Raw genomic sequence first — 72089 nt, forward strand, 5'->3', positions numbered from 1 at the left:
TATCACAAAGACATAATGTAAACATTTTGGAGACATACCGGTAATAATGAGCAAAGTATGATTCATAGACATATGTGTATTGTTCATTTAAAAGGACATAAACACTAAAAATCAACGAATATTTTGCAAAAATTTCGAAAATAACGTGAACACATAAAGAATAGTGTTCCTTATAGCAATAGACAAAACTTTAACGCTAGATGTGGTCTGGTAGCATAAATGTTACACGATAAAAATGCTCGTTAGTAATTTTTTTATGTTACAAAATATTCCGTGTGAATTTCTCGCGCCGATATCCGAACATTTACGAGCGAACGCAAGATTGGCTTAGGGCAGCGTCGTAAGCACGACTTAGTTCTCTTGAAAACGTCCTTCTTCCGACGCAGCCCGAAGCCAGTCTCGCGTTTGCCTATAAATGTCGTTGCGGCAAATTCACATGGAATATATTTTAGAACAAAAAATAAAAACGAGAATATTGTATCGCTTTAAATGTATGTTACCATACTACATCGTGCGTTGAAAGTTTGGCTATTGCTTTAAGGAAAACTGATGTTTTATGGGTTAACTATATTTTACGAAAGTTGGTGCAAAAAAAAATCGTTTATTTTGAGTATTCATAAAACTTTAACATACACGTGAACATATACTCAAAATTAGCTTAACCAAATTTTCTTGGTAATCTTCTTATTTTGAGCATGCCATCTGGAAATGCATCAATTTCAATTTGTAAGGCATTTCATACAAACATTATTTGATCATTAATTTTGCTTGACATTTTTCGAATGTCAATACTTGTTTTTGGCAAAACTCTTTAAATTTTAACTAAATATAAACCAAACATAAACTAGAATATTAACTTTTATATGAACTAAACAAAAACTTATATTTTAACATAAATATAATCTAAACAGCACATGTGTCTGGATTTTAGGTTATTATAATATTATAAGATGCAACAGGCATTTCAAAATCTTCAACAGAATACGAGTACTATACTTTTATTTGATTTTATTCCATTAATGGGGTGTTTTAAAAGAAGAGAATTACTGTTAAAGAAGAAAGCAATTCAAAGGAGTTTAATTCTGACAGGGCAATTGAACATAGAGGTCTACACGAAAGTTATTAAAAATCATTTATGTTGTTGATCATTAATTTATAATGTCAAAAAAACTATTATAACCATATCTAAAGTATTATGAAATAGCTTAATGATACAAGCACCGCTTGTGAACATTTTATAGGGATCATTTGCGGTACATGAATTCACTGGAGAAGGCCATTTCATTTTTATCTATTGAAAGAGAATTGATGTGTTGAATATACTTAACAAACATGATTATTGGAGAATATAATATTCTTATAATTTGAGATGTGTTACTTCCACAAACGTGGTTGAATAATTAAATACACTGAAAGGATCGAAGGAAGAGAAATTCTTCTTTAACCGAGTTATCATGAGACCAACTGTTCTGCGTTTCATTAATATTAGACAAAAATGTGACTTGTAGTTTGTTCACATAAAGTAACGGTAGCCACGTAAATAAAACTGCCCCGCCCCCTGTGGTTGCCATATTTTTCAAATTTGTTACAATTATCATCAAAACAAATCAAATTTAATGAAGATTGGAGCACCTGTGACCATCATACAAGCTGTTAATTTAATTTCACAAAGTGACCTACTTTCTGATCTCACGTGATCCAGTTTCAACTCGGAAACAAAATCATTAGGCCTAATGTTTTGATGACCAGGTTTCGAGACGATTAAGCAATAAATTTCTCGGTTTTAATATTCCATAATGTGAAAGTTCAACACAGTATATTTGTTATAATTAACTCAGCGATTCCCACCTTTTGTTTCTAACATGTTACCTGGTAGAGAACAATGAGCCCCCCATACCAGCAGGCTCTGGACAGGTAGTGGGCGTACTTCTTCTCTTGCTGGCTCAGCTTGTTGAAGGCTGCAGAACATTCAAGCAGGCAGAACTCAGTATCTGGCCTCACATGGTGCAAGTCTTCCGAAACAGCGGGGTCACACATTTCGTCACCAGTTGAGGAATATCTTAAATAATATATACAGTAGATGCAATATGTCATCTTATAACTTAATCTATTAAATATAACTATAATTAAGTGTTAGAGGAGGAAAAAAATTATATAAAATATTACAATAGACGAGGAGCGGAGAGACAACCAAAACTAATTTTTAAAGAGATAGCAGGTCAATAACTTCTCCCGTTTAAAAAAAAAATACCGTCGAACTAATTTGTACACCCGTGAACATCACAAAAAGCCAATAACTCAGGGAAATTTTGCAGACAAAATTAAAGATGTTTTTCTAGACTTTAACATACACATACCTTTTATGCATATAAGACGTCTGGAAACTACCTAGTGGACAGCACTTTTATAACCATTTTAATATTGAAGCCGTAAAAACAGTAGAATGACAGAGACTAATCGGACAAACTGGAATATACGGAACACCTGCAACGAATACGCAAATTAAGACCGAGGAGGCACTGGAACATCTTTAACAAAGTATTTCCACTCTGACCAAGAATAGGTACAGAAAAGGAATGAACGATACAAAAGGGATGACATATCTCTATGTGTTGGTGTGTATAAGATGCTTCACAGGAAAGCTTGTACTATTAGAAATTAAAAACAACCCACATTTTAGTTCTGGACTTGATATTCTGGCCAATCAGCGATATTTCAGACGGACCCAGACCAATCTGGTCCAAGTTCAGTCGTTTCTCCAGTATCATAAGAAGCATGAAGTAACCAAAAACTAATGGAGCATTGAAGACTATAGAAAATTTATGAGCAACATTCTTTCAGAAAATTCGGATGATAGCATAGGCAATATATCATTAAATGGCATGAAAAGGTGAATGTATCAGCTTACTTATAAAAGGTCAAAGGAAAAGACCTTTCACAAATTAAGTGAAAACATAAAGAACATCTGGTGAGACACGCGCGAAAGCAAAGTCGTCAAAAGGGAAGATACGAATGGACCGAACCTGAATTGGAAGAACATGTGAGGGAATATGATGTTGATTTTTGTGAAGAATGCAGCATGAAGGATGGAGGATGAAGACATGGGTTAAGGCCGGATTTTGATGGAAAGTTACTCGTGTCAAAAATAAATGCATGCAGGATGTCTGAACATTAATGTCGATGAAAATGAACCGTTTTTAAGAAACGTTAATTAACAGTACCGCGTTGTTTTTTTCGATCGATACCAAAGCCTTTCACAAAACTGGCACATATTGTAAAGTTATATAACCATAATATAAATTTCATTTCACTTTCATCATAAAAAAAAACAAGATATCAAACAAACATATTAATTTAACGAAAAAGTACATAAATAAATAATAATAATAGTAGTAGTAGTAGTAGTAGTAGTAGTAGTAGTAGTAGTAGTAGTAGTAGTAGTAGTAGTAGTAGTAGTAGTAGTACTAGTATTATTATTATTATCACTATTTAATTGATAAACATAGTAATTGCATGTTACATGTTTAAAAAATATAGCTATTGTTTATTGTTGTTTTAATTATGCTTTCAGCCATTCAAGGGGTTTACCTTCTAAGATGATGCTACGATTAGCAGCGTATCGTCTGAGAATAAAAACCTGTATCCAAACTTCTGCAGAGAAACTCTGTTTTCCAAAGCTGTCATGTTTTTATAAGCTACCCACACGTACTACCCAATACAACGTCCTTCCTAAGAAGAGAATGATTGACCAGGAGTTCAGAATGGCGCACTACGGCGCTCACCTAAGGCCATAAGGAACTAAACTATTCTAACAAAGAGGAGCTCAAAATAATGAAAATGCTTTATGAAACATACATATTTACATTGTTTACAGTTTGTTTGTATTTTAACCGGCTGATATATCATAAGAACAAATGTTATGACAAAGGGTTAAAAAAGATTCGACACATAAAGTGACTTCTAGGGTTTAAAAATGTTTTATATTGGACCTAGTGACCGATTTGTTGCGCTCGCATTACCATAATAGGAAAAACTGTTCCGCCCTATGGCAGTCATGTATTTTAAGGAAATGCAGCCAATAAATCATTAGATCAAATGATCAAAATTTCGTGAAGATTTGACTGTTATTGTAACAAGATTGTATTTATACATGTATACAGTCATATAGTGAAAACTTCCTCGCACTCTAGCGGCCATGTTTTGAAACGGACCATAACCATTTCCGAACTCGGCCCATGTCATTCTAACAAATGTTCTGAATTAATTTTATGATTATTGGGGAGTCCATTTGATTTCAAGAATGTTACTGTTAGCAGGGGTTCACTAAAGCCATATGAGCAACCATGTTTTTTACACGCACCGGCACCATTTCCGAACTTGGCCAACATATTTTTTGAAAATATTTTCCAAACAAGTTTCATGAATTTTGACAAAAGAATATGACTGTTACATGTTTAAGTGTTATTATGGACATTTTTCACTTGAATTGAGCTGAAAAGAATTAACATGTCAAAAAAATTAGTTAAAATGTGGTAACTGACCAATTATCTACAACTCATCTTGCTATAAGTTGTTCATAACAAAATAAATATATTATTTTCGATATCTTACATGAATCACCCAGTCCTCTAAGCCGAAATGATCCGTAAAACAAAATTGTGTCTTTGTGTCGTAAGGACGAATCTGCATGAAAACTACATTTAGACTCACATCGTACATCAAATCATTTCTGTCGTCAGTTGTCAAAAAAAAGTACGGTTGATATTCAAATGGATTATCTTTCTCTTTCCGGCATATTGTTTTAGTATGTTGATGCTGCATTAACAAATATAAGTGTATATGAAGTGAAAACACCAAAAATAAACAACAATTACGATAGACACCTATATACTGTTAGATGCCCATAATATCACTTTAACAAAGTTTTACTCAAGCTTCTATAGCCAATTAAGAAAAACAGACCCATCCCCTTGCGGCCATGTTTTTCAAATGGACCGCAACCAATTTCATATTTCGGAAAAGGTATTCCTAAAATAAATGTTCCTACCATGTTTCATGACGATTGGAATACAGTTGTGACTTCTACAGCGTTATTGAGGTTTTACAATAGCTCCTAAAACCAAATAAGGAAAACTTCCCCGTGCCTTGGCGGCCATATTTTTCAATCGACTGTTACTATTTTCAAACTCGGCTAAATTATCCTAGAACAAATATTCCTAGCAAGTTTCATGAATATTGAACTAATACTGTGACTTCTACAGTGTTAACAAAGTTTTATTACAGTCATATAAGGAAAAATGCCCGCCTTCTGTAGGCCATGTATTTCAACGGACCGAAATCATTTCTGACCTCAGTCGAGATGTCTTTTGAACTAATGCTGTGCCCAAGTTTCAGGAAGATCGTACAGACAATAAGACTTCTTGGATGTTAAAAATGATTTACTATAGCCATATAAGGAAAAACTTCCCCGCCCCTAACTAACGGTCATGCTTTTCAACGGACCGGAACTGTTTGCGAACTCATGCAAATTTGAAAATAAATGTTGCCTCTATAGTGTTTACAGGGTAAATGTTGACGACGCGAGAACGGCGACCCACGACGCACAATGGACCAAAAGTGATCACAAAAGCTCACCATGAGCACGCTGTGCTGAGGTGAGCTAAAACACACATGACAAAACTTGTTTCAATCAGATATTAAAACTGATCAAAAAGAAAACTTATGGAAATAGAAGTTGCAGCTTTACCTTTTGGCTATATCCAAAAATGTATCAGTAATTGTTTTTGGTTCTATAATGGACAATGGTTTTAAGATATTTGCGCAAGGTACAACAGATAAATTGTCTAGTTTTTTACCAGGACCACCTTGAAATTCTTCAACTTTATTACGTTTTCACAACGTTATTTATGAGTTCGTTTGTTCAGCTATAGAAACATGATTATTTAAAATATCTCAAATAATAAATAAAAGCTGCATATAGAACAGCTTAAAGACTCACCTACAGTTGTTAACCGTTTAAACACACTTACTGACTTACTTGAACTGAAATACAGTTATATCTTGCAACGAAGGTAGTTATATTTTAAGTCGCAATATTAACGTCGCCAGATTAAGTGCTTAATGGCATTAACATCAAATATCTACTAGCTACCTAAACATTAACGACAGTTTATCTGATGAATTAGTTACATCATGTCGTTCCATACAAAGACCTATAGAATACACAGATTAGAAACTTCTTCTCCGCTATAGATATATTCAATCAAATATCGCGGCAGGCGTGACTCCGCGAGAGTCACGTGACATTCATTTTGGACATGCCGCTAACAGCTGTTGTCGGCCATTTTGTCGCGAATTACGAATTATTTCTTCGTAATTAATCGCAAATATGTGTTGTCGTAGGGTTTTCTGTGCATTATCTGGTAAGTTTTTATTATTTTGATATTGTTGTTCACAATCTGAATGTGTAAATGAATGTTTTTAGCGCTCGATTGGTGGTTTGCAAGGCAATATATGTCTGATTTAAGCCCCTTTACCCTATTGTACACGCCTGTCGTCATTTCTCTTCCCAGATTGATGAAATAAGAATTTTATGCTAGGTGATATGTTAATCTAGGTATGAGTTAAAAAAACTCGACGAAAAAAAGGCATTTTAAAGGATTTTGCCTTTTTACAATTGGTACAATTTTATGTCATTCAATCATTTCTCACAACTGTCGCCAAACTGTTTTGTTTATTTTGAAAATCAGTTATATTTCTTATCCCAAATTGTTGAAGTAAGATTTTTATGCTAGGTGAGATGTTTAACTAGGTATAAATTTAAAAAAAAAACTAGATGAAAATTTTCAATTTAATTGAGTTTGCCTTGTACAATGTTGGTACAATTTTAAGCCCTTTTACCCTGTTGTGCACGATTGCCGTCAAACGTGTTTTGGTTCTTTTTGAAAAACTGTGTCATTTTGCATTACAAAATGATGAAGAAAGATTTTTATGCTAGGTGATATGTAAATCTATGTATGAATTAAAAAAAACTGGATAAAATGTTTATTTTAAAGGATTTTTTTACCCTATTGTACACATCTGCCGTCAAACGTGTTTTACTTTCATACAGCATTTCACCGTGTTTATAACATACTATTACAAACAAGTATATTAGAATCTACCACATTTACAACAAAGACTTAATTTAATTGGAGATCACAATGACAATTAAAGAATGAATTCGCCGCGGCCAGTGATCACACAATTAAAATAAATCAACAACGTAAACCGATAATTGACGTTAGGATCCCTTTTTTAATTAATTCCAAAGATTGAAGAAAAAACAAACAAAACATCTTTTACAGTTTGCTAATTGATCCGACAATAAACACGCGCGTGAAATGTTTTTGTTTCTTTCGCGAAAGCCTAGTCCAGGAAACTTAGAGCTTTTATTAATTATGAACAGAACAGAACAATACTTTATTTCTCCCAGGTATACATAGATACAACATGGGGGACATATAATATACATGTTACAAAATACATATAATGTTTTCGGTTCAAGTGTGGGGCATTTTGTTGTATGGGTGAAGTCATATAAACAATGTGTAATAATAATAATAATAATAATAATAATAATAATAATAATAATAATAATAATAATAATAATAATAATAAAAATAATTATAATTATAATAATAGTAATAATAATAATAATAATAATAATAATTTTCATGAAGAAGAAGAATCAACATCAATGTCATAATCATAATAATCATAATTATAATAATGGCACAATTACAAGGGACAAAAGCATCAGGATAAGAAATGATTTTCGCGATCATTAATCAAGCACATATGAGCCCGGTATTAATTATGAAAAGAAAAGAAAACTTGGTATTACAAACAAAGCTTTAATAACCTATAACGCATCAATCTAAATAAAAAATAGAGAATTAAAAAATTGAAAAATCTAAAGAATCAATAATGAATTATGTTGGACTGAAACCGTTTTTTGATCGAACGATCGTGCATTTATTATAACTGGGATCACTGCCTTGGAACGGTCAAAAGTAAAGTATAAAATACATCTCTCATTGTATAAGCACGGATGGCTGAGTGGTCTAAACGATAGACTTTTATTTCAGGGGTCTGTGGTTTCGAGCCCAGTTGAGGGTAACTTTTTTGTTTCTTTAAATTTATTTTTTTTATTTAATGGAGCTTTTAAGATCCAATGTTTACATTTATTAATAATAAGCATTTAATGACAAACTGCGAAAAGTTCCCTTTCAGATGTTTACTTAAAATGACACAAGGTAAACATTTACAACTTATTGGTTGTTTATTTGATTTAAAAGTGATTTTTGTTTATTTGCCTTGTCAGCGAGGTTACTTTGACGTTATTATCACTCTTATCTTTTTTTTCAAATCATTAATAGAAAAGATAATTTAAGCTTCATTTATGGAAAACAGGGCTTAATGCATATGCATTAATTATCGTCCCAGTACCAGAGACTCTCTTTAAACGAAAAACACCATAAAATCAGAAAGTGTCGTCCTTGATTAGCTTGTGCGCACTGCACAGGCTAACCAGGGTGCATAGAACACCACTTATTTGATATGCATTCAGCGCCATTTTCCCTGAACGCAGCCAATATGTATAGATTTCAATGACAAACTGGCCAATGTCGTCGCACAAGCTGTTAAACACTAATGATTACATACACACACTCACTCACTGCCTGCATTGTACCAGTGGTGAAATATAAACAGGCTAATCAATGTGCACAGGAAGATGCAGTGGTTATCGTTCTTAACGTAACTTAAAGCAGACCCACTTGCAAAACTTCCTCTTCACCTTAGTTGTCTGCAAGCGAACAACTAAAAACGGCTATGCAAGACGAAAAACAGATATTCAGAAAGACTTCTATTAAAATTGATATTATCAACATGCTCGTTTTGCAAATAAACAATTGAATTATTTATTTTTAAAAAGCGACGAAAATATTGACCCGCCCTACAAACCAACAAAGAGGCACAAGTGTTAAAGTATTTCTTGTGTCGATTGGGAACTCGGAAAAAAATGTCATACCATAACTACTACATATGCGTAATGTCATACCATAACTACTACATGTGCAATGTTATACCATAACTACTACATGTGCAATGTCATACCATAACTACCGCATGTGCAATGTCATACCATAACTACTATATGTGCAATGTCATACCATAACTACTACATGTGCAATGTCATACCATAACTACTCCATCTGCAATGTCATACCATAACTACTACATGTGCAATGTCATACCATAACTACTTCATGCGCTGTCATACCATAACTACTACATGTGCTATCATACCATAACTACTACATGTGCGTAATGTCATACCATAACTACTACATGTGTCATACCATAACTTCTTCATGTCATACCATAACTACCACATGTCATACCATTACTACTACATGTCATACCATAACAACTACATGTGCGTTGATGTCATACCATAACTACTACATGTGCGTTAATGTCATACCATAACTACTACATGTGCGTTTAGTCATACCATAACTACTACATGTCATACCATAACTACTACATGTGCGTTAATGTCATACCATAACTACTCCATGTGCGTTGATGTCATACCATAACTACTACATGTGCGTTAATGTCATACCATAACTACTACATGTGCGGTCATACCATAACTACTACATGTGCGTTAATGTCATACCATAACTACTACATGTGCGTTAATACCATAACTACTACATGTGCGTTAATGTCATACCATAACTACTACATGTGCGTTCATACCATAACTACTACATGTGCTTTCATACTATAACTACTACATGTGCGTCATACCATAACTACTAAATGTGCGTTCATACCATAACTACTTCATGTGCGTTCATACCATAACTACTACATGTGCGTTCATACCATAACTACTACATGTCATACCATAACTACTTCATGTGCGTTTAGTTATTGGCGTAAAATTAACAACAGCATCTTATTAGATACACAATATCAAACACAAATAAAACAGGAAATATTAAATACAGTTCAAAATAACAAAGATGCAAACCCAAACACCTTATGGGAAGTAATTAAAGGAAATATACGTAACACAACAATTAGATACACATCATTTAAACAAAAAGAAACACACAAACTGGAAACTGAAACCATCAAAACCATTGAAACACTTGAAAAACAATTGCATCAAACAAACACAATTGATACCACCGACATTGAAAATGAAATAACATTAAAAAAACAAATATTAGATGGAATCTATCATACACAACTCAATGGAATAATACTAAGAGCGCGTGCACAGCATGTTGAACACAATGAAAAAAATACAAAATACTTCGCAAACATCGAAAAACGTAGAAGTGAACAAAAAACTGTACACAAATTAATAGTCAATGGCGAAGATATAACAAACAAAACTCAAATACTAGAAGAACAACGTTTATTTTTCGAAACCCTCTATAAACGAAAACATGTTGAAAATAACACCCTTTTTAAAAATACACATCACACTTTAAATCAAGAAGAACAACTATTGTATGACGGATTACTAAATGAATATGAATGTGGATTAGCACTAAAAGAAATGCAAAATAACAAAAGTCCAGGATCTGATGGCATCACCATTGAGTTTTATAAAATATTTTGGAATGATATCAAAACGCATTTAATTAATTCACTAAACCATTCATATAATAATAAAAACCTAACTACGCTTCAAAAACAAGGTATAATATCACTCATTCCAAAACCTGGAAAAAACTTAGAATCCTTATCAAACTGGCGCCAAATTAGCTTACTAAATAATGACTATAAAATTGCAACTAAAAGTATAGCAAACAGAATAAAAAAATATTACCATCAATCATTTCAAAATCTCAATCTGGTTTCATAAAAGGACGTTACATTGGTGAAAACGTTCGTCTTATCCAAGTATGCATAAACTATTTCAACAATTCAAACAATCCTGGTCTAATATTCTTTGCAGACTTTGAAAAGGCATTCGATTCACTTTATCATTCATTTATGTTCTCTTGCTTAGAAAATATGAAATTTGGTGAAAGTCTCATTCAATGGGTCAAACTATTCTATACCGATATTAACAGTATAATCATTAACAATGGTTTCTTTTCAAACAGTTTTAACATCGAACGAGGGGTTCGACAAGGATGTCCACTCTCATCATCGCTATTTATTATTTGCATCGAGTATCTATCACATCACATCCAATCAAATAAACACATAAAAGGCATATCACTAGAACCTGATGAAGATATCAAACAGTCCCTATTTGCTGACGATGCAACTTACTTCTTAAACGGCAATTACGATTCTTTCCATAACCTAATAGAGACACTTACCATTTACGGAATGACATCGGGTCTTAAACTAAACAAAAGTAAATGTACTGTGCTACGAGTAGGTAAATTAAAACAAAGTAATGTCCTATATAAAAAAGAAATGAAATTTAATTGGACATCCGGTGAAGCCACAACGTTAGGAATTACTTTCACAAATAATGAAAAGGATACAGTTCTTAAAAACATACTACCTAAATTACAGAACTTTAAAAACTGCTTAAAATCATGGCATCACCGTAAACTTACACTGATCGGAAAAAACACAGTATTGAAAACGTTTGCACTTCCTAAATTAATTTATGTATTCACAGTTCTCCCAAATCCACCAATTGATATTATTAACGATATAAAATCAGCAATATTTAATTTCATATGGGACGGTAAGCCTGATAAAATAAAACGAACTCAATTAATTCAATCTGTAGAAAATGGAGGTATCCAATTAACGAACATTTACTCATTCTTGAATGCAATCAAATGCAGCTGGGTTAAAAGATACCTAGATAATACCAAGACGAGTAAATGGAAATTATTCTACCAGAAAATCCTAAAAAAATATGGTGACTCCTTAGTCTTTGAATGTAACATCAGCAATACTATCTTACATGACATTGCAAAGGAAAACATATTTATAGCTGATGTTCTATCAGCATGGAGTGATGTCACTCATAACATAGAAACCAAAACCAACAGTAAAACAATTTTATGGAACAATAAAGACATAACTTCAAACAATAAGACGTTTTTCTATAAAGATTGGTTTGAACGAAGCATTAAATATGTCGACCAATTATATGACTACAGAATTAAAGATTTCTACTTGTTTGATGATATATGCTACATATACGGAATACCTTCAAATAATTTTATGAAGTACTACACACTAACCAAAAGTATACCCATACATATTAAATCTGAAATCAATACAAATAATACACCATGCACTCAAACAACATTCGTAGAAAACATACTTGGAAGAAAAAACAAAACAAATAAAATATTTTACACACTACAAATTAAAAACCCTACAGAACACTCCAAAATCCAAAATAAATGGCAAGTCCTTTTCGGAGAACATGAACTTAATTGGAAACACATATTTACCATGCCATATAAAGCAACTATTGAAAGCACACTAAGAAATTTTCAATATAAATACATCTATAGAATTATAGCTACAAATACATATCTCTTTAAATGCAAATTATCTAACACAAATCTGTGTGACTTCTGCGGTGAAAACATTGAAACTATAGAACATCTTTTTTGGGAGTGCAAACACATCCAGCCTATTTGGAATCAATTAATATCTTTTCTTGAACAACAGCAACTAAACGTCAAACTATCTTTCTTAAATGTAAGTTCGGAATTAACTCATTGAAATCAATAGACTAATAATATAGTGAATTTTATTCTTATATTGATGAAATATTTTATCTTTAACATGAAGTACAAAAAACAAGTACCAAACTTTAATTGTTTTGTCCATAGTCTTAAACTAAAAATCCAGATTGAGAAAGAAATAGCCCTCAGTAACGACAAATTACAAATCTTTGAACAAAAATGGAATCGGATTAAATTCTCATAATGTTTTGTCCAGTTATATACATTTCACTCTTATGTTAGTTTATCTTTCTAAAATAGTTTTGTTTATTTTTTTATTTCAATTTTTCAATCATACAAGATCATTATGAATATACAACAGAACACACAAGTCCAATATGCTTTCTTCCGACTTTATACAACTCATCATTTTCATAACTATTCCTCTGTTGTTTTTTTTCTTTTCTCTCTAATTTTTTTTTATATATATATTAGCATATCTTGTATAACATGTCTGAACTTTATTGCTTTGTACAATCACTATGTTGTATGATCATATCCATGTATACATTGTATGTATTATATTGAATAAAAAAAATAATAACCATTTCCGAACTCGGCCCATGTCATTCTAACAAATGTTCTGAATTAATTTTATGATTATTGGGGAGTCCATTTGATTTCAAGAATGTTACTGTTAGCAGGGGTTCACTAAAGCCATATGAGCAACCATGTTTTTACACGCACCGGCACCATTTCCGAACTTGGCCAACATATTTTTTGAAAATATTTTCCAAATAAGTTTCATGAATTTTGACAACAAAATATGACTGTTACATGTTTAAGTGTTATTATGGACATTTTTCACTTGAATTGAGCTGAAAAGAATTAACATTTCAAAAGAATTAGTTAAAATGTGGTAACTGACCAATTATCTACAACTCATCTTGCTATAAGTTGTTAATAACAAAATAAATATATTATTTTCGATATCTTACATGAATCACCCAGTCCTCTAAGCCGAAATGATCCGTAAAACAAAATTGTGTCTTTGTGTCGTAAGAACGAATCTGCATGAAAACTACATTTAGACTCACATCGTACATCAAATCATTTCTGTCGTCAGTTGTCAAAAAAAAAGTACGGTTGATATTCAAATGGATTATCTTTCTCTTTCCGGCATATTGTTTTAGTATGTTGATGCTGCATTAACAAATATAAGTGTATATGAAGTGAAAACACCAAAAATAAACAACAATTACGATAGACACCTATATACTGTTAGATGCCCATAATATCACTTTAACAAAGTTTTACTCAAGCTTCTATAGCCAATTAAGAAAAACAGACCCGTCCCCTTGCGGCCATGTTTTTCAAATGGACCGCAACCACTTTCATATTTCGGAAAAGGTATTCCTAAAATAAATGTTCCTACCATGTTTCATGACGATTGGAATACAGTTGTGACTTCTACAGCGTTATTGAGGTTTTACAATAGCTCCTAAAACCATATAAGGAAAACTTCCCATGCCTTGGCGGCCATATTTTTCAATCGACTGTTACTATTTTCAAACTCGGCTAAATTATCCTAGAACAAATATTCCTAGCAAGTTTCATGAATATTGAACTAATACTGTGACTTCTACAGTGTTAACAAAGTTTTATTACAGTCATATAAGGAAAAATGCCCGCCTTCTGTAGGCCATGTATTTCAACGGACCGAAATCATTTCTGACCTCAGTCGAGATGTCTTTTGAACTAATGCTGTGCCCAAGTTTCAGGAAGATCGGACAGACAATAAGACTTCTTGGATGTTAAAAATGATTTATTATAGCCATATAAGGAAAAACTTCCCCGCCCCTAACTAACGGTCATGCTTTTCAACGGACCGGAACTGTTTGCGAACTCATGCAAATTTGAAAATAAATGTTGCCTCTATAGTGTTTACAGGGTAAATGTTGACGACGCGAGAACGGCGACCCACGACGCACAATGGACCAAAAGTGATCACAAAAGCTCACCATGAGCACGCTGTGCTGAGGTGAGCTAAAACACACATGACAAAACTTGTTTCAATCAGATATTAAAACTGATCAAAAAGAAAACTTATGGAAATAGAAGTTGCAGCTTTACCTTTTGGCTATATCCAAAAATGTATCAGTAATTGTTTTTGGTTCTATAATGGACAATGGTTTTAAGATATTTGCGCAAGTTACAACAGATAAATTGTCCAGTTTTTTACCAGGACCACCTTGAAATTCTTCGACTTTATTACGTTTTCACAACGTTATTTATGAGTTCGTTTGTTCAGCTATAGAAACATGATTATTTAAAATATCTCAAATAATAAATAAAAGCTGCATATAGAACAGCTTAAAGACTCACCTACAGTTGTTAACCGTTTAAACACACTTACTGACTTACTTGAACTGAAATACAGTTATATCTTGCAACGAAGGTAGTTATATTTTAAGTCGCAATATTAACGTCGCCAGATTAAGTGCTTAATGGCATTAACATCAAATATCTACTAGCTACCTAAACATTAACGACAGTTTATCTGATGAATTAGTTACATCATGTCGTTCCATACAAAGACCTATAGAATACACAGATTAGAAACTTCTTCTCCGCTATAGATATATTCAATCAAATATCGCGGCAGGCGTGACTCCGCGAGAGTCACGTGACATTCATTTTGGACAAGCCGCTAACAGCTGTTGTCGGCCATTTTGTCGCGAATTACGAATTATTTCTTCGTAATTAATCGCAAATATGTGTTGTCGTAGGGTTTTCTGTGCATGATCTGGTAAGTTTTTATTATTTTGATATTGTTGTTCACAATCTGAATGTGTAAATGAATGTTTTTAGCGCTCGATTGGTGGTTTGCAAAGCAATTATGTCTGATTTAAGCCCCTTTACCCTATTGTACACGCCTGTCGTCATTTCTCTTCCCAGATTGATGAAATAAGAATTTTATGCTAGGTGATATGTTAATCTAGGTATGAGTTAAAAAAACTCGACGAAAAAAAGGCATTTTAAAGGATTTTGCCTTTTTACAATTGGTACAATTTTATGTCATTCAATCATTTCTCACAACTGTCGCCAAACTGTTTTGTTTATTTTGAAAATCAGTTATATTTCTTATCCCAAATTGTTGAAGTAAGATTTTTATGCTAGGTGAGATGTTAAACTAGGTATAAATTTAAAAAAAAAAACTAGATGAAAATTTTTAATTTAATTGAGTTTGCCTTGTACAATGTTGGTACAATTTTAAGCCCTTTTACCCTGTTGTACACGATTGCCGTCAAACGTGTTTTGGTTCTTTTTGAAAAACTGTGTCATTTTGCATCCCAAAATGATGAAGAAAGATTTTTATGCTAGGTGATATGTAAATCTATGTATGAATTAAAAAAAACTGGATAAAATGTTTATTTTAAAGGATTTTTTTACCCTATTGTACACATCTGCCGTCAAACGTGTTTTACTTTTATACAGCATTTCACCGTGTTTATAACATATTATTACAAACAAGTATATTAGAATCTACCACATTTACAACAAAGACTTAATTTAATTGGAGATCACAATGACAATTAAAGAATGAATTCGCCGCGGCCAGTGATCACACAATTAAAATAAATCAACAACGTAAACCGATAATTGACGTTAGGATCCCTTTTTTAATTAATTCCAAAGATTGAAGAAAAAACAAACAAAACATCTTTTACAGTTTGCTAATTGATCCGACAATAAACACGCGCGTGAAATGTTTTTGTTTCTTTCGCGAAAGCCTAGTCCAGGAAACTTAGAGCTTTTATTAATTATGAACAGAACAGAACAATACTTTATTTCTCCCAGGTATACATAGATACAACATGGGGGACATATAATATACATGTTACAAAATACATATAATGTTTTCGGTTCAAGTGTGGGGCATTTTGTTGTATGGGTGAAGTCATATAAACAATGTGTAATAATAATAATAATAATAATAATAATAATAATAATAATAATAATAATAATAATAAAAAAAATTATAATAATTATAATTATAATAATAATAATAATAATAATAATAATAATAATAATAATAATAATAATAATAATAATAATAATTCGATGAAGAAGAAGAATCAACATCAATGTCATAATCATAATAATCATAATTATAATAATGGCACAATTACGAGGGACAAAAGCATCAGGAGAAGAAATGATTTTCGCGATCATTAATCAAGCACATATGAGCCCGGTATTAATTATGAAAAGAAAAGAAAACTTGGTATTACAAACAAAGCTTTAATAACCTATAACGCATCAATCTAAATAAAAAATAGAGAATTAAAAAATTGAAAAATCTAAAGAATCAATAATGAATTATGTTGGACTGAAACCGTTTTTTGATCGAACGATCGTGCATTTATTATAACTGGGATCACCGCCTTGAAACGGTCAAAAGTAAAGTATAAAATACATCTCTCATTGTATAAGCACGGATGGCTGAGTGGTCTAAACGATAGACTTTTATTTTCAGGGGTCTGTGGTTTCGAGCCCAGTTGAGGGTAACTTTTTTGTTTCTTTAAGTTTATTTTTTTTATTTAATGGAGCTTTTAAGATCCAATGTTTACATTTATTAATAATAAGCATTTAATGACAAACTGCGAAAAGTTCCCTTTCAGATGTTTACTTAAAATGACACAAGGTAAACATTTACAACTTATTGGTTGTTTATTTGATTTAAAAGTGATTTTGTGTATTTGCCTTGTCAGCGAGGTTACTTTGACGTTATTATCACTCTTATCTTTTTTTTCAAATCATTAATAGAAAAAATAATTTAAGCTTCATTTATGGAAAACAGGGCTTAATGCATATGCATTAATTATCATCCCAGTACCAGAGACTCTCTTTAAACGAAAAACACCATAAAATCAGAAAGTGTCGTCCTTGATTAGCTTGTGCGCACTGCACAGGCTAACCAGGGTGCATAGAACACCACTTATTTGATATGCATTCAGCGCCATTTTCCCTGAACGCAGCCAATATGTATAGATTTCAATGACAAACTGGCCAATGTCGTCGCACAAGCTGTTAAACACTAATGATTACATACACACACTCACTCACTGTCTGCATTGTACCAGTGGTGAAATATAAACAGGCTAATCAATGTGCACAGGAAGATGCAGTGGTTATCGTTCTTAGCGTAACTTAAAGCAGACCCACTTGCAAAACTTCCTCTTCACCTTAGTTGTCTGCAAGCGAACAACTAAAAACGGCTATTCAAGACGAAAAACAGATATTCAGAAAGACTTCTATTAAAATTGATATTATCAACATGCTCGTTTTGCAAATAAACAATTGAATTATTTATTTTTAAAAAGCGACGAAAATATTGACCCGCCCTACAAACCAACAAAGAGGCACTAGTGTTAAAGTATTTCTTGTGTCGATTGGGAACTCGGAAAAAAATGTCATACCATAACTACTACATATGCGTAATGTCATACCATAACTACTACATGTGCAATGTTATACCATAACTACTACATGTGCAATGTCATACCATAACTACCGCATGTGCAATGTCATACCATAACTACTACATGTGCAATGTCATACCATAACTACTACATGTGCAATGTCATACCATAACTACTACATGTGCAATGTCATACCATAACTACTACATGTGCAATGTCATACCATAACTACTTCATGCGCTGTCATACCATAACTACTACATGTGCTATCATACCATAACTACTACATGTGCGTAATGTCATACCATAACTACTACATGTGTCATACCATAACTTCTTTATGTCATACCATAACTACCACATGTCATACCATTACTACTACATGTCATACCATAACAACTACATGTGCGTTGATGTCATACCATAACTACTACATGTGCGTTAATGTCATACCATAACTACTACATGTGCGTTTAGTCATACCATAACTACTACATGTCATACCATAACTACTACATGTGCGTTAATGTCATACCATAACTACTCCATGTGCGTTGATGTCATACCATAACTACTACATGTGCGTTAATGTCATACCATAACTACTACATGTGCGGTCATACAATTTGCTGACCAGTGCAAACTGACATTCGCAGTTAGATTGTCAGCAATTGAACCTGGACGGTTGTAATACAGGATTAAATAGTGTTGTGGTTTTCTCTTTTAAATAATGTAACAATCCTTTGTATGACGTCGAGGGCAGTAAATAAGAGATTACATTTCATATTGAATGTCATGGGATTTTCGCAAAAGAGTGGTAGTTAAATACTATTTACAACACCAGTCATTTATTTGCATTAAGTGCGATACAATACGAGGGTTAAACGTAATGTGGTAAAATATCCTTAAGCTGTCATTACGATCTGAGGTCAAATACAGGGGCGACATTATATTGTAATTTCCTTTCATATTGATTCTTTAACTTAAGAATTAAATGCAATAACGAGCCATAGCACAAATATTATTATTAGTTGAACAACGGAATTTCATATCAAATCAATGATAAGTCATAAAGTGTGCGTTGACATTGCATGTTCACGCAGAAAAACGCATGCACCCTCGTTCGTATTACATGCAGGGACGATACAGTGTGTCTTGTTCTGATAAAACTGGGCATAATACATGTGCGTAAAGGAGGGACTTCCTTGAAACTAAAAATACCATTAAAGCGGAAAGTGTCGTCCCTGATTAGCCTGTGCGGACTGCACAGGCTAATCTGGGACGACACTTTACGCACATGAATTAAGCCCAGTTTTCTCAGAACAAGATACGTTCTTGCGTTGAGCGGACCCTCCGTCTAGTAATAGTTGTTATTCGGAACTCTCCATTCTGGGTTTTCCGATATTTGAGCACGCGCGGTAGGTACAAACAAAAGCTGACTAGCATATTTTAAAAGAGAGTGAATCAATATTTTCTCTTATCGCTGAAGAGTAAAGACCACTTTTTCTGCTCAAACGTTCGTTATAGTTGATAAAAATACCAGAAATTAATCATTTTTCTTTAGATGAACTAATCTCGATAGTGTTTAATTTGTAAGAATACTATGTAACACGATATAATGCTGCATGTACATGTATACCGCTTCGGTCACGTAACTATGTCATTGCATATACTGTGCGTAGGCCTGGGCATACAGTTTTAATGGAAGTTTGTCAACTAAACTACCAAGACATTGACGCCATCGTATATATTATATATTCAAATATACTTAAAATCATACAGACAAGTACCAAACAACAAAAACCTTACTATCCTCAGTCTATTCGTAGTACTATAACTAATATATCGTTCCATATCAGTTGGATATTTATGTCTAATGGTTTAGCTCTATTGTGATGCTTTTCTTTAATCTAATCTGAAAAGTAAAGAAAATTATTCGCTAAAGATTCAGACCTTAAGATTAGAAGACACATCACTAAAGAGCTTCACCATACATTACTTTTGTTTGCTATATCTATAAAGCATGCCGAAAAAACAAGAACATCAATAATGTTTTTCAGAAGAAATATTGTAATGTCAAGCCGTCTGTATAGGTTCCTTCAATACAATACAGCTGACAAAGTCTGTTTTTCGTGTCTTTTAAGAATGTTAGCTACTGGACCCATGCGTATAGGCGGCGGTACATCTGAACGGTGTATTTAGACTTTAAGCCTGTATTAAACGTCTGACATACGTGTATATCAGTGTTATATTTGTTATGTGTGATTATTAATAATAATAGTTATAACAAAAAAAGACTTGAATTTTGACATTTCCTAGAAGAAACACTACTGTCGTTTAAATACTTATCATCCACTACTGAATGTGAAGCAAATCGGATAGCGACGTTACTGGTCATAACTGTATTAATGGCATTGTTTGTACCTCCCGCGCGCGCTGAGAAATCGGAAAAACCCACAGGGCGCGAGTTCCGAATTAAATCTATTGAACACTAGTGCCAAATCCTAAACTACTAACTCGTCTTTCCAGTCCTAACCAAATACCCATCTAGTATCTTACTTATCGGCTATCTAGCTATCTCACTTAACACTCCATGGCACGTAACAATGTTAGCCCCCATTGTGCTTACCGCGGACCATACAAGCATTTATAGCATCCTGTTCAACAGACTGTATCATACAGTGGATTCGTCTATATAAATGATGACAATAAATGCAGCATCGTATAAGTATGGTTTACACACCGTTTATTACACGTTTTCCTCTGGTTTATATGGACATTTAAATGATTTAAACAGGAGGAAAAATATAAATCATTGTATCATACAACATTAACAATCATCGTTGAAAATTATCGTTAGATGGCTTCCAAATATTTTTAAGTGTACACAGGTAGGGAAAATGACAAAATTTGTTGCAATCAAATATCCCAATCTATTTAGCGGAACACTTGACATACCAAGCAAAGTATTAACATTTAAGCCATAAATCCTGCTTCAAACTAAATTGTTTCAAGATACAGAAGGAATTAAAATAACTTGATGATATGATTGTCTCTATTGTCTTGTGATCTTTGAAGGAGATGCGGAGCAGTCTTCTGAGACACTTTTGTCTTGTTCTGAGAAAACTGGGCTTAATTCATGTGCGTAAAGTGTCGTCCCAGATTAGCATGTGCAGTCCGCACAGGCTAATCAGGGACGACACTTTCCGCTTTTATGATATTTTTAGTTTTAAGGAAGTCTCTTCTTACCGAAAATCAAGTTTAGGCGGAAAGTGTCGTCCCTGATTAGCCCTTGCGGACTGCACAGGCCAATCTGGGACGACACTTTACGCACATGAATTAAGCCCAGTTTTATCAGAACAAGACACACTTTTATTCGAAGGCCTGCATCTTGAGTTTTGTGTCCGCGTGGAGCGTCCTGGCGGCGCAGCCGTACAGTAGGATGGAAACTACCAGATACTTATAGAACCTGTACTAGATTGTGAAGCTGGTGGAACTGGTTGATCAAAACATGCTCAGTCTTGCCGTAACCGCCATGGCGATTCTTATCCCGACCTCAGAAGTTTTGGGTGCCATAATTTGACAGGTTACTCCAAATTACTTGAATCTGTTCACATCTCTCAGCACCTCGCCGTTCATGGTAACGTTTGCGTTGGTTGGTGTTGTTCGTGCTGTTCCATCCCATAAGCTCCTGTTCTTTCAGAATGTCTGTTGGTAAGGTATTGGAGTTCACTGCTAGTACCATAATTGAGCTAAATAACCCTCAGTAAATCGCAAGTGAACGATGGTCCTGCCACCATTTGATATGGAGGTGTTGCGTTCTTTGATTGCCTCGTGTCTAACCTTCTCAGGGACAAGGTTAAACAGGGATGGAGAGTTGAGACGTCCATAACCGACGCCCACTAAAGGCAATAAGTAACCTATATGCCAAATGAGGAGAACTGCGCTGCTGGCGTTCTCGTATTCTCTGTCGACTTGCACCAGTCCTTCCAAATTGATCAATTCTTTCAGAACCCTCAATGTGTCATCATGTCACACGCGGACGGAAGCTTTCTTTTAGTCTTTTACAAATACATAACATATTCATTATTAGTTTACATATTTAAAGGTGTGTGTTTGTGTCTGTTTTTGAATATTTTTTGTTCGAAAGGTATTCAGAGAAAGAGAATTTTTATTGAATATAGATATATGACGAAACTCCAGAAACATCAGGCAACAAATTATTGAGGGCTATGCTTTTATTAATCAAAATCGATATATACGATATGGAATTTAAATCCTATTTAAAGCAGAATGGGATGCCATCAAACGAAAATACAGTGACCCTGCGTTCATCCGGATCTCGATAGTCCGGAAATCTCGCGATCCGGACGAAAGTCAAGGGGAACGCCTTTATTATGCAGTATTTTGCCCCGTTAAGTCCGGAATCTCGCGTTTCGGATCCGAACGTATATTTCGCGACACCTATCTGTGTATTTAGCTGTAATTATGTCTCGTATATCCGGATGCTTCCTACATGGGGGTTTAATCACCCACCCGCTGTATAATTAAAGCGCAATCACTGAGGCGTGAAGTAGTGTTTTTTTAGGCTTAATCGCCAATCGCCGTCGTTTTAACAAAAGCGCGATTACCGAGGCGTGAAATATTATTAGCAGACGGGTACCGGTTTTACAAACAACGACCATCAAAACAGCCAGCGATCACTGGACCAGCTTTGGTGAATGAAGACTGTTCTTCAAGACTGAACCTTCAAGGAGTGTCGCCAAACAAAAATGACGGACTTTTTTTACGAAATGACCTTGTTATGCGTGAAATGTGTGCTAGAATTATTTCAGCAATCAATTTAAAACGCATCGAACGTTACGTGTCGATATTTTAATCATTTCAACATTCTGTTGTATAAGACTGGTTATAAATAAAGATATTAAAACAGTATCGCAGTTTTATGTTTAATTTTCATTTGCCTTCAACACCCTTAATTTGTAACTCTCTGACGTCACCAGCTTACAGCTCGCGTGCCGCCCACGGCAACGTCTTTTCACTGCGGCAGTATCACACGAGATACACGCAGTCCTCATGGAAAGTGTATACAGCAACGGAATATAGATTCAATACTAAGCTATCAACGCTTAACTGTGTGATTGTAACATTCACAAAGCTTAACGTCATGCGTGTACATGTACTAAAATTCAATTACGCGTTTTTGTATTTAAATTGTTTAACAACATTTGATTTTTTAATCTAAAGAAATGTCTGCTAAACAAGAAAATATCATTCTCGATTCGAAATAAGTATGTTAATGTACATAAACATAAGGTAAATATTTAACTCTTGAAACGGCACTGGTTCGATAATCCGGAAGATTCGTTAATCCGGAAATTTCTGCCGGAACGGACGTGTCCGGATAAACGCTGGGTCCGTCCCGGACGGTTTACTAAACTGTCCCGGACAGTTTCTTACTTTTGAACCGCTCGTGCGTCTGTAAACCGTACCGGGCGATTTATTTTGTGGATTACAAACCGTCCGGGAAACTGTCCGGGACGGTTTCCAGGCATACATTTTAGTACGGCATAGGTTCTTAAGAGTAGTCAATCAACCAATTGGGTGCTCTGGCCAGAAATGTGAACAGAATGACCACATCATATCCCGAGTTTACACCGTTACTCGACAGTTTCAGGGCAGCGATGGATGTGATTGAAGAAATGAAAAGGTATTTTCCACCATCCCAAACATTTCAATTAATGTGCAAAATTATTTAATTCTGAATTTTGCATGAATTTCAAACCTGTATTGTTTCCAAATAATGCATCGGTCACTTGAAATCATGGCCCCCCAACCCCAGGGAAGGATGGGGCAACAGTCTCATGTTTCAACTTGTCCGATGTCCCTTCACTGCCAGGTCAGTGCGGGGCTTTTAGGCAAATGTAGCCGTGACCATATCAATGAAAAAGGTGGGGGCAATTTGCGGGGTATTTATCAGGGACTTTACCCAGGATTTGAAAAACCATAAGAAAAAAATCGTCCTTCCCTGGGGTATGAAAGGCAGGTGAAATTGTCCGATCAGGCTATACAGCTCAATCAAGCTTAAATGGCTCGATCGGGCTTACAAGCTTAAAAAAAGTGCATAGTTTTCACTCTTTTACATGTTACACTTATTTGCTAATTCACATAGTCTTCAAGTTCAGATAATTATGTTTTGGTAGACTTGGCGAAAGCTCTGAAAAAATAACTGACAGGTGGTCTGACAAGATCCAAAAATCTGTAAGACCGAGCATTTTTATATTATATATTAGAGGATGGGTAATGGGGTCATGGATAGTTGGGAGCGATCCTGTCATAAGAAATGTTCAGTTTCAATTTGAAGTTAACCGGTTAATAAATGAAGAAATTATGTTAAAACATAATTTTGGGTGTGTGTGGCCTATGTGAGCGGGGCAATTATTTCTAATTTGGTCCTTTAGTAACAGTACAATGTACCCCAGCTTTGAATTTCATGCCCAACCGATTTTATGCATGGGCAAGGGCTACATTTCCCTCTCCGCTATGACGTCAACATTCATTTTCCTTGTAATTGATTAAATGCATACAATGAATCAAAAATATGTGATAAGGTATACCTTTTTCGCTTCAAATATGTAATGATGTAAACTTTTTGATGATTTCAAATATCGGTATAAGATACGGGTTGGGTAACAGATATACCAGCCGCTCCACCCTATAGAAAAATCGGTTGAGTGACCCTCTGCAGATTATTTTCCCACTTTTTGGGAAGATAGCCCATGGCTTTGGCATTGGGCATTTTATCTGCATTTTCATGAAATTGGGAAAATAAATTCATTAGCCTTTTTTTCACACGAAAAGTCCACTGATTAGGGAAATACTAAATTTGACATAACTCTTTATAATCATTCAAATTAAAAGAACAAAATCATATAATACTTTGTTAGATGTAATTGAAATAAAATTGAGATAAAATACGCATTAGACACTTCTTTAAAAAAAAATTTTTTTTTTGGGGGGGGAATTGGGAATTTTTTGCCACATTTTGGGAAAAAGGTATACTTTTTGGGATTGGGAACATAGCCGAATTTCGGCTAGAAATTGGGCCAAAAAAACCCTGCTCTGAGCCTGGAAACCATCATTTTGCACAATATTTTTACCTTTAAATAATTATAATGTATGTTTTCGATTGTAGGAATGCAGAAGAACAAAGTGTTGCTAGGCCAGATGTCCAGAGTGGTGGAGTTGGCAGACCTAAGTACCTTGTTTCACGTGACCAGCTAGAGACACTGCTCGAGATGAATTTCTCAAACAAAGACATTGCTTCAATGATTGGCATCAGTGTGTCTAGTGTTAAAAGGAGATTGCAGTAAGTGAAAATTGATTATGTTGAAGTATTGATTGTTACTATTGTATTATACAGTGGTTTTGCCGCTTTGCAATATTAAATATAAATATATCTTTTGAATGTGAGGTGATACATGTAGTGAATTTTGTTAATGCTGGTATGGTCACGCAGATGTCACTTGGGAATTGGAGATAACAATAGAAAGTATGTTTTTACTGTTATGCATTGAAATACAAAAAGACACCAAAATCTAGGTCAACTAAATTGTACATCTTAATATTTTTTTTGATTGAATGCTTTTATTATTCCATATGATAAATTCATTTGTTTGTCTGATTACTGTAATGTTTTCAAAATAATTTATATATTTGCACATTGTGTAACATGACATTAAATTCTAATACTGAAATCTGGTTCTACCAGAAATTAAAACTAACCAAGTCTATTATGTCATTATTTCCATACAATGGTAATTTATTAACATTCATAGTGTCTATGAAAATTTCAGGGAGTTCAACTTGAATAGAAGACACACATTCTCCGACATATCAGATGATGATCTAGACAGTCGAATTAGGCAATTCACACAGGGTATGTTCATTAATTTTGTCAGTTCTTTACGTTATTTATGCTAGGCTAGCAAACACAATTCGGCTACTTCCCAACTGAAAATAAGGTAGTTTTTTTATTGTAAGAAAAACTGTTTGTTTGTTTGTATTACTTAGACATGTTAGACATCTTCCAAATTGAAAGCAATAAACTCTAATATGATTAAGAATGGACTGCAATGTGTCTTTTGCACACAAAAAAAACCCTGTAAGTGTTTCAATTTAAAAAAAAACAACAACACAAAAACATGGTCTTTCCTAAATGAGCAGTTATCGTGCATGAATTTCCCAATTTGGAAGGCTGGGGCCTCTTCCCAATTACCTAATGAAAAGCCCTGTCAGCTGATATCCCGCTATTAACCATTGATTAAATGTATATTTATATAAACTATATAAAAATAAAGCAATTTTAAGTGTTAAATGGTTGTTAAAAAGATCTTAAATTCCCCTTTTCTTCCAAAACGGCACAAAATTACCCCCTCTAGGGTCCCCGACCACATTCCCCAAAAGTGTAGAAATGGCCCTGCACGTAAAAAAATAGAAAAGGTTTGCGGTTAATATATTGTTTCTTCAGAAAGAGTTCATGTACTGAAACTAAAATTTCAGAAGGTTAAGTTTATGTGGATACCTGACTTAAGATTGTTTTGGCCCTCTAGTTTCAAGGTCAATGTTACTAAAGTTGAAACATGTGTATGTTGATAAGTACTGATATTAGTTTTTCCTTTAGAAATTGTTTCAGATTTTTAATTGGAATTTGAGTTTAGACCAACTTAAGTATCACCTTTTACATCGAGGCTTATGGTGAGAGTATGAATCACTAAATGACTTATAGTGATAGGTCTAGTTGAGAATGGGCTTGAATAGTTAAGCTCTGTTTGACAAACAGCTCTTCTGACACTTAAGGTCATGTATTTCAAGGTTTAAGGGAAGACTGGAATGCTGTTAAGCCTCAATTAAAATATTGTTTGTTTCCCTCCCGCTACCTACCCGTCAAAATACCCTCCTGCCTGAAAAATTATATTGCCAAATCAATTTTTTTTTTCTGAGGCCAAAAAGTATGATGTACTGGTACGTTCAATAACAAGTGTATATGCATTGGGAATCAAGCAAAAACTGCAACATTATTAGCAGTGTTATGTCTTAGACTCAAAAAGGACAGGGTTAATTTATGTATATGTATTAACAAGGTTGCACATAGTGGAATAAAAATAATAGTAATATCAAGCTGCTGTATGCAACTTGTACAAAAAATGAAGAAAAGAAATATATCTTACCTACCTACCCTACCTTAAAGGCCATGGGTAGGGTGAGGGTAAACACATACTTAATCTAGACATGAAAGGGCTCATTGCCTGTAAGATGCATCTTGTCAGTACCTCTTGAAGCAACAATAATTTAGTCAATTACATTCTTATTTCAGGAAATCCAACGCTTGGACAGAGAAATGTTTTAGGCCAGTTAGTTGCCGAAGGGATCAGAGTTCAGCATGACAGAGTGGCAGAGGCGTTGCTAAGGGTTGATTCAGCAGCAGTAGCTATGCGATGGACACAGACCATACTCAGAAGGACATACTCAGTTCCTGGACCAAATGCACTGTGGCATATAGATGGCAACCATAAGCTTGTGAGGTAAATGTATTTTTGATTGGGCAGTCCAGACAGATAACCAATATATCTTGGTTTCCACAACTACTGTTTGGTAATTACTATTCAAGAAATGGCTATACTGTGAACTGCTTTAGTGATGTGTGAAACATATTGATTCACCCTTTTGTGTGTGTTTCTGTCTGTCACTCTTGACGTCCGCACTTTAGCAGGCACAATTTTGGTCCGATCTTCATCAAACTTCAGTCTTGATGATCTTTTAGTCAAAATGTTTATCTTGATGATTTGTAGGTCAAGTTTAAATCTGGGTCATATGGAATTAAAAACTAGGTCAAATAAAAGAAAACCATTGTAAGATTTAGTGCCTGTGGCCACATTTTTACTTCAGTCGTCATGATCTTTGGTCAAAATGTTCTTGATGATCTTAAAATCAAGCCTAAACCTTGGTCATGTGGGCTTAAAAAGTAGGTCACAAGGTCAAATTATAGAAAAACATTGTTAAAACACTAGTGATCACAGTTTTTATTCAATCTTCATGATATATGGTCAAAATATAAACTTGATGATTTTTAGGCGAAGTTTGAGCCTGGGTAATGTGGGATCCAAAACTAGGTCACTGGGTCAAATATGAGAAAAAAACTTATTTTATTTTGTCAAGCTACTGACATGTAATTTTGACCATATACACTAGGGCTGTCACAATACGCTGTGAGCGTACCGCGGTATATCGTGGTACAGCAACACTGTATCGCGGTACGTACCGCGATATTTTACAGAATATGTATCTGTGAAGAAAACAGCAGAATAACAAGTTTTACAAACTTTATTAAACTCAATAATCAGAAAACACTTGTATCATAGTATGACTAGAAACTGTAAAAGAAACTGTAATAAACTTGATAGAAGTAGTCATTGTTATTGTTATTCGCGTCTTTTTCTAAAATGTCCGCCATGTTGTTTACAATAGCTGTGACTACAATCTGTGTAAATCGAACGCTTCAAGAGCATGTTTAAAATGCGGAGTCAGCAGGCCCAGTATTGAAAATCCGTAGCGTTCTGACTCTTCCTCGACTTATTCATAATCTTAAGATAACATTATTCGGAAGTGCCATGCTTTGAACGATCGATATACTAAAGAAAGAAAATAAGAAATAGAGTAAACATCTTTTGGATAATTATGAACTTATTTGCAAAGGAAATCTGTCCCAAACTCCAAAAAAGGTACGGACCCATACATCGCCGTATTTTAAACGTGAAAGTTAAACATCTACCAGTGGAAGCGCTTGCTTGACCTGGATATTAACGGATTATTTATTTAGCCCTTTTGAATCGCTTCTACAGTTTTCGAAACGATATCTTTATCAAAATAAATATGTAATGTATTTATATCTGTGCTTATAGGCAACGCCGTACCGCGGTGCGATTTTTTTTCACAACATGCACCGCGATATACCGATATACCGGTGAATCGTGACAGCCCTAATATACACACTCTTGCTTACAGAAACTTGGCATAGATCTTGACCTAGTGACCTTTTTTTAGGCCCCCTCCATGGGGCATATAGTGTTACCCCTGTTCGTGTGTGTGTGTATCCCTTGTCCAGTCCATAATAGGGCTGCAACGATTCAGAAATCTCACAATTCGATTCGATTTGTTACCCTCTGATTCTTGATTTTGCGATTTGATTTTTTATTACATGACAAGGTATAATGGTTCTCAAATATTGACAAATAATACTTGTGTTTTCAGTAGACTAGACATTTCTGTCCTTTTGACTAAATTTAAGATCAATGCATGAATATTTGACAAGAAATTGACTCAAATTATACTTGAAAAATGCTGCCAAACAGCCGCTTCATTATTAGCAGGCAGGTCAAACAATTCAACATTATCAAGATGATCGGCCATTATAAATAACTGTTTACATTGGCCACAACTATGTGCAATATTATGTTCAAAAAGATGATTTGTCAAAAATAGAATAGAATTAGGATAAATATAAGTCGGTACATGCATTGTCACATCGAATCGAAATATCGGCAGACTGTATCGGACTGTATCGGAAATTAAATCGAGGCAAAAGTATGGCACAATGTAAAGTGACAGCGTGTTGTTCAGACGCGCCCGTCCCGAAAGTAGATATGTCCGTATAGCCACTGGGTTCAGGTCTGTCAATGCTTCTAGCACACCCCCTCTTCGGGCACGGTGGACCTCGTACTCTTGGCCCGTTAACGCCGGAAAAGCCCGCTCTATGTAAGCACGCACCTCGGTGTCTGTTCACGACAGTGGAATGGATGTCATGTTGTTGCTGTCCACATTCAATTGGTTCACTCCTGTGAAAAAGTAAGATAAAACATAGAGAATGTGCTATTTTGCCTGGATATTTCCCGCGAAAATATGTCTAAGTTCGGAAAAAAGTTGGGACTGCTGATAAATTATTATCCTTTCAAAGTGAGATATCTCCCATTCCTATCAAAATTTTCAAGCTCTAACAGGTAATCTAGACACTTCGTAACTCATTTTCATGATGCAGAAAAAATGGTCGACAATTTCAAATAATATTACTTTCGTATTACAGATTTTAAATTTAATTTAGATGTCTACCTAGACCATATTCGTTCAGCTCCTCGTAATTTATATTGTTCACCGAACGTTGTTCTGGACGTCTCAGACAAACCAGACGGACGTAGTTGAGGCGCACGGCGTCCGCGTCCACCTTGCGACAAGACACGACGAACTCTTGGCGATCTTGCTGATGGCGAAGAGGCTGGTGAGAAGTCTCTCCTCACTCGGGCGGCGAGAGTGTTTTGTCGATCTGGGTTGTTTCTCATGTAAACCACCTGGCGGTTGAACTCTGCAGCTATGTTATTGAGATGATGCATAACCCCATCTGATGTCAGATAAAAATCGTTACACTCCATACAGCACAAGTCAACATATTTCTCAGATATTGCTTTTCAATATAATTTGTTTTTTAATTGGCCAATTATCGATGTTGTAAAACCCCGACTTACATTTGTGTTTAAGACAGCGCACGTGCGCTAAGTGACATGACTTACTCAGTCACAAAGTTATAATTATTAATGTTCGTATGAAGCCATCAATTATGACGACAGATTTAATCAATCGTCATAAGAAATATCAATATATCGTCACTAGTCGACAGGTGCAAAAATCCCCTCACCACTGTCCGTTTGCTTTTGTTTGACTAAAAATCAACATTTGCTTGGATTTTATACGTAATCTTAAAAAAATACATCGGATATCTTCCAAAATTTGCTGCCAAAGAAAGATTTGTATCACAAAACAGCGAGTTACGAGTAACTGAGGCAAAGGTGAAAGACAATTAACGTGTTTTATTAGTGCGAATGATGAATGACCACGTTTTTATATACTAGTCTCATTTCTAGAATAATTTGGAATTTTGACTTCATATCAGCAAATCTTAAACAAATTAAACATTCTATGAGGTAAAATAGGAAATGACTTTACGAAACAAAATGAACAAGAACAATAATTAACACACAAAAGGCATCAAAAACCGACGGAACCCAGATAGGCCGTATATAGACTGGACGCACAGTAGACGTTTGGTAGTCATTAAGCCGCTCGGAGGTCGTACGATGTAAAAGCACAGAAATCGATATAATGATAATTTAATTCCTTTTTTTTTTTACTGATTTCGATAGTTACTTAAACAATCAAATTATGTGAAAAAATACATGAGGTACAATGTATCAATAGTAAAATCGAGGTAAGAGAGAGCGCTTGTTTTTTCATGAATTGAAATGAATAACTTTTGTTTATTTTCATTTTTAGGGTCATGTCACAATATTTATCATTGTCAAAAAGTCCTTATGAAAGTGACTAAATTTTTTGAAACTTGTTTAATAATAAACATTACAGTAATCCGCTTCACGGTGATCTGATGAACTAGAGTATATGATTTCTTTTATCCATTTTTAACTAATGTATGACACTGACATTTTCCTGACAGTATCTTACCAGTAGTTCTTAATTATTTTGATTAGCTTAGTTTCTGCAGTTAAACTTTTTTTGTATTTCAAATACTACTACTACTTCTACTTCTTCTACTGCCACTACACACCTTTACTGTGTTTACACAGATATAAATATTTGCCTCGCCCAGCATAATGGAGCAGAAGAGATTAAAATCGATCTTGTATTATGTTTCGTGATAATTTAACAATTTTACAATTACGAACACACTCACAAAAGCTGTCCAATTAGAAAAAATGATTGTGTCAAGCTTTCGTGTTCATTGTTTATAGTTCGTACTTGGATTCTGATTGATTGTTTTCATTGATGAATAATCGTAGATTTGCATATTCACGTGAAAAATAGCCAGCATACGTGGAAATATATCATCACTAGTTTTAAAAATTCGACTTAAATCCTTCCAAAAACTGTTAGATATGTGTGTGTCACGTTTAACGCCATTTTTATGGCACTTTAAAGCGAGATTATACGATTTTTGTTATATGTGTTAAATTGTAATATATTGATAAAATATGTTACAATAGCACAAAATAGGCAAGAAAAAAAATACATTGAAGACGAATTTCATAACATGCAGCAAAGACAAATTAGCGCCCCGAGCCGATTGTAACGAATATATTTCGTAAATATTTTACTACAATAACCGAACTTCGGAAGCATTCGTCATTTTAGTTAGTGTTCGTGTGGCGTATGAATTGATATCGATGCAGGAATTTAAAATGAACCGTTTGACTAAATTTAGATTCACATCCTACATGCATGATATACATGCTGGCGAATTCGGCTGTACAGCTTTTTTCGATTTCAGAATTAAATATCTGGTTTATTTAGCACTTTACGACACATGTTCTTCTTTACTTTTATTTTAATTTATATAAAATATATGTTTACTAAGTGTTTTTTTACACATTTTATATTAATTAATAAATAGTTGACAAGATCGTATATACTCGCTTTAAATGCAATTAATGAAAAAATACTGCGTTTTATAACGTACTAGCGTCAAAATAATTACGCGCATTCTACAACATTTTGTAGATCTGTCAGTTTGTAACAAACGATAAATAACGTTTATGTATCAAACATTAATACGTCAATCCACGTAAGCCCTTATCGTATGATGATGACACTATAATATGTTTATTTTAAGTGATATTATGGGCATTTTTCACTGTTGAATTTAGCCGAAAAGAGTTAACAGGTCAAAAGAGTAAAAATGTGGAAACTGACCAATTATCTGCAACTCATCTTGCTACTAGTTTTTTTTTTATTTTTAAATATATTTTATATTCAAAATCTTACGTGACCCACCCAGTCCTGTAAGCCGAAATGATCCGTAAAACACTATTGTGTGTTTGTGTCGTATGTACGAATCTGCACTAAAACTAAATTTGGGTACACATCGTACATGCATGATCTGTTGTCAAACGAAAGTACGGTGTATATTCAAATGCATTATTTTCTCTTTCCGGGATATTGTTTTAGTATGTTGATGCTGCGTTAACAAATATAAGTGTATGAGGTGAAAACACCAAAAAATAAACAACAGTTGCGATAAACACCTTTAAACTGTTAGATGCCCATAATATCACTTTAACCCATTAAATTCACTTTATTGCAAACAAAAATACAATTCTACTGTATTTGAAATTACGATTTGCAGCTACATACTTCTGATTCTCAGTTTGTTTTATGTAAGATTACAACTTTAGTTTATTGCATGTCCTCACAAGGTAAGAAAATAACACATTTGCTGACATTCGATAGCATCGCAATAACTTCAAGATTACAAACCAACGATGTTCATGCAACGGTGGGTTCCTTAATCAAGTTGACGTGACAATCGACGTCGTTGCAAATTCATCCCATTTAACGGAGGAATACTGGACTGCCCGGGTGTACATTTAACATAAATCTTGCATTTAATTAAGTACAACATAGAAAACATTTGAACTATTGAATAGAGTTTACCATTTTTCAAGAAAATTGACTTAACATAAAACGCAAACAAATAATGTAGTGTGATAACCTGAGTTGCCATGTCAGTCATTTGGAATTTTCATGTTGACTAACACAAAATAATGACCTTTTCTTGGACATATGTATGTTTGGAAAATTGATTGTAAATCGACATAATTACTGATGCTTATAATAATATAATTACTACTACTACTACTACTACTGCTGCTGCTTCTACTTCAACAACAACAACTACTACTACTACTTCTACCACCACTACCACAAACATCACCACCACCACAACCACTACTACTACTTCTACCACTACTACTACTAATACTACCACTATTCAAACTTGACCTAGATTGAGATACTTTTAAAATTAGATGAATACGAAAATAAAATTGATGAGTGTTAACGTTTTAAATGTTGAAAACGGACGGAAAGACGTAAGACGGTAGACGAAAAAAACGATAACAAAAGTTTGCATTGACACTGCGTGACAAAAGAGCTATAACAGAGGCGTATACTTAAGAATTGAATAGACGGCGTTTATGCAAATTAGGCGTATTTTTCCTGACAGTTCATACACTGATAAAATGCAGAAAAATGCTATTCAATTCTTATAATTACAACACAAAATGATCTTAAAGCTGAAATTCTTTCGTGGTAAGTGTCATAAAAACCTTTTAAATTTAGCGTAAGAATCTTTTTTCAGTTTCTGTTTCATCTACGTCAAACGGGTATATCGTTGAAGTTCGCACAATAAATATGACGTCAAATTCGCTATTGACCAATAAAAAAACAACGCCATTAAGTTTCGCCCAAAACATAACGTCATGTTGGCAACTTGTTTATGACCAGAAAGTAGCGTCATGAAAATTCATGTATAAATTTGCATACGAAGTGGGTTCATCGGAAAATAAAAACCGGTCACGTGAACAACTTATCTAATCAGAATGCAGCATTCATATGAATGTGACAGAAGTTGTAATTATAGTGAGGTTAATGCACCTACTTGCTTGGTGTGGAGATCTTTGACGAACTGGTATAACAGGATCAGCTGTACCGTGTTCGGAGTCTGAGTCTGGCTGCATTCTGAAAAAACAGTGTAATTACAATCTGGGTAAATATAATGCAATTTATCCGAATTAATTATCCGCAGTTAATTAGTAACTCTGAGACTATCAAATGAAAAAATACAGCCATTTTTTCGAGGTACAGTTCCGTCATTGAAAGATTATGATGAGACGGCGCATGATTTTCAAATTTCAAAAGACGTTCGTGGAAATGTAAACTTTTCGGATGAACACATGCAAGAACACTTGAAAAAAAGTCGGGCGAAGTAACATTATCGACGTCAAACGGTACAAAATTCGTGTGTTTTTCATCATGTATTCAGAACATACCGTGGCGTTTGTTCAGTTCGATGAATCAGCTTAGAATGAAGGAGCGTAGTTTTCTACCAATGAGGATTTCTTCATCCTTTGACAGTTTGGAAGATTATTTATATCTAAGACAGGTTTTGAAGTGAAAAAAATGATAGATAACCGAATTATTGGTTTCAATATCAGTGATTCACCAATTTTTCAAAGGCACAGTTCAGAAAATTGTGACAATTGTTAAAATGACAATTTACCAATTTTAGCTTATATGTTGCCATAGCAACTATTTTTTTTACACAGGAACAAACTAAAATAACTTTCTAGCTTATGTGTTGCCATAGGAACAAAATATAATGATGTGCTTGATCTCCATGTTGCCATCTATCCATTTTTTAAGTTTCATGAAAAAATAATGTTTACGTTCTTATGCGCGCTTATAACTCAAGGTACACTCTCGTTATCTTTTCTTGCGGAGTTCGCACGAAAGCGTTGCGAAAATGGCGCAAAATTCGTGCATATTCGTACGGAACTTTGAGGTACAAAACAAAAAGAAGCAAATTTCGGAAATACTCGAAAATCGGCCCGAACATGTAGTTCTTGAAGCAATCTCAACCCGTTCTCAGTGTAGTGTCCTAGATTAAACTACGTCTGATTTGCGACGTTTTTTTCCAACAAGTTATACAATCAAAAGTATAAGTGACAGGAAAGCGAGAGCATGTGACTCATGTGCCGAAAACGAGAACTGTTGCGATTTCCCCGCGAATGTCATTCGAAAATGTTTCGCTGACAATCCAAAGCCAGTGTGATACGTTGTAACTCCATGCGACTAGAAAGCGAGGACATGCGAAGTAATTGAGAACATTCGCGACATATTTGAACCTATCTGGCTTTGCTGTTCGCAAATATGCAGCTTGCATTCGCAACCCAGTGTGACACCGCCCTAAGCAGTGAAGCATTCAGATTTATTTAAACGGCCAAGTTTAAAATATCCCTTTAATCATGTCACTTTTGGATATAGTTCGTAACAATCAACAAAACGTTATAAAAAATCAGTACTTATGTACACATAACGGATACTCATATAAATGGGCTCATATGTCCGTTCTTGTACTTTTTTTACAAAAACAAATACAATCGACATTCATACCGTGGATTTCCATTATTTTTACAAGAACATTAAACAAATGCGAACGCGAACAGTAAATGCATGGTGAAATAAAATGTCACAGTCGCTCGATATTGTAGAAATTATGAAAACACAACTAATGTGTGCGTAGTCTTTTAGTTAATATGACCCTTTAAATTAAATGTGTGACTTCATTATGAAATATTTGTATCAAAGAACACAGAAAAATCGCAAAACGCAACTTTACAATGTAGAAAGCTTTTTTTTTTCAAATACTCTCTTAAATGATGAGAAATGTAGGAAAGATATTGAAGAAATCACGACCACTACTCTTCAACCATGCCGTTTTTATTTATGAGCGTTAGCTCACAAATAATGTAGAGGCAATTTTGCAAGTCAGTGTGCTGTTAAGTACTAGGAACCATAACCACTGCCTGTATGGATAACTGCAGTAAAATTAAGCAGACGACGAACGCTAGGAGCGTCTGCTCTAACCACCGCATCTGTCTGTTTATAGTTCCCACTGGTACACTACATAGTGTGAATGTTATAAAAAGTATTTAACAGCTTGTAAGACAACCTTGGCCGATCTAATGTCATTGATATCTGTACATATTGGCTGCTTTCAGGGAAAAGAGGGCTTAATGCATGTTAAATAGGATTAGTCTGTGCACACTGCGCACAAGCTAATCAAGGATGACACTTTCTGATTTTAGGGTGTTTTTCGTTTAAGGAGAGTTTCTGGTACTGGGATGACAATTAATGCATATGCATTAAGCCCTGTTTTCCTAAAATGAAGATTTATTTATATTATTTTATTAATGACATGAAAAAATAACATTTCGACCAGTGCTTTAAGACACACTCTTTATAAATTTGAATGGTTTTTGTTATTTCAAACTCGCGATATAAAAAGATTTAACATAATTTTGAAAACTGGGATGCGTCTAAAATTATACAACAACGAACAAATTCAGTGCCTTCATCGCTTTGATTAATACAAGTGCGCGGTTGGTTTAGCTAGGGTGTGAGGTGTTGCATTCTCTATTACCACTCAGGAACAGAAACCGGGTCTACTATTATATATCTTGGATGCAGTTTATGCTTCCAAAAGAGCCACAGGTTACATTACATATTCATTGTGTGTTACATGAAATATTGCAATTATATTGATACGAATATTTTCACTGAAGTGTACACTTGCAAATGATATCAACATCATTTAGATGGAATAGAGTTTCGCCCTTTGACAGTAAAATCACACAGACACACAGGCTTTATTCCGCAACAGTACGACGTCTCGGACATACGTATGGTACATTATGTATTATACAGCTGAATATTGCATAAATAATATTCGGGATGAACACTAATCAATATTATTTAGAGCCTACGTTTTACGACTTCGTCTTTTTAACACATAGCTAAGTCACGGTGTTCAAACTCTCAACAAACAATCACTCCGATTTTCTCGTAATGCGTGGATGGTTAAACAACGATAATATATATAATTCAGGGAAAGTTTCATAGAGCATATAATAATAAACTAAAAATTTAGAATCAATTAATTACACCATTGTTGGAAAGTTATGCTTTTAAATGTATTTTTTGACCAAATAATGCATTATAATCACGTATTTTCACACATGCTTGCTAACAAAAATTACATAAGACAAGACAAGAGAATCATTCATGATAGTGACATATGTTTACGTACAAGGAATTAACAGACATATATACAATGCATAAAAGAACACCAGGCCTAATAGGCTTATAGTCATCTTACATGTGAGCTCGATTAAATCATATTCGCATGAACAATTAAAAAAAAGTTGTTCGAAAGCAACATCTTTACGTGTGTACTTAATATATTGTACATTTAATTGCATTAATATACAAATACGGAATGTCCATACAGTGTCCGACAAATTTCTTATTTTTCAGGTAGCCCACTGGGCTACCAATAAAAATATTTGGTAGCCCATAAAATTTTCTTACAAAATGATACGAGGCAGGTTTTCATCTTTATTTTATTTCTTCATTTACATATTCATAATATGTATACATACATATACATAAAACAGCAAGTAGTCTGATGTACACAGTCAATACCGTAAATTAATGTTACAATACAGGCATCGTTTATTTAAATGTAAATGTACCAAAGAAAATCATAGACTACATGTAGATATTACATGTAAATTTCGGTAGCCCCCGGGCTCCGGGCAATGGATTTGTCGGACACTGCCATATAAGTGGTACATACATACATACATTGTTTTGCTAAATGCGCTGTTTTGTCAGATTTCACTTTAACTAGGTATTTCCCATACATAAAGCACACCTGTTTTGTCAGATTTCACTTTAACTAGGTATTTCCCATACATAAAGCACACCTGTTTTATCAGATTTCACTTTAACTAGGTATTTCCCATACATAAAGCACACCTGTTGTCAGATTTCACTTTAATTAGGTATTTCCCATACATAAAGCACACGTGTTTTATCAGATTTTACGTTTACTAGGTATTTCCCATACATAAAGCACACCTGTTTTGTCAGATTTCACTTTAACTAGGTATTTCCCATACATAAAGCACACCTGTTTTGTCAGATTTCACTTTAACTAGGTATTTCCCATACATAAAGCACACCTGCGATGTGAAAAAAAGGCTCTTTGACTAGGTGTCTATTTAATGCAGTACTTTCTATTATCAAGTCTGTATAAGTATACTTTCAAGCTGTTGAAAATGAGAACTCGTTGAAAATAGTTAAGTCTGTTTTCAATAATTTATCGGTTTCTAGAAGGCAATGACGTAAATGTAATTACATATTTTTTGAAGAGCTCATATACGTTTAAAGATAACGTCACCGTTTTGGGTGGATATTTTCCTGTCCATTTTGTAAATATAATCCATTTCGGACAGAAAAGGTTGAAAAAATTTGACTTGAATTTTTCGAACGATTGTTACAAAGACATATTGAATAGTCTGTTACAAACCATATAAATATCTTACATGTTATGCGGAAGATTTGTTGTTCTGTTTTTAACGATAAGTGTTGCATTTTAATACGTGAGCAATCAAAATTGACGTGAATGTATTTCCATTTTTCCTAATATTTTTTGTCTATGTACAGATTAACATGAGACATTTTAAACGTAGAAATTCGGGCTATTTTGATAAATTCCGGTTTTTGAAAAGAATGTGGTTGCTCTGGCTCTTTGATAAAAAACTTCGTATTGTCCGATTCTCATGCATTGGTTGTCATTTTAAAGCTGATTAACTAAGCAAGAAGCAAGGGAGATTTGGTGAGATGTCAATGGCCTGTCGCGACATAATGTGAGCTTTGACTCAAGAGTCTAATCCGTGTGTTATATATGGTGTCTCAATAATACAAGCGGAACCCGGGATTGACATGCGATATTTTCCATTTTGTTCAATATTTATAAGTAAAAACAGGTACGAAGAGACGGCATTTTGCCATATATATATTCCAAATTCGGTCCAAAAATATTTCTTAGATTTGCTGATATGAACATTTAAATGAAAAAGCAATCGAAAACCGTTTTAAACCTGATATCCGTTTTCTTTCACGCGTTGCGCATACTACGTAATGCAGTGATTTATCTCATTTGACGTACAATCCACATTTTGCAATTGCTAATTGGCTTTGAATTTAGTATATGGTCTCTAATATAATTTCATTTTTTATAAATGATTACAAAATGTAGTAAACTCAGAAGCAACATAAAAAACAAAATGTCGTTTTTATCAGAGCGACTCCTTGTCAAAGTATATTTTCTACTTAAATAATGTGTTTAATGGTTCAAACAGGGATATAAACTATACATTACATATTACATATTAATTTAATAAGAAGATCAAACGCTGGTAATGATTTCAACAACAGAATCAAGAAAGAAATCGACTTTTGTAAGTTGCACTAAATCCATTTACTGGAAAGCTGAAATACGCTAATATGACAAGTTTTTTTGTCACCAATTAAAAATAAAACAACTTAATAGACTCAATTTGCCCTAGCAGCATATATAATATCATGTATTGGTTTCTGGTCTGGGTCAATTGACACAGTAGATTAATTAAAGGTAAAGAATAAAACAGGTGCATCGAATATTTAGATTATGTTTTAAATGTGCAAAAAGCTATCATGTGTGATCACAAAACCAAATATACGGTGTAAACGGATTTAAGGGTGCTTCATTTAACTACTCATAATTTTAAAATAACTGCATATTTTAGGAGCGATATTGACGAATTATTAAAAAAGGATGCATTTCCATAACTGCATATTCGTATTTTAAATAATCGGTTTATTTTAATCACACTATGCGTTTGAAGTAGGGTTCCACTTTTTTAAGTAATCCTGTACTATAGGCGATTGATTGTTATAAAACTTTCAGGATGTCTCAGTAAGCATAAAATCAACATTATGTTCACAAATATACATATTTAAAATATGGCAATTATGACATTGGGAAAGACACATTTTCTGTAAAATACCCAGATGAAATAATTTATTCAACAATCCAAGTTGCCGCAGTTTTTTACTATTCTTATGTTCTATTGTTGGATGTGATTGTATATAAGCTGATGAGACTGTAATAGACTAATAAACTAAACTCAATTACAAATAAATGCTCAGAAGCGGTATAATGTATGTCTGCAGCTTGCCAAATGATTCCACGATCACACAAAAAAAGGATCTCACAGATACTTGTGCAAAACATTTCACCGACACGTAGCGGTCCTAGGCTTCCGTAAGTCGTCAATGTAATGAAAATATACGTGTTACTAAATTAGCGAACACTTAAAATATTCATATTTAAACAAAATTATAATTGTAAAAAGAATTCTTACTTCTACAGTAAGATAGTAACCTTGCTAGATTTCTTGTCGAAATTATTCCATTGATCAGCGTTGATTTTGACCAGTGATATTTCGAGCGCCCCACAAAACGTGTACATCTTTCCAATGTTTAGAGAACTTAAATTTAAATACGTTATTACTGCGTCGGCATCATTTCACCTTGCTGAACGAATGTCAGACGTTTCCTCACAAAACCGTTAAATCCCAAGACGTTTCCTCCCCAGACGTTTCCACACCAAAATTGAGATTTTGGGATCTAAACGTCTCCACTATTGTTATATATATGGAAAATGACAACGGGTTTTCTCTAATGGGCCTATGGGGGTAGTTTTAAAATATATCAAATTACAAGTGATCAAAAATGAAACAATCATAAAATCAAAATAATAAATATAGAAAATGTTTTGGTTTATAATGACAAATATAGTTCACTTGTATATGATATAATATTAATATTATAATATTATAATCATGTTATAAAACTTAAATACATTATTTGCTAAAAATGTGTTAATGTGACCATAAATTATAGGCAATTAAGAACCATTTGAGGTTGTTCTTTGATGTGTAAGTTGCTTAAATGTAATTAATGCCATCTCATGCGTTCTTAATACAATAAGGTGTGTCTTTGATTGGCAATTAGTAAATTTCATTGTGTTACATACAATAGGAAAGTGTCTTAGATGTCCTTTGAACTTTGGTATAATTCTTTATCCGTTATACAATAATGAAGTTTGTACTTTTGTTTTCTTTTGATTCCTACTTAAATGTCCTAAGTGGATAAACAATTAATTTGAGTGTCCTTGATATTGTTTATCTAAACCGAAGAAATAAATGCAGATTCATTACATGCTTATATATCAATTAATTTCTGTTCAAATACCGTTCTAATGTAAATTAATTTTTGGCTGGAAATATTTTAGCAGCAAAACCTGGCACACTTAATTAAGAATATTGATAATAACTTGTTATTTTAAAAAGCACCCTTAATGTTTTATATTCGTGTGTTTATATAATATTTTTATTACTTTCATGCTTTTTTGGATTTCCCCATTTGTATGGAAAAAGTCTGAATAAAAAGTAATCAATTTGGTGCGGCAAGAAATAGGTAATTGATCTGCTAATGGGCAACACAATAGTGTTTGCTAACACTTCGCCGACAATTGACCAGTCGCCAAATTATCGATCGCTCCGCCCACATAGTCACGTGGTCTAGTGATTAGAAAACTCCGACAAGCAGATCGCAATTATAGCGGATTACGCGAGGGAAATTCTATATTTGTAATGATGTATTATGCTCTTTTCTATATAATAAATTATTAAAGCCGCACACTAACCTAAACTGCTTTGTAAAACGTTAATACAATCATAAAAACTTTAGAGAGAAATGGCGTAATCAAAATAAATGAGTTAACGGCAGACTGACTATCAGAAACGTTTCTTATAAATATTATATAGGGAGGTGATGAAAAATCCGTTGCAAAAATGAGCATTTGTTTCATATTGATTTTGAACTTGTATTCAACCTTCTGACAGTGAACCCGGTGGCTATTCATATATAATTATGAAAATATGTTTATTAAATGCAAATGGCATATCCATATCATGATGGGTTTTTTGTTTATTAAAAATTGTTTAGATCTTTGTTTTATTGTGTTATTTTTAAAAAGACACCGAATTTTTATTTGGATATAAATTAAATTTTGATTGTAACCATAATTTAATACAGGCCTAATTTCGTGGTTTCATTAACAGATAGTCTAATATGTATTTTATTTCATTTATGTTTAATGCGAACCTGTTACATTTCACTATCAAAAAATGAAATGTTGGTATTACGGTGCTGTTCACGAACATTCGAACTGAATACATTTAGCATATTATGCATTTGCTTATTTATAACAAGATGGCCCTTATATGTTAATTGCAATTTTCACATTTCTCCCCGTATCAAAATATGTTGTATTAGAAATGTTGTTGTTGTATTATAAGCCGTACATTTTACACTTGAAGTCGCTTTAAGCTGGCTAAGCCGCGTTGAAATCACCTTTGTGTTGTTTTTACTTTAGTTAAAACAATATTTAAGTTAACAATTTATAATGATTTCCCTTGTTTATGATCCACAGAAAATAAATATATAATTGGAAATCATTTAAGTAATTAAATAGTTTTCTTTTCTTGTGTACAGTACCTAACAATGCCTTAATGTTCCTTCATTCTGAGATCCACGCAACATACTGTTATTTATTAATCATCGACTATTACGCTGAGATTAATAAGCACGTGTGGCAATTATTATGTTGCCCAAACTGCTTAATAATATTGTGCATCAAACGGTATAACACGTTTTATAGAACACACACCTGGTGTGGTTAAACTATTTATAGTGTTTGTTTTCTCATTACTCGTTCATATGTTCAAGAAATAAAGATAAAATAATAACCTTTTATAAAGTATTATAGCACCTACAATTTTGAATAATAATCGAACAGTAATGATCATGCATTTGATATAAAATCTGTGTATACTCTTAAAAATTACGTCCATTCCATATGTACAACACGCTTTGTTTGTCGGACAAAATGGCGGCCAGATAAGCGTTGCTGAGGGGTGTGTGAAAAATCGATATCTGATTGGCTGATCGACAAAATGTGGGCGGAGTTGGCGACTGGTCAATTGGAATGTGATAGCAATGCTGTAGATCGATCTATTCACACCTTTTAAGTAGTTATGTAAAGGCCTAATCAACTATAAATCATTTCGCCGAACCGGTTTAACACCTACTATTTATAATCAATTCGCCGAACTGGGGTTTCGCCGAAACCTCCAGTAACCTGGCTGAAACTGTGATATTGTATAACAGTGTATACACTGTTGAGTGAAAGCCTAAATGACACTTTTATACCTATCTGATTGAATTACAGTTTAGTGTAAATAGTGTATGTCTTTGTAAATATTTACAAAATGTATGTTGAACAACTGTGTATTTTTTTTAATTATTTTCTGCTAAAATTCTGCAAATCACTTTTCTAAATATAAAAAAATATGCATAGATCTAATTAAATTTTCTCACGTTCAAAGTTTCTATAAATTTGCATGAATACTTAAGCAGAGTGTTGTTTTATTGTTTACAACTAAATATTATTTTCTAACGCAAATGATTGATTTTCTTCTGGTACCATAATACCTGCTGACGGTGACACAACAAATATGCACTTATCTGAAGATTGAGAAACTAACAAACAATGTACAGAGCATTATAAAATTATGCCAATTTGGCAAGAAACTAACGATCTTTAAATCTGAACTCAATTTGCTCTTCTGAAAATGCTCAATATACAAGTCTAGAATGTCTGAATCATGTGACTCTACGCCCTATCTATTGTATTTCTGTATATTGCTTCTTATAAATGCTGATATGTGTGACAAAATAATAAATTTATTAGAAGTGATCTTACCTTGGTTGTCAGCAATAAATCCTCAATGTTATTTTATTACACTTTAATGATAATTATATAATCTAAATATAAGAATTTTTACATGTGTGCCATAAACTAATTTTTCAAATATTTATACCTTTAAATTTTAGCGGGTTTCATTCTATACTGATTTGTTCGTTGACCCATGTCGACCTGCGACCCATCAATTGGACGAAATGTTGGCCCCAATATCCAAGTAATCTGATTGGTTGTAAGTTTCTTCAGACAGTTCACACGTGACATTTGAGCGCGAAAACCCCTGAGCGGTCTGCTACCTGTATACCAGTCATGTCAACACCTTCATTCGGTACCTGTGAAAAGAGTGTTCATATTCCAATACACTGTCAGTTTAATAGTTTATTAGTTTCATGTCAAGACATTATAGACATTTCAGACTACATTATGTCAACACACTTATAAGTGACACTTATATACGAAGCTAGTATTGTCCGCGTTTCCTGGTTCAACTACATGTATATCTGTCTATGTCTTTAATTAAATTTTGTACGTATTTAGACAAGATGGTTGACAAAATTGCAATGTTATATGGACGACATTAGTAATCAAAGAAAGATTGTACCACAACAAGAAGTATAGAAAATAAAATCTCACAAATGAATTTGGAGAGCAGTAAGTGTACAAATTACCTTCGTTTCCTTTCCGAAGTAGTGCAGTTTTGGACAACGAACATTGCCAAAATATCGAAAGAAGAAAAACGTCTTCCGTTGATACTTATAATACACGACATGCGCGGATTTATGATTGCCATATCGAATAAAGTTTATTTTTCAAATTTTCAACATGTGATACTCAAGAATGTTTTCCCTGGTATTTGGATTCATTGTTGCTTCTACTTTACCTGTCAGTGCGAACTTGGTGATGATATTTAATTCCGAATATTATATACGGAAACAGGTCAGGTTTTGAACATTATGCGCTTAGATTTCTTTAGGATATCTCAGGTCCAAAAGCATCCGAAAATATTTTACGTGTTCGTTCGTTGTAAGTTATCTGTTTTATATTAACGGTTTTAACATGGGCCTAGGTCTAAAGTCTCTTCATTCTAAAGTACTATATAAGCAACGTATGGGCAAAGATGGGATCTAACTCACACAAAGAGGCCACTATATTGCCAATTTTTGACAATACAAAGTAAAACACAACAATACGCTTTATATTTAATAAAATGAGGAATATAAAAACCCCAGAGAATGTGTAATATTTTGTGAATTTTAGCATTAACAGAGCATAATTTTTATTTGGGAATGAAAAAAAGACTTATCAGTATGACACAAAATGACAAAATATGTAAATGCACGAGGAAAAACTACGCATAAAATCGAATTTATGACTATTGTTTTCCTGTTTTATGCTGGAGGGTGGGGTGGATTTAACGTCTTGTCGAGAATTTTTAACTAATGAAGTTTCATTTTTCGTTTTATTCCACTTTACCTCGTGATTCAATGTAAAAATCTTGTGGTAAAGTAATTACAGTGTTTAGAATCAAAGGAACAAACGAACAGTTGCATTGAAACAAGAATGTATTCAATAATATAACAATAACCATGTATATAAATGTCTGTAATTATAGAAATAATTATGCGTAATTATTTTTTAACTTACATAATGGATTCATTTGATGTTCTAATCTGCAATTATTTTCAAACGGTACTTGACCAGAAACATTAATCAGCAAGTAAAGAGAAACAATAATTCCTATTGTCGGTACTGATCTGGCATAATTAAGGATTACAACACTTTGTTGATATACCATTTTAAAGAACAAACAATGTCAAACCAATTTAAAGTGCAAATAACAAGTTGAGAAGAATAATCATTAATTGCTTTCTTGTCATTGCTAGAAATTCAAAACAAATAAACAAAAAAGAATGATGAAAAATTTATGTTAGGTGCAGTATATTTTTATCGCAAAGTTAAAATTTCAATTAGATCTATTAAAAAAAACTATTTCTTTAACGAATTCAGAACATTTGCAATCCCCGGCTTTGCTTGCGGTATTTTTGTCAATTGCTTACTTGAAAAATTATTATTCAGTCTATTAAACCTGTTCGGTTTAAAAGCTGTTCCTTCTATGTATAAAAAATGCACTGTAAAAGAAGAAATTCGTTACCAATGTCAGACATACTTTGTTGGCAATTACATTTATTTCGAGTACTTAATATATTCATTTTTAACTCTGGCTTTTTTGGCGGCAATGATTGATTGAATATTTTTGTTAAATCATGTTTTGTCCGAGAAAAATAGCGTCGCTCGAGATGACAACGATATAACATTACGCTCGTAAAACTTCTAAAGTAAAGCATTATTGTAAGGAGTGTTCTGATTGGTTGATATAAATAATACCGTATCGGACAGTTTAAACCGTCCCGGACGGTTTATGCGCACGAACGGTCCAAAACTTTCCTAAGCCGTCCCGGACAGTTTGTAAACTGTCCGGGACAGTTTAGTAAACTGTCCGGGACAGTTTAGTTAACTGTCCGGGACAGTTTACAAACCGTCCCGGACGGTTTATAAACTGTCCCGGGCAGTTTAGAATAGTTTTGGACCAGTTCGTACACCATATCGAGAGAATGTCGTGTGTCGACCTTCGAGCGCGACACTCGACATTCTCGCGACGCTCAATACGACGCGCGACAATCATGCGACAGTCAATATGATATATCGCGAGAATGTCGCCTGTCGACCTAAAAATCACACGACATTCTCTCGACGCACGACATTCTCTCGACGCTCAATACGATATATCGAGCCAATATCGCGCAATTGTCGCTTGTCGACCTAAAAACCCCTAGGTCGACACGCGGCGTCTCATCTGGGTCTGCGCTGTTTGCTTAAAGGAATTTCTGTAAGAAATATTCTCAATATAGAAATAAATATAATAGACATCCCTAATTTTTTTAATAAATTGATCCTCAATACGACGCGCGACAGTCAATATGATAAAGCGCGAGAATGTCGCCTGTCGACCTAAAAATCACACGACATTCTCTCGACGCACGACATTCTCTCGACGCTCAATACGATATATCGAGCCAATATCGCTCAGTTGTCGCTTGTCGACCTAAAAACCCCTAGGTCGACACGCGGCGTCTCATCTGGGTCTGCGCTGTTTGCCAAGGCCTTTTTTCTAGACGCTAGGTATAAATGGGTTAATCTCGCAGTTCTGTGTAGTCTGCAAACATCCGTGTCTCGTCTTGGTACTCGAACAACTTGGACTGACTCATGTGGCAGAACGTGAGAATCACAGCGATTACATCAATGCAACTCACTGAGCAAATTTACCAAGGCAAACCCTTACATACGGATTATTCATCACGCCTGTCCAAATTTTAAGGAGAGTAATTAACTGATAACACAACTTCGCAATTAAGTTTATTTAAAAAGTAACAGTGTGCCACCAAACAAAGTATTACACGGACGTGATATAACACGATTAAGGCATGTGTCACTCTACTGAGACGAGTGGTTTCTTTTAAGTAACGATTTGCTTTAATTGCATTGTGGTTTTGGTACTGTGCTCCCAACGCCCGTGTATTAATGTTCTGTTGTGTACACAATACACTATTTTATGCAATTGCCATTCATATAAATTGGTACATTCTCTTCACAACGAACACGCATGTGACAAGCAGCACTTAAATGACACGTGGTCCTGCCCTACATCTTCGGACAGTATGACCTCTCATTGGCTTGACGAATCTTATCTCGCATTTAGTGTATTACTCCAAACGCTCGTGTGCTCCTCGCACGATCCAACATTAAATATGTCGAACAATTGCATTGTCTGCACAACCGTTACGTCATTTCACGTGCTCTGTTTCGTATTACGTGCATGGTTTATATTCTAGATATATATCATTGACGGATCTACTTATCTTTAAAACGTCAACAATAGTCTGGCATGCATGGACATAATTAAACGATGTAATTGATTTTAAAATGTATTAACTTTCAATCGAACATGTTTGAAAATAATTTAAAGCGTCGATCAATCTTTTAGACTATTTATTAAGAATATATGCGTTCAAACGGTATCGAAATTGATTTGTTGTTCAATAATACATCTTCTTTTCAGACGCAGAGTTTTTCACAATTTATTATATGGTTTTTGTATAAACGTTTTATTTACAGTTTAACCATTTTTTTTAATTTACTTCATAAGTCTTGACACCCATGTCTTGGAGAACAAGACATGTGCCAAAGAGCTCGGACGAAAACACTTTCCAGAGTCTAAATACTAAATAAAACAAGTTTGAAATCAACACAAGCCATTCAAATTTATAAAGAGTGTGTCTAAACGCACGTCGAGATGTGTGTGGACTTTTTATCATACTATTTATTTTATAGAGATAACTTATGCAAAATAACAACAACATGGCCCTTTTTTGACGTTCATAAAGCATAGAAAGTATGATGAGAATGGTCATGAGAACTGAATATAAAGACAATTTGCAATCACCATCATCTTAAATGAATATTGTTTGAATATCGAATACATATCTTCCTAAGAATATAATTTCATTATTGAAAATCCCTGTACAAAACTTTTGATTTTTGACACCATATACAAATTTAAAATATACAATAAGATAAAATAATAATAAACAATAAATCTGCGAGCAATACTCTTTACTCACGAATAAGATAGTTATAAAGACAGCCCTGTTGACACGTAAGCATGGATATAGAGCACTAATGCGCTGTTTCGGCGTTGCTGTTTTACCCTGCTTTTCACCTTAAATGGCTTTTACATAACGCCAGCCGACAGGCATGAATATATTCGAATATTTCATAGGCTGATTCGAGATTAAACCTCTGAACATTGGCTACATTACTGATTCTGTGCTCCGCGCAAAGGATGTATCACTATTCAGTGTAAGGAATTCCGGACTACTCTCTGTATGTTCAAACGACACAAATTGTGGCCCAGTTACAATTACGAGTTTAAATCCATCTCGCAGAATTTCAGGGTGAGTACTCGTTCACTAAATCGTCCGGGGAATATATTATTAACTATCGATAAACACAGTTTTGCTATCAAGATGAGACAACAAACGATCACGATAAGATGAAAATCGTTTAATTATCCAACCACAGATTTTAGCCGTACTCGGTCAGCAAGTCTGGAAACCGTTCCTAAACACTCGGATAGTCTGCCCTTATTACAAGTTTGCTATTTTGAATTCAATTTGTATCGAAAAGCATTCTGCTAAAATGTCTTATTTACAATTCGCAATGAGATTTTTAATGACCCATGTCACGCGAAAATGGGTTTTATTCCATATGCACCCATCACATGTATAGCCCACTAATCCTGCGCATCTCTCGGCCGAAACGCATAAGACCCATTTTCGCATGACGCGTTTATGAACGTGCGATTTAAATGTGTCGAAAGAAAACTGCTTGTAAATTAAATACTAATATACGACATATTTTGATGGTGAAGAAATACACGCATAATAAGGCATGTGTGGACACATATGATGTGCACTCCCGTAGTATAATTTTTATCTACTTACACTAATGTGTTGTACTCCCGTAGTGTAATTTTTATCTACCTACACTAATATGTGGTTTGACAATGATAACAGACATACCATGCGCTGAATATGCGACTTACAAGTTAACAAACACAATAATTAAACTTTTTGTTTTCAATTTAATTATTTAGAAACGATTTCAAACTTTATTTCAAAGTCAGCATTTACGCTGTCTACATTTTAAAAAGATATTTCTTGTTGTATTTAGTTGATTTTTATATTCGGTTTTAGCGATTATAAAGATAACAAGATAACATTTTTGTTGTTGCCTATACTCACATGTAGTAATTGGTGGACTCATTTTCAACGTTTTATTAATTGAAAAATGTGAATGTTTAACAAACTAAACATTGTAATATTGCGTCGTTAGCACCCTTAAATAAAGAAGATCGCCGCTATCTGTTGTGAACAAAAGAATGTTTCCCATACATATCAACTTTAACCCTGCTGTAGTAGCATACACTCTGAACGAGGTTACACAACATCCCACTAAACTTGTTTATCAGCATCTGGTACTAGCCTCAGATCATGAATGACACAAATACGATGCGAATATGACTTTTATTATGCAAGAATATACACTTCCGCGAGACGTATTATTCGCAAGCCTTTGTAAACTTCTATTCATAACCAACTTATGAAACTTTACATATCAAAATGACGGGGCCTTATGATTGCAATTATGTAAAGAATTGACCTCTAACTGAAGTCAGCAACGGAAACATAGCACCTAGTTGACCCTTTCTTTCTATGTGCGAACGCAGGTTGAATGTTAAGTGTCCTGTTTACTATCGTAACTCACTATGTGAGCGTACTCGTCGCTTGGTTTGAGTCAAACAAAGAATGAACCACAGCATAATTATAATAATTATGTATTGGTAAAGAACCACATTGTATTAAATTATCAAGCAAACCACATTAAAACTTGAGCTACGCTGGCCAAAAGACCATAAGACCCATTTTCGCATGACGCTGCTATGACAGTGTGATTTAAATGCTTGGAAAGAAAACTGTGTGTTATTCTAATATTAACATACGATATATTTCGACGATGCAGAAATAAGCCCATAATAAGCCATGTGCGGACACATTATGGTGTTCACTCCCATAGTATAATTTTTATCTACTTATGCTAATGTATGGTTTGCCTATTATAACACACATTTCATGCGGTGAATATGCGACTAACAAGTGAAAAAACACAATTGTTAAATTTTTGTTTTCAATTTAATTATTTAGAAACATAAATTTCAAACTTTATTTCAAAGTCAGCATTTACGCCGACTACCTTTTTAAAAGATACTTCTTATTATATTTAACTGTTTTTAATAATCGGTTTCACCGATTAGGAAGCATTTTTGTTGTTGTCTATCGTATTGTTGTTGAACTCATGTTCAACATTTTATAAATTGAGAACTGTGAATATAAAAAAGCGTAAACTTATATTATTGCGTTGTTATCACCCGTGCAATAGGCCAGTTTCACATTATTACGACTGTTGCTATTTTTAGATATCATGTGACGCGTCGACTTTCAGAACGAGGCTGAACGTGTTACTTTCTTTAATGGAGAATACTGATGATATTATATCAGTTGATTATTATTGTTAACTTTCGGAAGATTCATGAGCACTGACACTGGTAACAATAACGTCAAACATATGCATACAGGCATGTGTTTAGTAAATACATTCATTTATAAGAATTACTATAAACATTTAACATTCTAACATCTAACTAATGGTTCAACGACATAATATTAAGTTCCATTAGTGTATCTTTATAAAATTTATTTCATCTATATACAAATAAGAGTTACCCATGACCAACAGAGTAAAGGTGGTCTAAAGACTCGGCAACGATAATTAAACAAAACAAATATATACAATAGCTGTTTAATACTTAACATAATTAAGCGTTCGGATGACAATGCATACACAAGTCCGATTAAGTGTTCATTTAGATTTTATTCTGCAAATTAACTAGTCCACACAATTTCCAATTAATAAGATACATTCAGTAACTCTCAAGATCGTACAATATTGAAGTCTAATATTTAAAAGTACGGCGGATGGCCAGACCCTTATGGGCCTGCCCCGCGATTCACAATTACAATGAGAGCACCGACCCTTAATACTAATGACTATAATACATATGACCTTTTTGGAAAGCGCCTTTGAACGCACAATACTGTATGAAAAGGGCGCTATATAAATGTGGTATTATTTATATGCTATTTAAACCGTTGTATTTGCTAGCCGAATCTCTACAAAACAAAATCTGACTCTCTTTTTTACTACATGGTTGCCTATGGATCTGGTAGCTACAATAAACTTGTGGATAATGGAAATGACCAACAATATCGTAACATTTTGTTATGAAGTGGGTCGACTTTTGTTTTGTTTTTAGCTTTATTTGATTTTCTTTATTGTACCTTGCACTCTGATCGCTGTTATGTATGATCTTTTATATACCGACAATGGGGTTTAATTTAAGCATGCTAAACTGTCTTTACATCTGAAGTCTGTTATACAATAATGTTTACATTTGAACTATTTGCCGTAGGTGTCGACCCATAATCCATGTATTACGTCACAATACAATACATAGCATTACATGTATATAACTATATTTCTCAACGGTATGGGTGTGTTAATGTGTGATATTCTTTATGATCGATCGAACGTGTAAGAATCGAGTTGAATAAGTTTAAGTGCATGGCACTATATAAATGTTTGTTTTGAATTGAATAAATTTTCTTTTGCATTGAATGACAATATTGAAGAATTCCATAGACAAGTGAAAAAAAACGGACGTGATTCAGACTAAACTGTCTATGCATGCATATTGATAACTCTTTATACGTTAATATAAGTGACAAATATATAATAAATCTCAAATCTTTGTATTTTTTTGAAACATTATTTAACCCCGTTGTGGTCAACGATAGTGCTCGGTTTGATAATGTTGTTCCGTACGCTACCTTACAATCTTTATAGGTCTAGGCCCTACTTAAGGACGGAGTTTTCTTTTACCGACACCCGCTAAATACGAAAAATGTTCACAGCATTACATTTTTTAAATATTTAAAACGAAAAGTTATAAAGCGCTTTACTCATAGTTATGAGTACATGTATTTTTCTCTATTTTCAAAATACTATTCAATTCTCATCATCATTATCAACCATATCATCATCATCCTATCAACTTCATTATGATTATCATACAAATAAAAACCCAAAGACAAAATAGGAGTGGGTTTTTGTATTTGACAGGAATTTCGACATAAACATGCAAAAAGCAATTCTTCTGACGCCCGTTTGTGTTCCCTGTGCAACGGAGATAGACCTCAATGGCACCGATCAGTTGATGAGTCTCCAGACAACAGTAAACGGTGTAACCTCCTTGTGTAAATGTATAAAGAACTGAATCGATACAAATTAAATGATGTAGACATGTCATTATGTATGCTTAACATGCACATGAGTGGCATGTGAATAGTGCAAATATATTCATACAAATCAGACGGTTAGTCTTAAACCTAAAATCAAGAGTTAAGGTTTGAATGAACTGATCCCCGCTGATGCTCAAAGCGCACACAGGACGCCCACAACGCCAATCAATCACGTTAAGTTGCTTAAAATTGTATAAATTTACAAATGTGAAACAGTAATTTGTTTAAAAAAGCTGCTATTATTTGCAAGATACATCCACCACCATCACCAATCAAGAGAAGTGCACATGACTTCACGTACACCCAATACAATAATCGGTAGTATTGAACGATTCATGAAAAACCGCGAGCGGAATACGCACCCTTACTGCGCATGTTTCTTTTCTTTCTTTTTTCTTTTAATGGCATGGAGACGTACGAGGACCCATGGCTCAAGACCGGTGTCAAGGTGCCTTCATCACCTCCCGAAACCTCTAATTTTAGAGAAATCTACAAAAAAGCAGCTATTATTATATTGTAAAAAATAAGTATTCTTTAGCAAAACTTGTTAATAACTATTATCAATCTCCTTGCGCAAATTAACACAAAGCATCCCGTACGCATCCCGGAAAGCAACAAGAGACAACCAAATCACTCAAAACATAAAATCCATAAAATAATAAAAAGAATGTAGATAAATCATAAGTATCCCGAGTAATATATAAATGCATATGACAATATTTTGTATCAGCTGTACTAAACCGACGTCAACATATAACCATAAAGTAATCTTAAATTATAATCCCTTTAAAATTAAACGTTCATTACGAATGAAAACAAAAAAGCATCACACTGACATTTATAAAGGAAGTAATATCTTCAGGAAGTGAGAGTATCAAATATGTTACACATAACTTAAAATTCACATTAAAAACACAATATGAAGTAAAAGATGAAACAAAATAATTGAAAAAACTTAGCTCCTACAGACTTAAACAAGGGACAAAATGATCTTAAAACCAGGTTTTCAAAAAATATATATTTATAACAAGAGCTTTGTCACAGACGTGACGTATAACCCCACATGCTGCATTGACACAGACTATTGTGCATGCTGTCTTCACAAAACAAGAGAAGCTAATTTATGGCGATTTTTAAGAATTATTATGCTATTATCATTTATGGTCATTTTGACCTTTGAACTCTTGAATTCTTTCGCATGAGACGCCGTTAAATGACTGTGAACAAAATTAATGTACAGAGTCATTTTAAAATCTCACAATGAATGACATAGTAATGGCCTGAACGAGATCATTTATGGCCATTTTTGACTTTTGAACTCAAAGTGTGACATTGACCTTGAAAATATCGACGTAATTCTTTTACATGACACCTCTTCCAATGATTTTGAACAAATGCGCCAAATGATTTTAAAATCTCACAATGAATTACATAGTTATGGCCCGGACAAGCTCATTTATGGCCATTTCAGAACTTTGAACTCAAAGTGTGACCTTCACCTTGGAGATATTGACGTAATTCTTTCGCGCGACACACCGTTCAATGGAGGTGAACAAATATGCCAAATGATTTTAAAATCTCACACTGAATGATATAGTTATGGCCCGGACAAGCTCATTTATGGCCAGTTTTGACCTTTGAACTCAAAGTGTGACCTTGACTTTGGAGATATTGACGTAATTCTTTCGCGCCACACATTCTCCAATGATAGTGAACAAATGTGCCAAATGATTTTAAAATCTCACAATGAACGACATAGTTATGACCCGGACAAGCTCAATTATGGCCATGTTTGACCTTTGAACTCAAAGTGTGACCTTGACCTTGGAGATATCGACCTCATTCTTTGCGCGACACACCGTCCAATGATGGTGAACGAATGTGCCAAATGATTAAAAAATCTCACAATGAACGACAAAGTTTTAGCCCTGACAAGCTTGTTCCGCCCGCCATGCCCGCCCGCCCGACGGCCCGCGAGCCCGCCCGCCCGCCCGCCCGCCCGCCCGCCGACATTCGCTAATCTAATAACCAGTGTTTTCCTTCGGAAAACCTGGTTAATGAAAATACACCCATCGTCTTTCTCGGTAAAGGAATCGGTTCGTGTTTAGATCACATCTCACATCGACTAAAAAACCGAACTGAAAATAAACTTAATATCGACTTTATTATTGCAAAATTACAAACGTTAAAGTAATGTAACCGATTATTTAGACATGCATATGTTCATTAAGGGCGGGCGGGGTTATCACCCTTTCGTTTTACTTTTCCATAACTTGTGCGTGTCAAATACACAACTCGAATGGCTACTCAATAGATTTGCAGATCATAAATACCCCGAAACGAAAAACTCGTGTGCTTTCGCGCTAAATCTCAAACACAAAACCCGTTCATTTTTCGCGCTAAACCATTATCATAATCTCTCGTGTAAATATCATGTATAAAACTATACTATACCGTTTTTATCACACCGAGAATAATTTCATTTACTTATAGTCATGAGTTAATTTTATATTGTCTATTCTCAAAATACTATTAAATTCTCATCATCATTATCAAACATATCATCATCATCTTATAAATATCATTTTGATTAAATCATAAAAATAATAACCCAAAAACAAAATAGGATAGGGTTATTGAATTTGACAGTCTTTCGAGTAAAACAAAGACAGAATACAATTACAAATTATTAAAAATATAAAACATAAAATGAATACCTAAATATTCAAATTTTTGGCTTTCCCAAAATAGTCCGTGCTGATATATTTTCAGTAAGGCCTAATTTTGGTATTTGATGAGTAATTCGTGAGAATACAAACAAGAGTGTTCGCATCAGTTATATTTATTTCGCCATCACTCATGTAGCAGCTTTAAACAGATGAATATACATGTTACACCGGAACAACTGCTACTTTCTAATTCATCAAGAGAGTACTGTTAGTAAAAATGCTTTAGTGTAGTACAAGAAGTGCTAAGAGTAATTACTTACTACAATGCAGAGTAAATGAACATGTGAACCTTCTAAAGTAGAATTGATGCGCCACATAAACATCACACATTATTTGCTTAACATTTAGCTGAGATCGGATAGTCCTGTTTAAATAATAACTTAACAGAAAGATACATTAACGAATTTGAATCCAAAAACGCTCGTGTATCAAATGCAACATCCAAATTACATCCGTCCAAAGTTTATAAAACAAAATTTACAACAGTAGTGATGACTTATATAACTTCTCATAATCAAGTGAAATCAATATTACTGTACTACGGCATCGAACGATAAAAAGTAGAGAGTCTAACGTGATAATGCAAACAAAGAGCAAACATCTAACTCATCAAAAAAGAAGTTCAACAAAAAGTTTTTATCACATATAAATAATACACACTGGTGCTTGGGCTATGCTGGTATATATCATTTCCCTTTATTAATATAGCTAGAACTAAGTAATATGTAGAAATTTGTAAAAATAAAAAAGGACCATTGGGCGTGGTCTGTTTCGACTACATAGTTTTTTTTATGAAAGTTTGTAGAGAACAAAAATAAAAGGTCACACTTCTGTCACAGGCATTTAAAAGGGGAATAGGGTTGTGTAATATTTATTCAGAAATGTAAAAATCGCACAGGCATAACTTCATATCATCAGTAGAAATGCATGCAAGTTTAAATTGTGCACATTTAAAAGTGTAGCAAAAAGTCTGCAAACAAAATGGTTGTAAATGTTTATTTAAAAGGAGGATAGCTTTAGGATTTAAAACGCACGACGTTTTAGAAAAGCATAAGCACAATTTCATATCAAAAGGATCAATGTATTGTAGTTGAATAACATAAGTTGAAAGTGTCAGAGAACGTCTACGAACTTACAGAAAACAGAGAGGAAGACAGTACTTTATTCGGTTGTTAGCAAATAGTCTTCAATGTATTATTGTCTTCATTAAAGCTCTTGATGAAATATTATCTTTATCAAAATGTACAATGTTATACACGTATTTTGATGTACTTTTATTTACCGTCGTGATGTACCATTGGTTTAAAAAAAACTCCATATGTAAATCAATAAACAATTGACGTTATATTGACTGTTTTGCATGTGTGCCACTCATTTGCGATATTTGTAAACGTTGTATCTTATACAATGTAACACAAGAAACAGAAACATGGCATACTCAAGTTCAACATAAGTATTGAGGCGCTTTATGCGTTGATCATGCTCTTTTAAGTGGACTGCTTAAAAATGTGGTATATTTTTACAGAAAAACAAAACGTTACGTGAAGTTATCTGTTTCAGCATGTGTTTATATTATAGCATTACTTAAACAAAAAAACTACAAAATGAATTTAAGACCCTTGTTTAACATTTGGTATACATATACTCAAGATAATATATTTTTCTGGTTTCAAACTATATATTAACAACAATAAGCACATATAACATAATACGCTTCTGTTATAAAATACAGTTACATACATTTACAGTAATATAAGCATTCATACAAAACATAAATAATTTAAGCCTCTATAACGCTCAAAATCAACGAATATTTCGTAAAGTATTTCGTAAAATAAAGTTAAACAATTAAAAATAAGTGTTCCTTATGGCAATTGCCGAAATTTTAACGCCAGATGTGGTCTGGTAATATAGATGTTTGTAGATACAAAATGCTCGTTTTTATTATTGTTTTGAATATTTAATTCCATTTTAATTTCCCGCAACGATATCTATTCATACGACACATGAACTCTAAAATGGTCACATTTTAGTGTTCGTGTGTCGTATGAATACATGTATTCGCGGGAAATTAACATGGAATTAATTGAATAAAAACGAGCATTTTGTATCTACAAAAATCTATGTAATCATACCACATCTAGCGTTGAAAATTGTTGCTATTGCTATAAGGAACACTGATTGTTAAGGTGTTAACTTTATTTTACGAAACACTTTACGAAATACTTTAAGAAATTTTCGTTGATTTTGAGCGTTATAGAGGCTTTAAGGCAAACATCGATACTTAGTATAAAGATATTCTCGTTTTCATTATATACGTACACATCAAATTATATGTATTCCGTTACGTGTAAAAGTACATTATGTTATTATTTTACAATAGTGTGCAAATAATTTGTGCTTATTTTGATACATATTCTAATATTAAATTATGTTTCCATTATACACGTATTGGTGAAAAATGTTCATATAGAATGTCTGTGTCAAAACTGGGTATGGAAAGAATAAAAACGTACCTACATTGGCTACAATGCATATGTAGGCCAAGCACTTAAATGATTATTTCATTTAAGGTCTCAATTGTAAAATATGACGGTTATGCAGCCAAATGTTTAACAAGCTTTGATAATATGTTGTGACATGTATTTCGTTTATGTAATAATCAATCATAGTCGGCAGATATATGAATCCCAATGTACTGCAAAGCTTTGCGGCCCACAACTTTAATGTGTTTTCTCATTACGGCAACATACATACAATACATTGAATCATTTATTCGCTTCGACACGGTGCCTATACCACGTGACTTTTCAAGATCTGTGAAGGGAGTAAAATGTCAACAAATGCGCGACGAAGGTAAGATTTTAAGGATAACTTTTTTAATATGTCACACATTTCAATGGGATAAAGTGGAGAGCCCGCTCATTCATGAGAGCTTTCTATAGGTATCATGATTTTATAAAACGAATAAGTATTTTTTCAGTAAAGTGCAACCGCGCGTTTGAACGGTTAGAAAAAGGTAGGATCAGTGTGGGGACATTATTTTATTTTGACACAGAAACATCACCTCTGGTGAAATTAAGCAATAAACTTTATGGGCGGAGCTTACACTATATCATTTTGCATTCATTTTCAGGTTTCTGTTATATATTTACGAAACAAAATTAAAGAAATTTATTTTTACAGTAATATGATCTGTGTGGTATACTTGTTTAGACGGATCTGTGTGGTATACTGTTTTTAAGTTGTTCAGTTTTATTCAGTTGTATAAAAAAACGCTTATCAAAAATGTATTTGAAACTGGATTTTTAAATGCGATAGTAAGTAAAACACATAATGGCTATACACTACGCTTGCACCGCTTGCTGAACTAATACATTATTATGATATACAGGCATGCTATACAATCCCCATCATAATATTAAAATCTTACAACGGAGTATCTTAAATCGATGACAATCCCATGCCTTCCATAAATAAGTGTACACGTTATGTTAATCTATTAAACTCCATTTTTATGTGAAGTAATGTATTCTATATATTATTTTAAATATTATATTTGCTTTAAGGTATGGTCCAATGCTACGACTGCGGAAAAATGTTGAAGACCAGAGCTGGATTATTGCGCCACATTATTTGACACGCTAACTCTGGAAACTATTACTGCTGTGGGAAAGCATTTCAGGTAAGATTAAATACCTTAAAAATAGTTACATTTTTATACAGTTATACTAACAAAACAGATGAACGGATTTTCGTGAAACAATACAGATATACAATATATATCATCTCTCAGGTTATCATATATTTTGAAACATCTCAATAATCGTCAAATCGTTGGTAATTTAAAACATAACGAACGCGTGTCCTCTGATACTAACATTTTTGAAATAGCGTTCCTTACGCATTGAAATGTCACGTGATAAAATAGCTTTTTTTTTCTTCTCAGGATGCCTACAATCTTAGAGGGCTTCAAAGAACGAAGGACCCAAATGTCACATGTGTGTACAGTGCGGCAGGAGCTTTGCGGACAAGTACCTACTCGTGGCTCAAGAGAAAAGTGCAAAAAAGAGGGACTGGTGAAATGTTACCGCTGTGGGTTTGCAGTTAGGAGTGAGAATGACCTCAAATAGCACGACAAGACCCACATGTCTGACAAGTGTTACAGGTGTGAGGAGTGTTTCAAAACGTACAGACGCAAAACAAACCTCTCTCAACACGTGAGGACTTCACATAAATCCGTGAATACTGATTAAAAATCATAATAGTTTACAGTTAGTCTGTGTAACTTGAGTATCGTTTTACGTTTTTTTATTCGTTGTTTTATTTTAACTTTACTTTTCAAAATGATTCTTAAGTAATCCGAATTTGATTAGTTTGTTTTGTCTTTCGTTAAGTTCGTTTGTGTGTTTCTTTTGAAGTCCTTGTCAAATATTTGTGCAATAATTTGGATTTACGGTATTCTTTAATATAATGTGTCAAATAATGTGGCGCATTAATCCAGCTCTGGTCTTCAACATTTTTCCGCAGTCGTAGCATTGGACCATACCTTAAAGCAAATATAATATTTAAAATAATATATAGAATACATTACTTCACATAAAAATGGAATTTAATACAATAACATAACGTGTACACTTATTTAAGGAAGGCATGGGATTGTCATCGATTTAAGATGCTCCGTTGTAAGATTTTAATATTATGATGGGGATTGTATAGCATGCCTGTATATCATAGTTATGTATAAGTTCAGCAAGCGGTGCAAGCGTAGTGTATAGCCATTATGAGTTTTACTTACTATCGCATTTAAAAAATCAAGTTTCAAATACATTTTTGATATGCGTTTTTTTTTTTTTAAACAACTGAATAGAACTGAAAACTTTAAAACAGTATACCACACAGATCCTTCTGAAAACGTATACCACACAGATCATATTACTGTAAGAATATTTTTCTTGAATTTTGTTTCGTAAATACGTAACAGAAACCTGAAAATGAATGCAAAATGATATAGTGTAAACTCCGCCCATAAAGTTTATTGCTTAATTTCACCAGAGGTGATGTTTCTGTGTCATAATAAAATAATGTCCCCACACTGATCCAACCTTTTTCTAACCGTTCAAACGCGCGGTTGCACTTTACTGAAAAATACTTATTCGTTTTATAAAATCATGATACCTATAGAAAGCTCTCATGAATGAGCGGGCTCTCCACTTTATCCAATTGAAAATTGTGACATATTTAAAAAGTTATCCATAAAAATCTTACCTTCGTCGCGCATTTGTTGACATTTTACTCCCCACACAGATCTTAAAAAGTCACGTGGTCTAGGCACCGTGTTCGATATGTTGAGGAAAATAACTCCTGTAAAAGCCGAAAGTTAAGGGTCTCCTAGCGATTTGTGTCATTCCATCTCTATTTGGCATTTGATAAATAATTAACAAAAAAATATTAAACGAATATAAGAAAAAAAAATTCACAAAGGTGATTTAGATAGTAAATCATTGATGATAGTTTTGAGAAAACATCTCAAATTATAAAATGAATCATTGTCAGACGATGCAGGACTCGTTTATTACGCGCATGGCTATGTACTTACATAAAACTTCTGGCCAAACAAAATATGTACCAACAAGTTATTGACATTTACGTTATTGGGCTACCACTTCTGACGTTTAATTTTCCAAAACCTACAATACATTAATTGTTTTTAAGGTTTAAAATACGTTTGTTACAGGTATTTTGTATTAAATTTCATGAATTCACAAATACATATTTCTAACACAAGTTATCCTATGCATCTTGCCGATCTGCCGTATACAACGCATAGTCATCTTTAGATACCAGAATTTGCCATATGGTTGAACTTGTCAAATATATGTTGCTCAGGGATTTAAGAATTTTGAACCATGAAGTCGGTTTGTTTTAAAATTATGGAAATACTGTTTTATAAAATTATCCGTACATGGATATTTGAATCACTCAATTTTGGTATTTAAGTATTGATATCGACACATCCGTCTTTGACATTACAAGATATGTATGGGTATTAATGAATCAACTAATGCAATCATGTTGACTTTCTAAATTAAACTGTAGACCGTTATATATACTATCGATAATCAGCCCTAGCTACTCAAAAATATTAATAAACAAATTCGATAGTTTCTATGTACGATATATGCTTACTGACCTAATTACAACTGACTCGCAAACCTATTACGCCACAAAACAGTGTCCAGACATGAACCGATCTATTTAAAACACTGCCGGAAACAGGGACCAATATAGACCCGATTTGAGTACATCCCGCATTTATAACAAATTTTACATCTTTACGCGTCGTGGTATATATACCCCAAAAATGTAACTGATTTACATTTAACACATGAACATCTTGACTATATTGATTTTCACCAACAACTAGTGTTTGTCCAGCACGCACCCGGACCGCGAATATGTCGATGCATCTGATACAAAAACCTCTTTCCCTTAGAAATAGAATGCCCTTTCTAACCAAAAGGATGGGAAGAATTGACATCATACGTAAACTCATACGTAAACTTGTATGGAAGGGAATTTCCGCCAGTGCATGCATGATGTTAAAAGACATTCTTACTTTAACAACTGTCATGTGCATTCTGTAACATGGTAGTTGCATTTCGCCTAGTTACATTAGCTGTACAAGCACTTCATATACTTGTGTCATATTGATAAGTTTATATTTACTTCATATATATCTTTACTGCGTGTATGTTATTGACAACTGCAGTTAACCTTTTGGACTGTATGAATGTTAATTCTAACGGCGTTCTTTGTTTTACTATGTGCATTTGGCTATGTTGCTACTGAATTTAACAAGCTGTTAATATCTTTGTGGATCTATATTTCTTCTTAAGTCGATTGCTAGTGCGTCTCTGATTTAGGATTAGTTTTCGGTTTTGCATACACCGCCATTATAAATAGTTCACGTTGCGAAAATGAGAACCAGTATTCAAAAACATAATTCCATTGCAAATTGTAGCGTAAATTACTATTGCCGGGAGATCACTCTAAACATCAGAATCAAAATCTCCGGTATCAATCGTGATATATCGACTATCTCTGGAATCCTCCGTAAAAATGCCTCATTTAAATACAATGAATATTCATTATGTCGAAATACCGTATTCCAATAGACTCATTTATTAAAAAGCGGTGAGCGGGTAAAACATAGCCGTCTACAACATGCCTAATGCGGCGACACGAATTACCATTAGCAATTTAATGTTGATGTTTTTACTTTCATTACGCATATCGACTGTTTTGTTGAGAATCTCGAACATGTTTTAAGAAAATGATAAGGAAACATTAGGCATTTTTCGTCGAAAAAAAAATAAGACGATGCCTCACCCTCTAATATCATTTTTCTGACTGCGGTATGAGGACGCAAATAAAGGGTTGAAGGCGATTTCTTTGTGTAATAATGACACTTTATTGTTTCGTGTCATCGATCTTTAGTAATATTTGTTCCGGATAAGTTTTGTTCTCGTTCACTAACTACCTCTAATTGTGTATTCATGTTACATGTCTGCTATTTACACTATAACTACCTACCCCCTAACTCACATATACCGATGTACTAATTTAGTAGTTTTAAAGACCTATTCGCTAATAAATAAATAACACCGGAAGCACGAGGCTCGACATGACTTTGGGAAACAAATGACTTGAGACGTTGATTGTTTTGTATTACTTTGTTACTACGTTAGCCCCGTCACACCGGACTGGCGTCCTTACGGCGACCTAAGATTGTGTTTCTGGAAATTTCTGATTGTCGTAGTAAGGACGCCAATGACTTTTTCGGTAAAAATGTTGTTTTTCGCCTTCCCGTCACACCAGCGTCCTGGTTTATGGCGTTCTGCCCATATCTTTTCCATCACACGCAACATTCGTATTTGTATATGAGCTTCAGTCTGTGAAAACGTGGCTAAATGCTTGTGCGTAGAGTGTCGTCCTAGATTAGCATGTGCAGTCCGAACTGGCTAATTAGGGACGACCTTTTCCGCCTAGACTATATTTTCGATTAGAAAAAAAAACTAAATGAAATTCGATAGGTACTTTAAACGATACTTAATACACGCATTAATTACATTTGTAATGCACAATATGTCATTCATATGACCCAGTGTATTAAAACTATTACCGAAAGTGGTTACAGCAGGCATTTCAAGTACAGTCAATAATAAGCCAATACATGAGTGTCAAGCTGAATGAGTTTTATGGCCAATAAAGGGATACTAAATACACCTGTAAATATGAACTATAACTGGTTGACCTTTGGTTCAACACTATTTTGTTAGTTTAATATTGTATTGGCAGGTTTAACGCCTGGGAATTTATGTGCGAAAATATTTTTTTAGGATGCGGTTTCAAAATCATGCTACTTGACCGCATTTAAAATATTTACGGTTTTCCAGGAAAGATTTTCGAAACCGAAAAAAAAACGAAACTCGTTATTTGATTGTATCTATTTTTTGTAATTTAACGCTATGAAAATCTATCGAAACGTCCCATTTCTCACAAGCGTTAAAGTGAGCCTTATTCTGAAAAAACTGGGCCGAATTCAAGTTCTTAAAGTGTCATCAGAGACTATGCTCTGAAGTGCGCATAGGCTAATCCGGCACAACACATTCCGCCTTTATGAAAGTGTCATCAGAGACTATGCTCTGAAGTGCGCATAGGATAATCCGGCACAACACTTTCCGCCTTTATGGTATTTTTCCTTTAAAGTATTTTCTAAGCAAAATCCCTTAATGATTCGGTCCCTATAAGCCTGTGCGGAAAGCGCCGGCTAGTCTGGGTTGACACTCTAGGACTGCACAAGCTAGTCCGGCGCAACATTTTCCGCTTTTATGGCACTGTTCCTTTAAAGGAAGCGAACATCCAGTTTAGGCGTAAAGTTTCGTCCCTGATTAACCTATGATGCCTGCGCCGGCTATTCTTGAATAATACTCTAGGCATATGCGCTTTTGGAAAACAGGGTTTAATGAATGTGCGTAAGGTGTCGTCCCGTATTAGTCTGTGCAGTCCGCATATGCATATGTCCATCCGTACCTTCGGTCGTTCCTTCGTTTGTCCGTGCGCCCGTTCGTCCCTTATTTAGTCCGTCCGTTCGTCCGTCCGTCAATTCGTTCGTCCGTCCGTCAATTCGTTCGTCTTAAACACTATTTAAACTTGCTTTTGGTTGTTCGTTCTGCAGTCGGACGTTTCCGCTGACCGGGTTTCTTGACTGTATTGTGCCGTGGAGTTCATAATGCCTTCGTTCATCCGTGCGTCTGTTCGTTTTGTCTCTTCTTTCGTCCGTCCGTTCGTCCCTTCTTCCGTTCGTCCGTCTGTTCGTTCGTTCGTCCGTCAACAGTTTCCGCAAGCGGCTGACAGTTTGTTCATTTAATACAGGTTATTGTACCAAAGTTTTGTTTTCGGCTACTTTTTGGCTACAGTTTCCGCTAGCGGCTGAAAATTTGTCAAATTAATGGAAATAGTTCACCCTGTTCTGTTTCTGGCAACCTTTTGGCTACAGTAGCCGCTTGCGGCTCTGGTAGCCAGTACCGTCTATAGGTTTTAATGGAAATAGTTCACAGTGTTCTGTTTCTGGCAACCTTTTGGCTACAGTAGCCGCTTGCGGCTCTGGTAGCCAGTACCGTCTATAGGTTTTGGCTATTCAGCCGCAACCTAGCGGCTACTGGCTGACTTTCGCTACCTCCAGGATACCCATTTCGGCTGCCTAGCGGCTAGTTAGCCGCTACCTTTTCATTTCTGTAAGGGTGTCTTTAATGTATCTTATTTATATGTGACAACGTGCTAATTTTTTTTTTTAATGTATCTAATGATTTTACCTGTATTATTTAGCAAAGAACGCGTATATAAAATAATATATGGTAAATAAAACGGATTAAAAGGTTAATCAGTTCGTATTATTGTATTCAACGGGTTTTTAAGGAAGTAGCTGATAAGATTGGGATCACCACAGCAGGTTGCTAATACACAGTGTAGACTTCACCTGTTTTGTGTAGATGTGGGAATATCATTATGTAAGTGGTGTGTAACCTATATTTATTAAAGTAATTTTTTGAGAAAAATTACATATTGTCTCGAGTAAAGATGAAGCATAAAACAAAACAATAGTTCCCATCACACAAACATGATGCAAAATAATAATTTTTACAAAGATTTATATCGATTTCGGTAGATTTGGGAAGATTTCGGTAGATTCGGGTAGATTAAGGTATATTCACGATTTCGACATTGTTAAATCACGCGTAACGAGACTGCCGAGATAACGCGAGATCAAGGGTTCGGGGGGGGGGGGGGTCTGACAGTATTCGCTCTACAGTAGACACCTTACTTATCCGATATTTTGACTTTATAAATAGAATAAAAGCGATAAATTGCCGATTTATTACTAATAAAAACAATCATTATTTTATTATAACGTTCAACGACCATCTGCTCATTTATAGTATCATTGTAATTAACGCCTCCGTAATTAACTACCGGTACTGACAAAAATAACAAGATCATACCTTACTCATGTTACTGTACTGTGTGCTGAAATGTCAGAAATTAAAACAACCCCAGACTATTATAATTTTTGAGTGCAAGTTAATTTAAACCCACCCACTAATTAAAAATAAACATTTTTATTATATTGGCTCATTTTTCTAAATTTTCAGAAATAAAAACCAATTGGTATTTGCACATTTCAGTAAACATAAGACTACTTTATTGTTAAATTTGTAAATTATATAATAATCTATGTATTTTTATTACTTCTGTTGCAAGCCCAACTTGTTGTGCTTTTAGAATACATAAAAATCTATTGTTGACAACTATAATATTATTTAAGATCATAATTAAGCAAAAGTAAGTCCCCAATTCCAAGCTTACCCCGGCCAGTTAAACCGGTAGAGTGCTGATCTCTGACTCACTCATGGGTTGGTAAGTTTAAGCCTCAACTCGGGTTCATCTCTTAGAAATAATTACACCTTAGGCTACCCTGTCTGTAACCAAAATTGCAGTCGAGGGTCACCGGCATACATGTATCAAATACATTGTAACTATGTGCTTATGTTAACATTTCCTAAAGATTCAACCACTGAGCAGGATTTCTAAGTTATACCCATTTTATTAATGAAAAAAATTAGATATACTATCAGATGTATTCAAAAAGACAAACCAACTGGTACCTACTAGTACTATCATAAGGAACATCATCCATTAACCATCTATACTTCCAGGTCTTTTGGCTCTGCTACACCAACAGGAATAAGCGTTCGGTTAATGTTTTCTGTGTTAATCATAGGGATTACAATTTATAATATTTCATCCCAACAACAAAATCTTTACAATGATCGTATTCATTTTACAGTCCGGTTTTACTTCTATTAGGTTAAAAACTAAATAGTGAATCAGTGTTTGAGATGAGCTTGTACCAAACACACACACAAGCTCCTGCACATACACACACTTTAATGAGCAAATATTTTAACTGTCACAGTTATTACTTGTTGGAATGTCTCAGACTAACCAGCATATACAAGCAGTCTTCACTTTAGCATTTTTGAACAACTAACGGCAGCCTGAATCTTTATGCTTTAATAGAACAGATAAAAATACCCACTAGCCCGACTATATGAATCTGGAAACTTTAATAGCCCAAATTTAATACATATCACTAGCCCCGGGCTGTCGGGCTAGGGGTTAGCGTCAAGACTGTAAAAGCAATAACAATTCTTCAAACATTGATACTTGTCTTCTTTTGAACAAATCTGCCATGACTGGTAGTTAATTGGGATAGCTTAACACACAACCAATTAAGGATGACTGTGATGCAGGTGAAAGTTTCACCCATATAGATATTAAGCCAATGGACATTTGACCAGGGACACTTATTTTAATTCAAAGTAAATGTTTTCTTAGCAGTGTTAATAGTCATGTCAACATATCACATGTTATGTTGAATGATTACATGACAACATTGGATGTGTAGCAACTTAAACCACCATCCATTTTATTATATTTCTGAATGTGTAGGATATTTTTTAATGTAAGGGTATGAAGTAGACACACATCTGAAGTATCTTTATTTTATTTTTTCAAAGAACATAGTTATGTAACTGTGGTAATGTATAATATTTATTGCAATAGTTAATAAAATTCCAGGTGTAGAAATCTTGAGCTTCATGCAGCATTAGATACTCAGTACAGTATCCCAGTTTCTGTTGACACTGTGAAGTGTGATATTCCTGAAAAAAAGTTTCTATTACTTATAACAATAAACCATTCAATATCATTTAAATACAGCAAAGTTATCTGTTTTAAAATAATTGTTCTTTTTAAAGACAAGTATTTTACCAAATGCCATCAAACTTTTAATTTGCCCAAACTTAACAAATAAGATATTTTTCCATACCCCACCCGCTTTAGCATGTTTCGTTTCTACCTATTTTAAACACAATAAAATCGAAATAAAGCATAAACATGAACGACAATTATATCAAAGATACTAAGCTAATAAAAAATTACAAAAAATATCATACCATATAGGTTATATCTGCAAATTATTGGGAAATTATAATTGCTTCAACATAGAACTGTATGCAGACGCACTGCAGTAGATTATCGAGTACCCCCCCCCCCCCCCCCGAACTCACTAAATCCACTCAGAGTTGTCTATCTTAAAATAATGTCGAAAAGGTCAATTCGTGTCGCCCCGGAAAACACTACATCCGGAGAATTCTCGCTCAACACGACGTTTGGAACGTAAATGAAAACAAGTTTATAATCATGGATCACGCCAATTTACTTTAAACGGGCATTGCTCGAAAGCCAAATGAAAGCCTAGCGCTCGAAATGGAGAATAAAATAATATGCAATTTACGTAATATACAATAATACTTGACCTTTTAGAATAGATAGGTGACCACACGTTTGAAATGGCGTGATGGAGAAATTCGTCTGGGTATATATGTAACAACACCGTGCATAAAATTAACATTTTTACGAACACTACCGATAACTACCGAAAATTAATAGAAAACTCTGGTTCCCCGTCTCTTATATGAATTCAGTATTACTAATGCGTTCCTCTTAATGCAGTCGGCATTCGGCTTACTTCATGTGAGCTGCTGCCTTGTGCTTAGTCATTTTGCTTAGTAAAACTTACAATAAATATGCATTTTCACGCATAACTTAGTATTAAAATGATGATAGTTCAGCAACAAGAAGATAGGCACATGAACTTTTTAACAGAAATTATTCATTTGTTATTTACTCGCAAGAATACATGATTTGCATACGTCGAGTAAACATTAAAACGAAGTATGCAAGTAATGTAACACTAAATGATACAAAAAAAGCATAAACACGCAAGGAAGACGCAGTTATTTTAAAACAAATACAACAAAGCAAAATGCAATTGTCATTTAGCAACATGCATGTAATCGCGGGTATTACCAATTGTAATATATCAACATGGTGTTGTCATGAAGAAAAACTACAATTGTCATTAAGCAAAATGAAATTGTAATTTAGCAGCATGCATGCACTGGCGGATATTCCCTTCCATAAACTTGGACACCCGTTATTTGATGAAAGTTTTACAGTGTCTAAACATAACCGCTCCCTTCAGGACAGCGAGGCCGGAATCAGATGGGACGATGATTTCTATTTGCTAATTCGATCTGAATGGTGCCATGAAGAAGCCGAGACTCCGAGTAGCCTCTTTACATCAAAATTGTGTCTGACCCTGCGGTGTAAGGGGTTTTAAGAATTTCGGATATATGTTGAACTATTTTGTCGACTGAATCCTTAAAAAACTTTCGGAAAACCCGTTGTCCTGCCGGAGTTTATCGCCAACCAGTTCAAACTAAGAGGAGAATATAAAAACTGACAAAAACAAAATCGAAACACATTGCTAAATGCAATGACACACAGTCCTTAAACATATTACCCTTAGTACGTGCCAAACAAAAAAGTAAGTTTGTAGCTTGCCACGCATTATGTGTCCTTAAAAAAGTATAACAAGGTCGGACATTGCTTTCGGAATACTAATGGTCACACGCCCATCTAATTGCAAATGTGTTTGCCTCTCTATTTTTCAGAATCACGCACACGTTCTATGTAACCTTCTTTGTGTTGGTCATTAAAACCACTAAATGCATCTTTCCCTGGCCATAACGCGGACAAACAATAACATTTGCTCATAAATATAAAACAGTACATGATTGCAAGCTTATTATGAATGGCAACATGTTTATTTACCTATTAGTTCTGAAATGAAATTCAAGAAAGCTTTGTTCACCATTGTTCTATCCCAGGGTCCAACACTTGTTTTGTAAAGTTCTTAAAGCGAACCACCGGGGAAAACTTCGTGCACTATTATATTGATCGTGCTACGTAGGCGATTAAAACAAGATTGATAAAAAACACGAAAAGTCTCAACTCCTTCCCAAGTTATGTTATAGAATTAATGTCTATGCTTGAAAATAAAAAATATTACTGCGTACTCATTTGTTACAAACAGCCTTTCGTATTACAAAAAAAACGATTGAATATTATATAACCTTCTGCATCTACGATCAGGTACTTCTTTCCCGACTGGAAAGCTGAAATGCCACGCATTCATTCATTGTTCACTGTGTCTACAATATAGAATCGCAGCCTCTGGTTCTAAAGCAATAGAGTATTTTTCCTTCTGTATTCCGACCTGTAAAAAGATAAGTAATTGTAATCCAAATATCCAAAAGAATTATGCCATCTTGAAAACACATATACATTTATTTTTGTATGATTTCACCAAACATTACATATGATATTAAACATTCGTACTATAGATATATTACAATGAAATTTATGTTTTTTACCATGGTAATATCGTACGTAGCTTTACTATATATATATATCAATGTTCCTTGAGGTTTTAATTATTCCCATTTAATGTAAGTGGTAACGGGATCTTCATTTACGTACGATAATGTATTTAGTTCTTACTAATTAATTACTCTGTCCATTGCGGTCTTAGTGAATGTTATTTCTATCGTATTTCATTTTCAATTAGCATTAAATGCTACCATTCCTCGACCTATGCGAGTTAGCGTTAAGCGCTAATATTCTTTGATCCATAATCGATGTAAATAATTAAAGAAGTCGATTATATAAACAGCCCATTTTATTCTCTGTAATATCCAGAAAAACACTATGTTAATTTATTAAAACAAGATAAATATTCGCATGCATAAATATCATTTATAATATATACGTACATATGCAACGATATTGATTCTTATTATATATTAATAAATCACACAGAATATTATTCAATTTCACTAACAGTTTTCAAGCGTTAACATTGTTTTATCAAATCCTAAAATAAAGAAATTATTTATTTATGAGAAAACAGTACTATTTGTTTTACTAATATGATACTTATAAAATAGCAATTATCATAAATACACAATATATATTTATTTGGATATTATGCAGTCAAACAATTTTCCTAAATACTCTTCATTGAATGTAGCTGAAACAAATTAAAGTAGTAAACAATAATTTAAGTATGAATATATTTATTTGCAGCAAACAATAATTTAGGTTTGAAAATAAATAAGTAGCAACAGCTCACCTGTAATATCCAGAAAAACACTGTGGTGAGTCCCCCACAGTGTTTTCTTAAA

The 72089-nt window shown here is 34.0% G+C and overlaps 1 protein-coding gene and 1 long non-coding RNA gene across 2 annotated transcripts; one reads left to right on the plus strand and one right to left on the minus strand.

Moving 5' to 3' along the window:
- The first annotated feature begins 23810 nt into the window (after positions 1 to 23810).
- LOC127848029 (uncharacterized) lies at positions 23811 to 27799 on the plus strand. The gene is made up of 4 exons (XM_052380315.1): positions 23811 to 23921; positions 25407 to 25580; positions 26068 to 26150; positions 27588 to 27799. Exons 1-4 carry the CDS (start codon positions 23842 to 23844, stop codon positions 27797 to 27799), a joined length of 549 nt encoding a protein of 182 aa, XP_052236275.1. The 5' UTR covers positions 23811 to 23841.
- A 2064-nt stretch (positions 27800 to 29863) lies between these two features.
- On the minus strand, positions 29864 to 34839 carry LOC127847109 (uncharacterized). Its single transcript, XR_008033822.1, has 3 exons — positions 34770 to 34839; positions 30377 to 30662; positions 29864 to 30105 (listed from the first exon to the last, which is right to left on the minus strand). It is a non-coding gene; the product is annotated as an uncharacterized LOC127847109 (long non-coding RNA).
- Between the last annotated feature and the right edge of the window lie 37250 nt (positions 34840 to 72089).

This window comes from Dreissena polymorpha, chromosome 10 (genome assembly GCF_020536995.1).
Source record: "Dreissena polymorpha isolate Duluth1 chromosome 10, UMN_Dpol_1.0, whole genome shotgun sequence".
NCBI classification, from domain to species: Eukaryota; Metazoa; Mollusca; class Bivalvia; order Myida; family Dreissenidae; genus Dreissena; species Dreissena polymorpha.

What these genes read in the sequence shown, in the direction of transcription:
- LOC127848029 (XM_052380315.1), top strand. Translation starts at nt 23,842, where the DNA reads ATGACCACATCATATCCCGAGTTTACACCGTTACTCGACAGTTTCAGG. An exon ending in GTGATTGAAGAAATGAAAAG is followed by an intron (nt 23,922 to 25,406) that starts GTATTTTCCACC and finishes TTTCGATTGTAG; the next exon opens with GAATGCAGAAGAACAAAGTG. An exon ending in AATTAGGCAATTCACACAGG is followed by an intron (nt 26,151 to 27,587) that starts GTATGTTCATTA and finishes TTCTTATTTCAG; the next exon opens with GAAATCCAACGCTTGGACAG.